At 32.7% G+C, this 72,089-nt stretch overlaps 5 protein-coding genes across 6 annotated transcripts in view; 1 reads left to right on the top strand and 4 right to left on the bottom strand.

Annotated features, from left to right (window-relative positions):
- Window positions 1–3,875, top strand: part of LOC106130037 (very-long-chain 3-oxoacyl-CoA reductase) — a 5,853-nt gene extending 1,978 nt beyond the window's left edge. The window contains exons 2-6 of the mRNA XM_013328792.2: window positions 1,217–1,263; window positions 1,817–1,892; window positions 2,336–2,504; window positions 2,913–3,081; window positions 3,459–3,875. Coding sequence (XP_013184246.2) covers window positions 1,217–1,263; window positions 1,817–1,892; window positions 2,336–2,504; window positions 2,913–3,081; window positions 3,459–3,794 — 797 coding nt within the window. The 3' untranslated portion in view covers window positions 3,795–3,875. The remainder of the gene's footprint in view (window positions 1–1,216; window positions 1,264–1,816; window positions 1,893–2,335; window positions 2,505–2,912; window positions 3,082–3,458) is intronic.
- A 7,196-nt stretch (window positions 3,876–11,071) lies between these two features.
- LOC106129867 (putative polypeptide N-acetylgalactosaminyltransferase 10) lies at window positions 11,072–12,745 on the bottom strand. The gene is made up of 2 exons (XM_060950816.1): window positions 12,265–12,745; window positions 11,072–12,036 (listed from the first exon to the last, which is right to left on the bottom strand). Exons 1-2 carry the CDS (start codon window positions 12,743–12,745, stop codon window positions 11,072–11,074), a joined length of 1,446 nt encoding a protein of 481 aa, XP_060806799.1.
- Window positions 12,746–32,991: 20,246 nt separating this feature from the next.
- Window positions 32,992–44,983, bottom strand: LOC106129919 (alpha-tocopherol transfer protein). 2 transcript variants are annotated; one of them, XM_060950690.1, is made up of 7 exons: window positions 44,855–44,983; window positions 39,291–39,453; window positions 38,073–38,235; window positions 37,276–37,390; window positions 36,384–36,515; window positions 35,414–35,627; window positions 32,992–33,555 (listed from the first exon to the last, which is right to left on the bottom strand). In XM_060950690.1, exons 1-7 carry the CDS (start codon window positions 44,870–44,872, stop codon window positions 33,401–33,403), a joined length of 960 nt encoding a protein of 319 aa, XP_060806673.1. In that variant the 5' UTR covers window positions 44,873–44,983; the 3' UTR covers window positions 32,992–33,400. The 2 variants fall into 2 exon arrangements, with proteins under 2 accessions (XP_060806673.1, XP_013184072.2); XM_013328618.2 differs by lacking the exon at window positions 44,855–44,983 and adding an exon at window positions 42,643–42,751.
- A 3,728-nt stretch (window positions 44,984–48,711) lies between these two features.
- Window positions 48,712–53,326, bottom strand: LOC106129868 (uncharacterized). The gene is made up of 6 exons (XM_060950863.1): window positions 51,890–53,326; window positions 51,212–51,365; window positions 50,780–50,897; window positions 50,115–50,249; window positions 49,608–49,821; window positions 48,712–49,336 (listed from the first exon to the last, which is right to left on the bottom strand). Exons 1-6 carry the CDS (start codon window positions 52,050–52,052, stop codon window positions 49,182–49,184), a joined length of 939 nt encoding a protein of 312 aa, XP_060806846.1. The 5' UTR covers window positions 52,053–53,326; the 3' UTR covers window positions 48,712–49,181.
- Window positions 53,327–53,498: 172 nt separating this feature from the next.
- LOC106129918 (uncharacterized) lies at window positions 53,499–62,754 on the bottom strand. The gene is made up of 12 exons (XM_013328617.2): window positions 62,459–62,754; window positions 61,514–61,664; window positions 59,619–59,736; window positions 58,974–59,108; window positions 58,461–58,674; window positions 58,120–58,266; window positions 56,990–57,184; window positions 56,391–56,544; window positions 55,707–55,824; window positions 55,217–55,357; window positions 54,175–54,388; window positions 53,499–53,756 (listed from the first exon to the last, which is right to left on the bottom strand). Exons 1-12 carry the CDS (start codon window positions 62,619–62,621, stop codon window positions 53,602–53,604), a joined length of 1,905 nt encoding a protein of 634 aa, XP_013184071.2. The 5' UTR covers window positions 62,622–62,754; the 3' UTR covers window positions 53,499–53,601.
- Window positions 62,755–72,089: the final 9,335 nt, after the last annotated feature.

Raw genomic sequence — 72,089 nt, 5'->3', positions numbered from 1 at the left:
CTGTTTCTATCATTTGGTTACCCTTATAGGAACATTTTAAAGTAAGGAGCAAGGTTATTCCCATCACGAGTATGTTTGGGTTACTTACTGGGTCTAGGACTACCCATTAAGTTGTTACCAAGATTACTGAAAATAATATTTTTTTTTACATTCATAAAAAGATTATATGCCTACTCAACATTAAAAATAGTTTAGTCATTATAATACATTTTACTATGCCGAAAACCATACGGTAAGGCTAACATAATGTGCCTACTTTGCCGTATTACATAGTTCCTTAAAAGGGTTAAAAATAGAAATAGAGGGTTAAGGCCATAACTATGATCACACAAAGCAATCGTAGGTTAAATGTGTGATCATAAAATGTACTTTTCATGTACATTGTAATGTAAGGTCGAGGTTACCCTTTAGATAGGTACCTACATGGTTACAATATTGTTACATTGATGACACATTATGATACTTATTTGCTATTACCCGGAACCTTTATATACATAAAATTATGCCTTTTTCCCGGAGGACTACATCTTTCCACTTGCCACGATTTCTGCATACTTCCTTCGCTTCATCCACATTCATAACTCTCTTCATGCAAGGTTGGCGGTTGGCAAAATATAAAAGGTTTGAGATAAACCTGTGTCGTGCCTTTTTTTTTAATCAATATTAGATTACGCATTTGTCTTCCATCTAACCTGATGGTAAGTTACGATGAAGTTGAATACTGATAAACAAGCGACCTTGCGACGATGCTCTAAAGATTAAGCTTTCCTATTTGTGAGCATGTAGTTGTTTATAAGGCTACCTTTTCATAGTATACACTCTTCTTCTTTTTCATTCCGGTGCGCCTTTTGAAATTACGATCCTGGATTGGGTAAGTCAGGTTTTTACACAAAGCGACTTCCATTTTGTAACCTTTGCAGGAGAACCTAACCCATATAACTTAATTACAAAAGCTGCATTTAATGAACGTTTCTATTCTCTTAGTCGCTTTTGAATATGTCCACTGGAAAAAAGATTGGTCTTATCTTATAGTAAACCACACGTTACACACATAGGTCACGGCTTTGCGCTTTACGGGGCAAATAATAATTTTACGTCACATATGAGGAGTAACATCCAATATAAGTATTGCATTTTTCTTTGCGCATTATAGTGTATCTTCTAGCTCACTGTCAATCAATCAATTCTCGTATTATTTAGTTATTTTATATTTCAGTGGTCACTGGAAGTACAGATGGAATCGGCAAGGAGTATGCAAGACAAGTAAGTCTGTTTATGTTATGCATTTTTTTTATAAATAAAATTTCAAATATAAAACACAAAGGTGATTGACTGATGGATTTAATGCACACCCCAAACCGCTTGGTCTGAAATTTTGAATGTAGGTAAGTTAAGTACGTGTTCTAGAGTTGCACTTGGAAAAGGTTTTCAAAATCCCCGCGGAACCGAAATAAATTGGATTTTGGTCTCACGCGGACGTAGCCAGGGGCATATTCTAGTACAGAATACAGGTGGGTTTGTGGTATCACATCATGATTGCAATTTGATTTGGTTCCGTGTATGTAATAAAACTTAGATGCCTATTAAAATCACTCGACAATCCTTAAGATTATATTCGTATGTTAAATCACGCCTCTTTTTCCGAGAGAGAGTCTCTGAGAGACTACATCTTTCCACTCGCCACGATCCCTGCATACTTCTTTCAGTTATTCATAACTATTCATACAAACTCGTCCTTTTAGGGTTCTCTAGGTGCTCTTGACTTGACCTTTCGCCAGAACGTCCCTGATTATATTGACTTTTATTTATTTTTCAGTTAGCTGCTGAAGGGTGCAATATTGTTCTAGTCAGCCGTTCATTGGACAAGTTAAATTCAGTTGCTAAGGAAATAGGTATATATCTAATTTGTTTATTTTTAACTGGCTTTTTTATTCATTATAAATTATATATTATTAATGAAGATGTTGTCAATTTGACTCTAAAGTACAGGATTCCCAGCACTATAGCCTACTCGCCATATCTTTCTCTTTCTAGATGTTGTAAAAGCTGACTAAGGGAAAGGCTATAATACACTTAGGATTCCTCTTAGGATTTAGCAGAAGTAGCTATTCAGATATAATTTTTAATATAAGACAGACAGTAGATATATTCTGCATAGGAATCGAATCTAGTCACTTCAACTGTCTTTAATATTATAAAACGTATTTGGTACCTTACCTTAAAAATTAAAAGAAAAACTTGTGGTACCTACCTAAGGAGGTACCACAAGTTTTTCTTTTCATTTTTCTGTAAGTATGATAAAGAAGAAACTATAACTGATCCCAATTTTTTACAGAAAATGAATTCAAAGTAAAGACAAAAGTGGTACAATGTGATTTCACTGAAGAGCAAGATATATATGGCAACATATTCAGTGAAATATACGGCCTAGAGATTGGAGTGTTGGTGAATAATGTGGGGGCATCGTACGATTACCCCGAGTACTTCTTGGAGGTACCGAACTGGTAAGATTCATTTCTAACCGACTTCAAATGAGGAGGTTCTAGATTCGTTTGAACATTTGTATCATTTCTATGTATGTACTGAAGCTTATAAACTTGGAATTCTTCTTTTATGCAATGGGCTATCTGTTAATATTTGAATCTTAATTCCATTTAAGCCATACATTTGCATGTATTTATTCAGTTTTATATGGATATGGTATGTATCTGTTTGGCTTAATAGTAAAATTGAGTTTCAAATTGTGATATGTTATTAGCCTATAGCCTACAAGAGGAATCCCAAGTATATAAGCCTATCTCTTAGTCACCTTTTACGAAATCAGTCTAAATTAGTGTCTCTTAATAATCCGTAGTACTAATTGAATTTGACAAACAAATGTGACCTTTCTTAGCTTTCTATATATTTTTCAGGTTAAACAAAATGGGTAATCTGATAAGAGTGAACTGTATATCTGTGATAAGAGTAACGGGGTTGGTCCTTCCAGGCATGATAAAGAGGAGGAAGGGCGTTGTTATCAACGTTGGTTCTGGCACCTCAGAAATTCCTAGCCCTTTGTTAACTGTATATGCTGCTACTAAGGTATGTTTTTGTACCAGAATTATTTACACGATTAATTTGCCGTAGGTTTATAAATACAAAATGTCTCTATGATAGCATGTATACATTTTATATTTATATCTCTTAACATTTAATTTCAAATATTTCTTTAATCACAATTTATATTTCTTAATAAGTGTCAATCTTAATTAAAATATTAGTCACCTACATTTGGCATAGTAATAATATATACCAAAACTCTCTTTTTTATAAGTAATTACTTTATAAGTAATTATTGAATTTTATCTTTTTGTTACAAAGTTCTATGTTTAAAATGTTTATCTTACCTTTTGATACACGTTCACGAAAGATCTTTTTATTTCACTTTTTCCTAATATCGCACACAATTTTATTTCCAGGCATTCGTCCACAAGTTCAGTGTTGGACTGTCACAGGAGTACAACAAAGATGGTATCATTGTACAATGTGTGACTCCAGGGTATGTCGCCACAAACATGTCGGCTTTCAGATCAACCAGTTTCTTTGTACCGTCCCCAAAAACCTACGTCAGCTCAGCGCTAAGCTTAGTCAACACCACCAATGTAACAGATGGATATTTCAGCCATTCGTTAATGACATTTTTCATTAATAATGTTGCTAAAACAATCTCTGAGAATTTCATCGTGAACACGGTCAGAGAAAAAATGGAGAAGTCAAGGAATTCTATCAAAAGGAAGATGGCGAAGCAGCAGTAGTAATGTGATGAATATGAGAGGTAAATAAATAAATCAAAAAAATAAACTATTTTATTAACGTTGGAATGTTATGTATCATGTACCAATAAAACCTAAGTATGTATGTGATTATTGTGAATGATTTGACATAAATTTGAAAATAACTTTTCTTAAGTTTTTTGAAATACTTAACTATTAACATTAAAAAAATCATTTTATCCTTAACATTATAAGGGGTATCTAAACTTAAGAAACAGCAACTAAATTTCTATAATATATTCATCAGTATAAGAACAAGTATAATATTAACAACAATATATAATAAATTTTAATCTCAATTCTATCATTAAGCCAACAAACAGTCTACCCCGCAGGGGATATAGACGTGAGTATATATATGTAAGAACAGTAATATACCTACTTCTTTACTTACTCTTTTATAGAGTAGATCGTGCAATTAATTTTTTCAATGAGTGCCCCGTAACTGCCTTTTCACGATAAGATCGGAACCTTCGCCAAAATGTACAGTGGGCTAGAAAAGGCTACCATATCATCATATCGCACATGCAATCAAAGTATGTTGGCCACTGTACTTGCTGAATCCAAGATGTTCATTGCGTCTCATCTGGATTCAAATCGCATCTGCTTTTACTTGAGTAAGCCTTTTTCCTTACAGTTTGGGTAAATGAGCTGAAAAACTGATAATTCTAATGTCCATTACAATAAAATAACAGTCAAAACACTCTCCCTGAATGTCCATCCCATCCCGCTTCTTATCTTGTCCATCTTTGTACATAACAAGGTTCCAAATGGTTTTTGACATTATTCCTGTTGTGTCCATTAGATAAGTTTCAATTTGTTTCTTAATTAAATAAAACAAAAATTACTTATACAAAAAAAAAAAAAAAAATTGAGTTTCAGAGACGATATAAAACAAACCAATCACAAAAGTCCGGTTTTGAGTACGAAAGATTTTTGGATTTCAGTAAAAATATAACAATAATGATCGTTAGAAGCGAACGTCTATTATTTTTTTTGTATTATATCCATCACTACGGAAATGAAACGGAATTAAACGGGGGGACAGTATTTAAGTAAGTACTGATTGTATTCCAAGTATGTAAGCTTAAGCTACATAATTTTTATTTTTTTTTTAAAGAGAAGAAGTAATCCTATCCCCTTGTGCTGAGAACTACACATGTAAGTCCCTTATAACGTATCGAAACTGTAAGAATAAATCTTTTAGATTTTGCATAAAACGGCTTATTGGAGTTATTTATCAGAGCAAGGGCCAAATCCCTAGCGACATAGAGATAACATCGGTCAAGCATAAAAGCTGATTGTCGTCCCTTGTAATAGCCGCACATAAAGGAGACGATTGTGCCTCAAAATAGGTAAAGGGTAATTCAAGGTCTGTTATAATACAGTAAAGAGTATTAAGGAGATCGTAAGTATGTTTTTGATAACTATCTTAGGTGAGATATTATTGTATAGAAAATAACACTTGGATAGGTAATAAAAGTACAAAGTTAATTATTGATGGAATAAAAATAATTGTATTTAAATAATGTTAAACACTAGCTTAAAAAGAAAAAAGCTGACCCCCGATTGTCCTTTTAGAGGGGTGTAGGGAGAATTCTTTATTACACTAAAACACTCAACAGATACAAGATTCGAAAAAAGCACGTTGGTTTAGACTAGGTATTCTTCTTTTGAAAGAAAAAAAAACACATATATTTTGATAATTTAGCTAAAAAGTGTATACACTATATATATTAATCTCAATTCTATGTATCCAAACACAGTATATCCCGTTAGAAATAAAGATATGACATTATCTAGTATATCATTATCTAATATAGTCTAAGTTGAATGAATCCTAGAATTCCCTTGAGTAATTTCCAAAACACTAATGCATTTACCAAAACGTAATATCTCAAGAGAAACAGCCAGTAAAGTTGGAATCTACTTGTGACATAGGAATTATTGGAAATGGATCGAGTTGAAAAACAATTCTCATTAGTACAGAACTATGAAATTGAATTCTGATCACCTGAAGGAGCTACTTATTCTGAAGTCTCACCGTAATATTAAAGACTTGCTTTTTCTCTTTAGAATTTTAGAATATTGTAGATAGATATCTCTTTTTTTAATTCTAAATGTCTTTAATTTTTGACACAGATGCCGTCGTTTGAGGTCCGCAAGAGAATTCGTGTATGTAGATACATACGAATCAAAATATTATTCTTTACTAGCTATTGCCCACGACTTCGTCCGCCGAAAAATTTAAAAAAATGCTTAACTCCTTCACAGAGATATAGAGAGTGGCAGATAATTTTTGTTTACTTACCAGTTTTTAACTTGGACCAAGTCAAACTGAGAAAATAGCTTTTAAATCGGAGCAATTTTTTTTCGCGTGATGCGAGTACAAACGTACAGACAGACTGAGAATCTTAAAATCACATTATCGACTTATTTTATTTAAGTACAAACATAGAACAGCTGCTATTTTATTATATGTATGAATTATTCAGTTTTCTATGGGTACACCTATTCCGTTGAGAGATTTGTCAAATTTATCGGCTATGTAGTCACATATACGTCCATGACCATATATTTTCGCAGACTTCAATGTGGACAATAGTACCTTCACGATGTGCGAGAGAGATTATTATTACGATGAAAGGAAAAAAGGCACATTATTTTAATTATGACTACAATGAATTAATATGTGAACAAACAAACTATACAGTTTTCAGACGGCTGCATAGTTTCTAAGTATGCCTGACCCTGAAAAAATATTTCATGTCTTAAATACGCGATGTCATGGAAAAACCATACCAAAAACTAAATGGTACAAGCTGAAAATTGCTTTTAATAAGGAAATATAAAACAAAAAAATGTGATTTGAGAATTCCGGGGGTTAGACGTTGTATAGATTACATTTTCCTAATAGGCCACAAAGAGCCTAGGTCAGCATTTTCTCGCTCCTACGGGAGTAACAATTTCTTCTCATGAATTTCAATGAGCCCAAGAAATGCTGGTACATTTTCCCTTGTCACTCTAAATACTCTAGAATCTTGTAAATTTTGCGAAAATAGAATTGAATTAAACATTCACGTTTTTAAGAAAGAATCCTTAAATTTCTTCCAATTAGAGTTTATTTCGTTTATTGTGTAAAATAGTCTACATTAAAACAGAAGGCGTTAATAAAATTTGGGACTGCTTTTATCATTCACAATGGAATTCAATTATAAGTAATTCATACACACGGCTTTATCTGTGTGGTATCTATTTTGGAATTCATTAATTTAGATAACTTTTGCCCATCTATGGTACAATTAACTGTGCTGAATCATTTTAAAACCTGCCAGTACCTAAGCAAATAATTATTTACAATATCTACACATTTTTGAACTTCAAAGTGATTCTTAGAAAAGTTAGCTCATACGAGTACTTATATTACATACATACGAGTATTCATACTAAAACGTTTTCTTAAAATTTCCAAGTAAACAAAATCCATTTGGCTATAATCGCTTACATGTTCCTATTCATCGTTTCTATACAAATTAGAAAATGTTCGCAACAGGAAATACATTTTCAGACGGAAAAAATTCTTTGACCTTTTCAACCTTGTCGTATTTCAAACATTGACTGTTTGCCCTGAACATCACACCAGCCACAAGGCATGAATGAATAAATACATGTATCAAACGAAGATCAGAGACAAATCCAAGGCGATATTCGGAAGACAGGAAGGAAGGAGACTGATTTGTCAAAGGAGGTAACTGAGAACGTGACTATTTCAACAGTGAAATGCTTCGTATATAATGCGCATTTATTTTTTTACGCCTTCGTTTGAGTATTGCTCGTGCGGAATGTTAATGTAGGTAAATATTTTGAATACCTCGGATTATGAGCAAGTACCTAAGGTATAAGCAGCGGTAAATTGATTTGTATAACATCAACAAAAGGAAAGACAACCATACAACCATCATCCAGTTGAGGTTGGTCCCTATTCATTCAAAACCATGTATAGTTAGCCACTTTTTTAATGAATTGTATGTTTTATGTACTGTGTTCCTGGTTTTTGAATTAACTAGACTCTGACTAGGTCGGAGTAGGACTAGGTAAAAGCATGAAATTATATATATTGTATCGCGTTAGACTAGTAATTAATAGTATTATTGTTGATTTCATAAATCAAATTAAAGTTATTACGGTGCAATATGACATTGCTATCTATGAATTTTAGTGTGTTTATATTGAAAGTATTCACGAAATGTAAAGTCGAGTTCTTCATTATTCAACAAGATTAAAATCAATCCGTTCAAATTCCCCGTTACATAGTTAATGGCGAAAATTACAGAAAACTAGCTGAACTGAAAGCATATTCATTCAACTTTCATGAACTAAAGTTGTTCGAAATTCCATCTAGAAGTTCATGAGCGAAAAGGCCTTAATAAATTAATTTTCTGTTAGCCACGCTGCAGCGTTGTCATCAAAACTATGATAACGAAGTTAATTGAATGGGAAATGCTAAGCGTAGTCTGCCGTTTCAAAGATTTTCGTCGGGTCGCCCGCGCGTCGCTGATGTAATAGGTATATATTATACCACAGAGTAGCGAAATATTAGAAAATGAACTTAAACTTAATAATATTATTAAAAGTTTTAAACGTGAATAAATATTGATTTTTAGTATTAGATTTACGATACAAACGTTATTAATAACGTTGTATATAAGTATTTATTTTTGAAAAATTTATATAGATGTTTATAGTGTAATGATTTATTTTACTGTTACAATACATAACATAGACAGGTTTTTAGCCAATTGTATACCCATGATTATAAAAAAAAAAATGCAAAGTTGAAAAAATTTACCGAATTTGGTACATCACCCTTACACAATGATAAGTCCAAATTTTCAAACACAAAAATTGCTCGTAACATATTAAACATAGACAAATACAAAAATATTTCCCTAAATTCATAGAGATTGATGTGGCCTCTCGTCCAAGAGGTCACTCGAGTTTGCCCTGGTTTCTTTCCACCAGCTCCTGTAGGATGTCGGGCTCCAAGGGCCCTTCGCTTCACTTCCAAGACTCGCGCCGTTTTCCTCAAGCCCCTCAACATTTCATTGTGAGAAACATTTAACGCTATTTTGAATTTGTTTGTCGAAGCGTTAGCGTACTGAAGTTTAATTGCAAACGTTCGTCGACAATACTTATTTTAAATTTATATTGTTTTCTTATGCTAAGTTTCAGCTACTTTACATTGAAAGTACACGCTAAAAAGTGTTTTAAGCTAGTTGAAAAATGTACTCTTCTTAAAAGAATTGAAGTGCTGGTACAGACCATTTAGGTCGCCTCACATCAAAAAGTAATTTGAAACTTGTGTGCAACATACGAGGAAAGAATTTTGTCCGGTGTTTACATGCAAGGAATTAAAAATAAGTGAGCTTAAATAAAAGTGCTCTTTAAGAAAAACTTTGTTTACTACCATCTGTATAACTTGAAAAAAAATCACTAAACCTACTTATAATCGCGATCGAAATTTATTCATTATGGGGGAGTCAGAATAAAAAAGGCTCGAAAAGACTGAAAGGCCACGTTTAGCTGTATGATTTGATAATAGGATTGAGATTAAAATAGTGACATGTTGCCAGCTATTTTTAAGACTTTTGTTTATTTATTATTTTGTACAATAAAATTGAATAAAATGATGCAGTTAATTTTCAAGTCCATAATCAAAAGGTATTGTGGGTAATAATCAAAAGTTAAAGTGACAAACAAGTGACTCTATAAGAAATAAACGAATCATAACCAACGCTTCACTATTATCCCCATGAAAATCTTCAGTTTTTCAATTTCGATTGAAATTTGCCTTCAAATGAATTTCAAAACATTATTCGATTCAACGCTATCGAGACTCGATTTAACCGTGCAGATTCAACCGCTAATAACAGATCAAAATACAAGTGTCTTGGGCGCAAGCCACTTGACCTGGAACAACAGGTGACGCCCTAAATATTCCTTTTAAAATTTATGAGGCAAAATTGTCGGCATTGCATATCTGATGTTATCTGTTTTGTGATGCTAGTAGCTTTATTTACTAAACATTGGTTTCATTTTATTTTGTTTTGTTCGTGTAGTCCTCGGCAATTTAGAATAGGACCTCTTCATCCCGTGGATGTCGTAGAAGGCGTCTTAGGGATAGGTTAATAAACTTGTGATTCTTCTTGTAGGCGATGGGCTTGCAACCCGTCACTATTTGAAACAGACTTTGACTGTGAGGTCAGTCTACCCCTTAGATTAAAACTTGATTATCGTGTATGTATGAATATCTTATAAAATAACTATGTTTCACAGAGATGAGATTTAACAAGATAAAAAAAGTAAGCACCATACATCACGCCTGTTTCCCATTGGGGTAGACTGGGACTATGGACTAGGACTATATTGTGGGGAGCGGGAGAGGTCTGTAAAATTCATTCTCTGCCTTTCCCAATAAGTGTTATGTTTTTGAAAATAACGAATATCAAGCCAAATTGTGTTTAGCAACACTAACTCACATTAGTATCCAACCAATAACCGTAGGCCATATCTCCTGATTAGTGAGTACAAAGTCCGCAGTGATCAATAGTAATTAAACCATAATTCGGGCAGAATCTGTAATATGCCAGGATTAAGTGATAGTTCTATATTAAACAGCAGATTGAAATGTTCGGATAAGATAGTTTATAGTTTATGGTGGTCTTGTGTTATGTTATGTTTGTAGTTTGTAGATGGGAGTCACTTCGTCGAAAAACTTGACTTACCCAAACCAAGGTCAAAGGCATACTTCGGGGTCATCTTCAGAATGGTGAGGATGTGACCGGGACTAAAGCCAGGAGGAAGACCAATTTGCGCCAACTACGACAAATCGCCAAAAGATGGCGTTTTTATTGTAAAAAAAACAATAAAAGTGCCATCTTTTGGTGACGGCCCTGGTATGTTATTTAGGATGCGTTTTCGTAAAAATATTTATTTAACATTAGTTTATTTAGAAGTAAAGGCAAGCCAAAAAAATATACTTTCCCGTAATAATAGGTATCGGTTATTAAATAATTTGATTGACAAGATTTTATCATAGCGAATCATTGTTGGCACCAACCACACATTGTTGTAACATTTGTGACAACAATAAACAGCTTGCAAATAAAATTTGCTGTTTGTTTATTTATATTAACTTTTTGTAAATGTTTTTAATTTGAAACGCGTATATTGTATTCACATGACAAAGTATAAATGGTCTAAATTAAATGAAAAGTGTTATAATCAACCTGCCATTTTTGTGCGCTGCTATAATTAACACAACGATTTATATGAAGAGAACTTTGTGAAAGTTCGTCCCATTCCAAGCAGTTGCCAATACCTTGTATAATCTGTAATGAGTCCACATCATATCGCCATAACTGATTTCCTCCCAAACCAGAGCATATGTCCAATAATACAGGACTCATTGGAGCAGATTCTCGTAAGTCCCAACACATGTCTTTATTTTGAACATCTCTCCTATAAGTGAAAAAGAAAGTCTGCTCATTTTTTCTCCATTCTTGGCATTTTTTCATTACTAGTTGGCGAGTGTCATAGTCAGCGTGAACGCATAAGCTTTGACTCCAAAGGGGTCTCACTTGCCCTTCAGCTAAATTAAATTTATCTATGTAAGCGTCGCTTTGAGTTCTCATATCATTAACGATTTCATTTATAAACCAATCAAAAGACTTACAATGCCGTCGCTGACGAAATGCTTGCTGTTGAGATATATCACCAGGGTCTATTCTTGAATAAACTGTATCACTAGAATAAAGTTTTGCAGCGTAACTATCCATCCATACGTCCGCTACACGGCGATAATTCCTTCTTAGAAAATCGCCATATCCATATTTAAGATACCTGGGGGGATCGCGATAGACGTGTCCTACGCGAGAACATGGTGCAGTGAACATGCGACCTCCGCAAAGCCAAATCTTAAAGCTCAATTCAAATTGCTCGCCACCCCAGGCGTACAGCCCTGGATCATATCCTCCTAGTTCCCAAAAAAATAAACGGGATATTGCAAATATTCCACCCGACATAACTGGATTCGCATATGGTTCCGGCAATTTTAATCTGTCTTCCTCTATTAGAGGATATAGTTTAAAGTTTAAATGCCAGTCGAAACCACCATAATATTCGCCGTTAGATTTATATTCAAATGTGTTAGCATCAATGTCATCTATAAGCGGTACCATTACTCTTCGGCAATTAAGAGCAATCGGTTCTAGCAGAGGTGGTAGCCAGTTGACGTTGACTTCAGCATGAGATTCAAGAAATACAAGAACGTCGCCAGTAGCTTCCTTTGCGCCACTCAGTCTTGCATAAATAAGACCATTATGTTTTGACAATTGCAAGATTTTCACATTTATAAAATCTTTGAAAGCATTTTTTTCTAAATTAATTATACTAGCATCATCAACAATTATAATTTCTTTTATAAGTTTGTGTGGTGTTCTGTTCGTAACTGAACATATTGTTCTCAACAAGGTACTTTGATGTTCATTGTGAAAAGGGATAATTATACTCACAGATGGTAATGATTCTATATACATCTTGTTCATACATGCTGCATTACGAGTATCTGGTAAAGAACGGCTCAAAGATATATTGTCACTTACTTTAGCATTTAGACCGTATATTTGAAACCTGCCAGCCGCTTCAAAAATATCGTCCAAATTAGTCAATTTAGCTGGTTGGCCCCGTTCTCCAAAACCTTTTCGCTTTCGTTCTTTTTTTATCAGATCGTGATCATGCCAATCTATTCTTCTTAAACTTTTTGGTATGAAACAATCATTCTTTGCAAGTAAGTCCTTAATGGACTGTTCATTTGCAAAAGAACCCATAGCACCTCGATAACTGTTCATTGATTTTAACATTTGTATAAGCATTACTAACAGTAAGGAAACAAATAGGTACTTTAAACCGATAAATCGAAAGAAAATTAAGATTTGTTGAAAAATTGACATTTTAAAAAAATATAAGACGTTGTTAAACAACAATATCTTTCATTTTCTGTCCTTAGGTTATTTTACTTTTTATGTCTTGACATTTGCTTGATATTTGACATTGATCTAGATATTCAGATAACCATAAAGGATATTTTTAGAAATTTAACTCTTTTTTTTTTCTCTGAACAGGAGCCCGGATTACGCTTATCACTATGATCTTGGATCGATAAAGTCAGCTAAAACTTACGTTGATCTATTATTTGTAGTAATAGCACCCTAAAATGTGTCATTTGTCAGCCTGATAATAAATCTATATTTACAATCTGTTTCCGTTTTCTGAAGTATCATCATGTACTTATTCCAGTATTGTGATCATAAGTAAATCTCAGGTTCCTTTCCAGAGAAGACAGAAACATTCAAAATCGTGAGGATGATGATGAATCTTTTTCTTTCTCCTTGCGTACGTACATCACGGCTACGTCCTCGCGATAGTTGATAATAATATCGAATTGCCCTACTAATCAAAATTAAAATAAATATTATCCGACTACTTGTAAAGCGCTCTTGTTTATTGTCAAGTACAATTCTGTAAGCTTGCAATAAAAGTCACCTAAGCGAAATTCTAAATTAAGGAAGAGACCTTACACAGCCAAGATTGAAGAGGGTTTCATTGTGAGATGTGGCTGAGGTACCATTAATTAATTCTGCATTCCCACTACACGCAACAAATTTACTGGAAGTAACACAGAATTGAATTAATATAAAAACATATTTTACGTAGGTACTAAATAAATCAAAAACAACCTACTGACTAGAAAATCTCTACACTATAAGTGCAGAGTAAGATAATATATTCTTTTTTTTCCGCTACAATTAATTTTAAAGAGTTTTTTTTTTTTCAAAATAGAAATTCCCTTTTTAAATGAAAGAGAAAAATCTTGAAGTTTTCACACAAATTGTTTTAACTTTTTGTGTGTTTCATAGTAAGTACTTCTCCAAAGAGCAGGTAATGCACGTTCAGTAACTATTCTGTTTTTAGAAAAAAAATATCAACATTTTATAGAAAGTTGGCCTGGGTGCTGGGTCGCTAGTGTACAATTATCTAAAAAATCACACACGCAGTTCAACGAGCCTAGATAAATTATGTTTTAACCTGGGGATATCGTAAGGGATAGTGGCCACATATGGTTAGCATAAGGCGGTGGGAGCTAGAATTTTATTTTATTGGGCAGAAGATACCGACACCGAGCGTTTGGGAGTTCAACGACCGGAAAGCTACCCAAGGGATTATTACTGATTTTTATTTTGAATACGTTTTTTTTTCTATTGGTTGTTGTCAGGTTAGTGTTTGTTTTTGTTTTTGTATTTGAAAATTGCAGTAAGACCTTAAAATTACGTCAGAATATTACCGTGATGAAAACGTTTCATTTACAAAAACTGAATATTCTTGTGGAATTCAAAGTTGCTTTATCACTTTTGTAAAATGTTATCTCTTTTTCTCCAAATAAAAATTTAAATTTGGTGACCAAACCTAAGATTAAAAAGCAGAAATGACTTTAAATAGAAAAAACCAAGTAAACCTTTTAAATGATCCTTTATTAATCAGAGTGAAATGGAAATTATTTCAAATATTCCTTTGGAAATTTTTTTGGTATTGCTATCTGAAATAGGTAACTAGAAATCTTCGTACTTCAGTACAAAGCCATTCTTCCCTAGTTCAGTGATAATATTGATTTTCTTTTCAGCCATTTCCAGTTCATTTTATCTTTGTAAAGTACCTTCCCTGATGCCGAACACTAATTTAATTTTATTAACAAATCAAGCACTATGCTCTATTGTCGTCGGTGTAATTATATTTGTTGGTGCTTTTAAACCAACAATTAAGAAAGAGGGAATGTAAAATTATGTATGTTTAGAGCGAAGCAAAAACCCGAAATATGCGGCTTAATGCTTAAAAGGGGTCTTCGTGAATTTTTATAAGAAAAACTGGTAGAAAATTAAAATAATTTTCACTAAAATTTTTAACAAGGAAGTATTATATTATATTTCGAGACTTAAAATTAAATCCAATAAATATATTTAGTATCTCATAACATCAGTCTTGCCATAATCACCTACTTAGGGGCTAGCTTAATCGCTGCGTAAATTAATGTAGACCATAATATAAAATTGGATCAAATTTGCAAAACACTTCCAGACTTAAAGTTAAAAATAAAACCTTTTTGCCAACATTACAAAAAAGCTGGATCGTGCCGCCTTAGCAGCAGATTTGCAACTTTTAGTATTTTGGCGCGGTGACGTAGCAGCGCTGCATGGTAATCTCTGGGATAATAATCGTCTGACTCGAGAGCCGGTAGTGATGAGACAATACGTATATCGATAAATGAGTATTCCTAAAAAAATAAGTACTTACATAATAATAAATGAACCATGGACCATTTTAAAAATGATTAATGACAGGGAAAACGATAGGTAATTTAATCCGACTTCTCGATTTTTTTTTTCAAAAAATATTATTTGTTATTATAATTGAGCCATACTGCTCTGAACGTTGTCTTTTCAAGACTCTGTTTACCCACCAGGGGTATAGACGTGGTTATATGTGTTTATGTGCAAGTTAAGATTAAACCAAAGAAAAGAAGAGAAAGACCATGAATGAAATATTTTGATGTTACACTTAAATGAATAAGTAAACCTATAGCCATAACAACAAATAAAATAATAAATGAATAAAGAAAGCTCCACGTATCTTCACGGACAAGAGCTAGCTCTTATAGCTCTAATAATTAATTAGGACTATACGCAGTAAATTTTTAAATATTTTACTGTAATTTTGACATCACATTATAATTAATATTTTTTGTAAGGAGAAGGACAAACTTATTTGCTTTTTTTTTAAATCCTCTTAAAGGTATTTTCATTGCCATTATCCGAAATATCAGCTTAGTTAGCCTAAAATAGAATAAAATTTAAAAATATCGATATTTTCAAACTATCGACATCCCCAGCATTAATCTAGGCCTCATCTGGCGCTGCAGTACAGACGAAGGCATCCGTTTTGCTAATGCACTAGGTCATTCCTTTATATCAGCATCTAGGGTTATTGCAGACTGCTATGGGTTGGTTAAATTCTTTTTTTTTTTTGGGGTTTTCTGCTATACTTTTAGCTTCGTTAATGGGTGATTAAAGATGTGTTTAGTAAAAGTGAGATGGAAGGAGTAATATTATAGTATCCTGAATACTTGTTAATAATTCTGTGATATACCCAAGCCTATAATTTCCTCATAAAGCCTTATTCAGCTGTAGCTGAACGTGGCCTCTCAGTCTTTTCGTGACTGTTTGCTCCGTCTATCCAGCAAGTAATACAGACGTGACTATATGTATGTATGTATATATCTAAGTCACATTTTAATCTTTACCATTATAGTCACTAAATAGCTTAACGTTCCCGAATAAAGAATGCCCATGTTCACCCACTTCACCATCAAAGTACCCCAAAATAAAGTGTTATTTTACAAGAATTTTACTAAAATTCCCCGTACGAAATTCCTGAACTAAAGGTACTACCGCAAAGGGTGCTTCCCCAGAGGCAATGAAAAATCTAATATCACTCAAGGCGAAACTCAACAATTGGCTCTCATGAATTTTAACGAGACATTTTCTTTTGCACGCCTAAAGTAAAACTGCCACTTAATCTCGCACCTGAGATGGGAATATTGACAACCTAGTCAAGTCAGCCAGAGTGCCGTGTGGTTCCCGGCACTTTAAAATAGGATCATTCCGTCTCTTTTTCGACTGTTAAAGTCGACTAAGGGAATACCTATGCACCTACATGTAGCGCCGCTTTTAAAAAACTAATTTACCCAATCCAGTATCATGATCAAAAGCAATCAAAAGCATTGTGACCTTGGAAGCACAGGTTCAAATCCTACCTCGGCCATTGTACCAGTACCTAGATTCTATGTAAACCATTATTTTGAGTGCTAATCGAAGCTCTTACGGTAAGGCAAAATATTGTAAGGAAACCTGAACATTTAGGCAAATAGGATTTGTAATCAAGATGGTAACGAAGGTCAGACGGGAATAATTCCTTGTCAAAACCTGATATTACAGGTAAACATATTTATATAATTGTATTATAAAATATACCTACACAGGATTATAAAGGCTAAACTGTTTCGCTTGGATTGTAAATATATCAATAATTTAATTAAAATTACTTAAAAAAAACTAAGGATATAATATAGGTAGGCGAACCCTCAACGGCTAAATATTTATAAACTCGCCTCATTCTTGGAAGGGTAGGCAGTCTTATTTCCACTTGCCACTTTAAGACTATTGGTAGACCCGTAAGAGAACGTAATATGATTGCCCCTATCTGTGTATACTTTTTTGCTTCATCCATATTCATCAGTATAGTCAGACAAAATTGTTCTTTAAAAATAAATAAAAAAAAGTCCTAACAAGATTTCTCGGAAGACGAATATTTTCAGAAAAAAAAAATTGAATTTACAATAAAGGAAATCGAAAATAAAGGGCAACTGGTTTGTTCCTTCGTGTTTCTATGAAGCACAGTTTCATTTATGTGTTTCGTCATCAAAAACAAACAAACCACTCAATTAGCGACGAGTTGAGAGAAATATAGAATGAACGATTTAATGACAATTTGGTTAACCGCTGAAACATGAGTTAATATTTATATACAATTTATTAATAGTTAGTCATCGATTTTTTTTTACTAAAATAACCTTTTAGATATTTCAAGATTGCTTGTTCTCTCTACCCCGTAAGGGCTAATGACGCGATACATGTATGTATTACGTTCTAAATTATTTTTATAGAACCTAATCTTTTTTCAATGAGACATTTTACCGAACCGAAAAACCACTTACTTCGTCATGATCAAAAGAATTAAAAAATAAAAATATTTAATTATTTTAGTATTAAAATTTTTGTTAAGAGAGTGAAGGCAGATTTTTCATAAAGTTTTTTTTTTAAGATGGTTTATCGAATTAATGTATAGAATGCTTTTTTATTATTCATTTCTTGAGCTGTCAAACTAGGTATAGGCAATAAATTGCTAGAAGTTCTACCGTCCGAGGTGATATCTCCCATCTTACATTTCGTAGGTAATAAGACTTTGTAAGTGATAGGGGTAAAAAACTTATCAAACATCCTCTTGTTAATTCCTTACTCATGTGCTATTAAAATGACAAACATATCGTATTGAAATGGTAATGTTTTGTTTACTAAAAGCTTGTTCAATTATTAACGTCCGAACTAGCTTCATGACATGAGTTTAAAGTCTGAATGTTAAAGTCCTAAATAAGTAAATAAAAAACTTTTTGCACAAAAGAATGAAGTACCATATAAAATAAACAAAACAAAAGGTGGTACATATAAATTGCATTGCTACCTATTATCTGTCACTGTATTTAATTTTGTTTATTTACGGTTCTAAAAAGGTACACTTAGAGGATCACAGACCTTTCGTCCACAAAGTTCAGGACACGCAAAGCGTTTTATTACAAAGTTAAATTACAAAGGCGAACATTCATTAACTGTGACAAAAATTCAACATCTGAAAAAAAATGTGACGAAATTTTATTACCCTCATGTACGTTTGTTTCCAGATTTATACACAAAAGTAAGATTGCTTTTTTGATTAACACTGCAACTTTTTTGTTATTTATAATTGTTGTTTTGGAAGTACACGGTAATTATTTTCAATTTGGAAAACAAATTTGTTTTTTATTCGTTGAACAGGGATAATGCATCTACATTATTAAAAAGTGAAGCAATGTGTTATTTACGTAGTTTACCATGAGAAAAAATTGTAGTCAATGAATAATTTTATATAGGGAACGCCCCTTTCTCCTCCTCCTAGAAAGCCTGCCTTAATGGAAATTTCGGGAAATCCTCCGTTAGTGCAACCTTGGAATCCACATGCTAAATTTCAAATACCTTGATGTGTCAATCAGTCAAACAATTTCTTATTTTAATCCCATCTTTCCTATCTTTTTTTTAAAGTGCTTTTTATGTCTTCCTCAAAACGTATACAAGTTCCTGGTAAATATCATTTGTTATTATTGCGAAAGTTAAATGACCAGACGGTGTCATTATAAAATGTTTATTGTTGAACGTAATGTTCATTTGTTGGTTGTATTTCTTGCTTTAAACTCTTCCTTATTATACTTACATACTTACAGCCCGTAAAGAATTGTTAAATTATTGTAATTATTTCAAGTCAAAGTTACATTAAATGTTGTTAATACATTTAATGCAACTTTGGCTTGAAATGACCTGTCACTATTTGAATCTCGATTCTACCTTTAAGTCAAACAGCTGAACGTGGCCTGTCATTCTTTTTAAAACTTTGTTTGTTGTGTCTTGTGTGCTTCTGACTGGCTCTGTCTACCTTGCAACGTATATAGATGTGACTTTATGAATGTGTACTAATGTATCTGGAAGCGAAGTTAATCAAGGAAAATGCTACATAATAAACTTGGGATTCTTCTTTTAGGCGATGGGTGACCTGTCATTATTTGAACGGCAATTTCATCATGGCTTTACAGCTAAACGTGGTCTTTTAGTCTTGTCGAGCCTATCGTCTTTGTCTAAATGTTGTAAAGGTTAAAGACTTAATTATGTTAAAAATAAATAAATAAATATATACGGGACAAATTACGCAGAATGAGTTAGCCTCGATGTACAAATTCCAAAAAACAATACCAAATATGATTTAGAAGTCAGATCACTATATATAGATTAAAATTATATCATATATAAAAGTTGGTTAATATGACATGAGTTGTTTGTATACAGCTGTATTTTTGCTGTATTTTTCGAATTGAAACGGATAATCTCTATTCCAAATATCCGTGCTTTGAGCAAACCCCTAGGGATTAACAGGAAACCGTGACTTTTACTGCTCGTTGCGGAGCTCCTCGTCGGAAAGCTATAACAATGTATTATTCTGTAAATTTTAGCTTTGAAAAATACGTATACTTTATATTATAAACAAGGTTTTAATATGACTGCAATATGGGTTATGTTTAACACGCGAAGTTGTCTTACCAAACGTCATGACGGGTTAGATTCGTCTTGAAAGCTCACATGTTTCTTATGCATCTCATAAATATGATATTAAAAAAATACATGCCGGTCACCTGCGCTAGGGAATAACGTAGATATAATTTCACATTATATGGGAATAAGAATAAAAGTTTTATGTCTTTAAAATTATATCTTGAGTCTACTTAGTGTTATGCATGTTCGATATATAATATATTCTTACACGCAATCTACTTTTGCAGGCGTTTAAACCCAGACAATTAGCCGCCTCTGTTTTGCTCATATTGTAAAAGTTTTTCAGGGAAGGGTTTTTAAATGTGGGATGCTAATTTTAGGCAATGGGATGACTTGCGGCGTAGTGATGACGCCATTGATCGCGCAAGCAAAGATTTCACGAATTGGAGCATATATACAACCTCCGACACAACAACGTCGGAGCAGCGGTCCTCAGGCATCACACTTAGCCCTTTGGTGGCGGTCGAGCCGGATCATCGCTCCCGCTACATATCTGATACTATCTCTCAAATGCATCACTAATCATACTCGTGATACTAATACGACTGTATTTGCTCTGTCTAACCTGTCAGAAATAAAGATGTGTATGTAGTACTTACCGAACGCTACTTTTACAAAGTTGTCAAACCTATCCCAGGGCTGTCACTGAAAATATACTACGTACAAGTGACTTGAAAAGATATGGCCCTGCGGGGAACGAACTCTGACTCATGAATAAGCGATACTGTCTTGGCAATGGTGCCTCTAAGGTCACACGTATGTTTTTTGTTACACGAAACAAAAATAATTTTTCACGGGCAAAAAAAAGATAGAATATTGAAATGTATTGTCGCTATTGTTTTTTTTTTTTTATCTTCACACTTTAAAATTTCTTTTTTCTCTTGTAAAGAGTTCATACTTGTAATTTTACTGGTTCAGTGCACGGCAGAATGATTTGCGTTCAAAGATAGAAATAAAGTTTATTATTTAATGCATATAAATTATACAAATAATTATGTACTTTTGTTTTTTCACCTCTTAATAATTTTTTTGTTACAGGACCTTAAAATAATGAACCCTCATAGAATTTTATGGAAAAGAGCGAAAGGCCAGTTTCAGCTCGATGGTTTAATGATGGAATTCTAATTCAAATAGTGACCGGTTTCTAGATCATCGACTTAGAGATTAACAGGTTACACTTTTCTCGTAACTAAGAATATGCAGGAAACTACTATTTATTTATTTAAAACTTTACTGCAAAAAAAAATTTACAAATGGCGGACTAAATGCCGTTTGGCATTCTCTACTAGTCAACCAGAATGATGATCAACTACTTTGAATGCAAGAGAAACCCCGTTACGGCTAATGATAATGATAATTGATAAATATACATTTTAATAGCTCAAGTTAAAATGATTTGTACCGCCCTGTACAATTTTCGACATGTTTGAATACATTACACACAAGGGACAAAACACGTAAATATTTCAAAAGCCTGCTGTTTTATTTGTTAACCTAAAGCCCAAAATATAAAATTTACAGAAAAAGAAACTATATTTGATTAGTTGCAACTAAAAATCATTATAATTTTACATTAATATTGATTAACTAGTTGAGTGATGGGTGGGAAACGGCTAATAAATTTTAGATTTTTCCCACAAGCAATGGGCTAGCAACCTGTCACTATTTGAATCTCAATTCTATTATTTAGCCATAAAGCTGAACGTGGCTTTTTAGACTTTTCTATCTTGTCTTCTTCGCTTCGTGTTAGTGATATAGACGTGATTATATGTGTGTAAAATGAGATTATTAGCTATTTACCTATCCGATTACGCGGGCAATTGTGATCCGATTGGAACTCATAATATTGCTATCAGGTGGTGATGGAAACTGAGGGAAAAAGGGAACTCGTCAAGAGTTTTCGATATCATTCCTGAGCTATCCATACTCATTGAATGGAACATAAAGTTTTTAAATCATAAATGTACGGTAATTAAGATATGTAGGCATTAAATTATTGAGGTACGAAGCTCAAACAACAAATGATAAGTTAGTATATATTTATAAGTTACAGTTGCTAGTTATAATATAAAAAAAAATATTGTTTTACATCGCCCCGAAATTATAATCATCGAACCTAATAAAATATTACTATACCAATAAAATATAAAGCGACACTTCTGTTCTTACTTTACTTTTGCTTAAAGTCCCCAGATCGCATGTTGGTCTTAAAATTGAATTACACCTTTTTCTGCCGACGCACTGATGAAGTTAAAATTTCCTGTGTGAAACAGGGGTTCCATTCGAAAGAGTTTACTTACACTCTCGAAAAGAACGGATTTAATCAGGACTAAGGCCAGAAGTGTCGAAAGGATCAAAAGGTAACTTTTAATTGAGCAGCTTTATAATAAAATTAAAAGTCAAGTAGTGATAGCTTATCATCAATACAAAGAGTACCAAGTATATAAACTTTTGTCTTGATTTACTTTTACAATCTCCAACCCTAGAGTACATCCGCAGCTTGGCCCGCGTAAATCGAAAATTGACCATAGTTTATAGATACGCCTGTTTCCTATTAAGCTAAGGATTTCCACATATTTTTTTTTCCTACAAACCTCTTCCAATTTCCACCACACTTATTACTCTTTTCTTGAATATTTGAAGATACGTACTCCTTACATCTCCCTCACATCCAGTATGTAAATAGCGAGGAAAAATTAAGTGTGTGCCAACTGCTTCTTTTCTTAGCATTCTTCTTTTAGGCGATGGACTAGCATGTTATTATCCAAATCTCATTATCATTATACCTTTCAGCTAAACGTCACCTTCAAGTTTTTCGTGACTTTTGGCTCTGTCTACCTCCTATGGGATATATGAATGTATCTTGGAAAAAAATTGACATCGATGAGGAAAATATGGGATTGGAGCTAATGGAGTTGAATTAACATGGAGTGAGCCTTAAATCGTTGCGGTTTGAATTTAAAGTGTAAGACAAGTTGACTCTGGGGTCTAAAGCATGTTTATTGAGTGTGCTATTGAGAAAAAACTAATAAGGGAGTGAGAAGAATTCTCCTATTAGAAAACTAACATTGAAACAGTAGCTGCGCTCTGGGGCTTCGCTCCTGTGGGAATTTCAGGGTGAAAGTACTTATTAACTTATTTCAGGATATAATATTAAAGGCTGAACATGGCCAATCAGTCTTTTCAAGATTGTTGGCTCTGTCTACCCCGCAAGGGATATAGACGTGACCATATGTATGTACTCAGGATATATACTACTCCTGTGCCAAATTTCATAAGAAAAACCCCCGGTATATTTAATGTGAAAGGGTAACAAATATCCTTACAAAGTTTAGAGGAAAGTTTATAATATTATCAGTAGAAAGTAGAATTATTAGATTTGGAACATCTGGAAAGATATGAGTAAGATACAATACACAATTTTCCCTAGAAAACAATTGTTTCCAGAATGCAAATCTACATTTCCACAGTGTATAACACAACCTATACATACTCAGATATACAAGACACTACCCGCAGATCCACTCTCTGATATTATATACGAAATTTTCTCTTTGTAACAAGGCAACATTAGAATGTATATTGAAAATTTGTGGGCTCTCTTTGAGCTGGCAATAGATTCTGAAACACGGGTGTAGTTTGAGTTTCTACACGTTGTTTTGGTAGAATGTAGCTTGAAGGCGATGTATTTGTTCATTTTAATTTAGACATCTAATATTAATTATATACAATATAATTAGTAAGCCGGTTACCTATTTTCGGATGCAAACAATGTTTCTTATTGGAATAACTTGTCTAAACTTGTAAAATCTTACCTATTTACCAACTGTTTTCTCTTAATTGGGAGTCACTTAATAAACTAACATTAGCACTTCAATACATACATAAAATCACGCCTTTTTCCCGGAAGCGTAGGCAGAGACTACATCTTTTCACTTGCAATGTGAAGAAAGATAATCAGCTGACTGACACACTTTGTTTTCCCGTACATCTGAAGGACGAATTTTATTATTAAAAATGTCATTTAATGTCAAATCTACTCCTTATCAGAGCAGTCGTAAAAAAAGGCATGGGTAACTTTGTGAAAGAAAAAAGGAATATATTATCTTTCCCAGTCATTTACTCATAAAAACAATTACAAAAACAAAGGACGCAATTTAATTTGCAATTTTCGTTTATTAAAAACCGTACCCACCCTTGACGTAACGTTGCCACAGACAAAAAATGTGTCCTTTATTGTGTTTGAAAAATGTTCCTTTTTTTTTGTTATGATACCTACATATTTTAACCTTTTCATAATATGCAAGTGTATTTTTTTAACATAGTATAGGACAACCGGCTTGCATAAAAAAGTTATGAATGTGGAGGAAACTACGGAAAGATGTTGTCTCTGCCTACCCCTCCCGGAAAGAGGCGAAATTTTCTGTACATTTATGTAGGTATGTATGTAGGAAGATCGTCATCCAACCAATTACTCAAGTACTTTCGCGTTGCAATTTATGAATAAAGCTTACGTGCAACTTACCTTTAATTTATCTCAGAAGTTTCGAATCATGATGATATAATGATCCGTAGGCACCGAGCTACTAAAAACAAGCGGGGTACTGAATCTGTCTGTACAGCATAATGTTTAATTCAATCAGAATCATAAATAAAAATAATCTTAAAAATTAAAAATTCTATATTCAAAAGTAATTTATTTTTTTAAATTTTTAATGTAATAAATACATATAGTCACGTCTATATCCCTTGCCATATATATCTATATCCATGGCCACGTTCAGCTTTTTGGCTTGATGATAGAATTGAGATTCAAATAGTGACAGGTTGCTAGCCCATCGCCTAAAAGAAGAATCCCAAGTTAAAAAGCCTATCCCTTAATATATCGCCTTTTACGACATCCATGGGAAAGAGAAGGAGTGGTCCTATTCTTTTTTTTTATTGGTGCCGAGAACCACACGGGACTTTATTGTTTATATGGTGCTTTAGCTAGCTACTTAAAGCCAAAACTACTCATATTCGACCAATACTTGAACTATAGCGAACGCAACAGCGGTTTCTCCGGATGAAACATTTCGTCTGGCGTAAGTAATTGCATTTCGTTTTATTTCTCTAGACATCTCGTATTCATGTCTCGGGTATCGCAGTTATGAGATTTTTAAAATTTTTATCTGGTTTAGGTGGATTAGTATTGTTAGCTACTTTTATGTTTGAAACGTAAATTCATACATATATCACGTCTTTAATATAAGGAACAGAAACAGCCAATAGACTCTTAAATTCTCCATGATCACGTTAAAATAGACGGCTTAATGATGGAATTTATAGTCAAATAGTGATAGGTTCCTTGGGATTGGAATCTGGGTTTCCACTTTATAAGCATATATCCTTAGATTGACTTTTATAATATGCACAAGAAGATAGATAAAAATTAAAAAAGGTATGTAGTTATTAGTTTCTGTAGTAGCAGTGATAAAATCTTAGAAATATGATGTGGCAGCGAACCTTTATCAAAGCTCAATAAATATTATAATATTGTGAGACCGACCGCGGCCACATACGGCTAGTGTCCCAAACGACACAAAAACTATAGAATATCACTACACTATGTATACTTAAACGACTTATGACAACTCACATAAGACAACTCCAGAAAAATGCAAAATTTAAGCTCAATCGATAATCGTTAAGTGAATCAAATTTATCTTGGTAGACCACCCAATCAATTAATTGGACTCGCTATCCTTCGATTTCGTAATAAAGCTAACTTTTAAAATAAAAATAAATAAATATTGTACAGATTTCAGGCAGCAAATGGCAACATTATTTATTTTCAATAAAAACAGAAATATATTTACAAACATAGAAATTAATACTATATTATTATACGTTGCAGGTAAGGTATGTTATGAGCCAAGTTAAATAAAAAAAAATATTGATTTCTCAATTTTTATAGGAAATCTTCATAAAATTGAATCAAATTTTTAATAATACACTTCAAAGCGATAAATAACAAAATTAAGTTTCGTTACTAACATTTTACAATCTTACAATTTAACATGAACATGACATCGAACCCCAGGCCCTGAAGCTGTAGGCGGAGGGTGCAACTGGGAGCACGCCAAAATGGGAGAGACTCTATTCTTATTATTTTTGTATATTGAATATTGGATAAGGCCTTTGTCATTCTATAGTATATCATCATGGTTCGTGTCGGTGAAAATGAAGATGTTACAAGCATATCCAAGAGATACCCATTTGTTCTACTTTTGAATGTTCGCGAACAGTACTTGTCTGGGAATATATACGCAGGCAGTAGACTTAACACGAAAGTATGAATTATCGACTCTATTCATTTCTTTGTGCTCGGCTGATAACTGAATAACTGCCAGGTAGAATTTTACTTATTCAACGTCAATTTACTGCTTTCATTCGATACGTTCCTCTGTTCATATATAAGTGGGTTTCAAATTTTAAGATGGGTCTAGGAAACTAGATATTTATATTATACTTAGGCCAAAATGTATATATATATATGTAGGGAAGCGGACTCATTTCCGAACCTTAATGGCAAGTTGAGAGAGAGTTTAAAAAGTTAATTATTTTTTCCACTGCTCCTTGTTCAGTTGCAATTTTAAAATAACCTATGAATAAGTAAAATATGGACAGTACCAGATATTTTATCCATTAAGAAAAGTAATCACAATTTTTTTTAAATCTTTAATTAATATTTTGATTCCCTTAAAAGCATCAAAATCTGTACGTTTCCCAGGTATTTTAAACTATGATGGATTTCATACATTTCTAGTGACAAATACACAAAATCTCTGGAGCACAGACTACGAAAGCCACTCCGCACGTTTTAGTTTCACCATCAATGCTCTATAGACCAGAGACAACTGGTTTATAAATATTGCAAAGCTCGGAAATGGTTACGTATTTCGAGTCAGGATGCTCCCGTGGGCTCCTAAACTCATAAATTGTTTAAGTTGGTTAGAAAACGGACTGACAAGATAGAATGACCTCAGAGTTAGCTGAGAGCTTTAAATGTTACTTACAATTCACAAATTTTATCTACTAAGTAACTAATTAAACGAAAATAAAAAAGAGGAGGTTCTTAATTCGAGTGTATGTTTATTTGTTACTTTTTTGATTTATGAACTATGTGTACGACGGCTTGTTTGAGGAAGTTGTCGGATTCTCGGCTCAGAACCAAAAGGTACCTAGTTTGATTCCCGCTTAGCTTATGATGGCAAAATAATTTTTTTTGATGTGCCTGGGTTTTGAAAATTATTTGTCGATTTAAGTATCTGTAGTAAATTATAGTATCGTTGAGTTTTATTTTGAGGTTTTTTCTTATTTTTTTCCGTATTACATACATACATACATATAGTCACGTCTATATCCATTGCGGGGATTTTCCATTTACATATATTTATTTTCATTTTTAAATGTAAAAGTAGCAGGAAAAGATCAATAATACACAAACTGTTTGTTATTCATCCAAATTTATTTTATCACCTTCAAAATATGCTCCTTTAGAAACGATACACTTACGCCAACGAATAATCCAATCATCAAAACATTTTTTAAACGCTGTTTCCGGAATTGAGGTCAGTTCTCGCCGCGAATTCTCTTTTATGTCTTCTACCGATTGAAAACGGGTGCCACGAAGTGGTAATTTGAGTTTAGGAAAAATAAAAAAGTCGGCTGGAGCCATATCTGGTGAATATGGTGGTTGCTCGATGGTATTTGTTGAGTGTTTGGTTAAAAATTCGTTCACAATGATGGCCTTGTGCGAAGGTGCATTATCATGGTGCAAAATCCAAGAATTTTCTTTCCACAAATCTGGCCTTTTTCGTCGGATTTGCTCTCTTAAACGCCGCATAACACTCAAATAATATTCCTTATTTACCGTTTGACCTTCCGGCAAGAATTCCGAGTGCACAACACCGCGATAGTCAAAGAAAACAGTCAACATGACTTTGACTTTTGAACGACTTTAGCGTGGTTTTTTCGGTTTCGGTTCAGTTGGAAGGCGCCACTCCGAAGCTTGTTGACTAGTTTGCATGTCAAACTCGTAAACCCACGTCTCGTCACCAGTAACAATGCGTTTCATGAATGTTGGGTCGGAATTGATTCGTTCTAGCATGTCCTCAGCGACTCTCATGCGATTGAGTTTTTGAAAAAAATTCAGGTCTTTTGGGACTAGCCGAGCGGCAACATGTTTCATACCCAAATTATTAGTTAAAATGGTACGGATCGACTCGTGAGATACAGAAAGTTCGGTGGCTATCTCTCTCAAAGTTGAATGAGGATTTTCAGTCACTATTTCCTTCACTTTTGCGATGTTAACTTCAGTTGCAGACGTTGTTGGCCTACCAGAGCGAGGCAAATCTTCCATCACATCTCGACCGCTTTTGAACGCTTTGTACCACTCATAAGCACGAGTTTTTGATAAAGTCGATTCACCGTAAGCCTTCTGTAACATTTTCAGTGACTCCGAACACGATATTCCATTGGCAATGCAAAATTTAAGACAAACTCTTTGTTCGATGTTTTTATCCATTATGAAATTAGCAATACACACTAGATATGATATAACTAAAAATAGCACTGTATTTAATGTAAACAACAGATGCAACTCAAACTCCGCGCCAAAATGGAAAACAGTTGTGCCAATCTAACAACAACAAAAAAAAAAAACAAAAATTTGAATTTGGAACCATAAATAAATAATCCATTCCCGATACTTTTCTGACTGAATGTATGAAAATTTGGCCACGAAAGCATATAAAAGTGGGTACAATCTACCGCATAATAATATCAAGTTATCCTGCACTGATCTGTATGACGCAACAATAGAGACGAATTTGCAGTGAATTTGAGTACGTTGATATGCTGTTGATAAATACATACATATTCGTAGACGACGACTAGACGTAGACATGACTATGTCTACGTCCCTTGCGGGGCAGAAAGAGCCAATAGTCTCGAAAACAACTCAAAGGCCACATTCAGCTGTATAGCTTCGTGAATATAAAAATAGTGACAGGTTGGTAGCCCATCGTTTACAAGAGGAATACCAAGTTTATAAGCCTACCCATTAGTTGCCTTTTAGGATATCAATGGGAACTACATGTAAAATAAAAAAAATATAACAAAGAAATATGCTGTTGATTGTACCTTAATTTTAAGTATCGTGTTATTTTCCATAGTTTATTGCAATATTCGCTTATAATAAAACTATGTAGGTATAACACGAGGTTATATGCAAATGGCAAAATCAAAGGATAGTTTAATTAAGCAAGGTCAAGGAGGTAGTAAAATAAATTTGGGTCAAGATTTAGAAATTTTGTGATTGTCTGAATGAGTTGATATAAAGACTAGCTATGTATGCTGATAATGATGTAATTTTAACTCATTATGTTGTTCTAATGTCTAAGCTATATTACTGCAAACTTAATGCACACACATCCACATGTATTTACACACTTTCGCATTTATAAAGCGCACGCGCACGGTTTTTGGCATTGTATCAAAACCAAGGTTATTGTTTTTAATAAGATTTATAATAAACGTCGATCAGTCGTTTGATACAGTTTGGTTATAGTTAAAATAATACTCACTCGTAATGTAATTAATATTAAACTTTTCATTCTCGTATTTTCATAGCCCCAAAAATTATTAGTATCTAATTTAATTTGTCAGTAAAATGTATATTTTTATAGTGAAAATGCAAATGAAACTAAAACAGAGTCCATGAAATAACGAATGTATTTAAATTTCAAACGCAGCAAATTAAGGAGTGCACATATGAATACTTCTGATGTAGTATGTACCTAACACTTTTGAGCGAAATACGTCAAGCGTAACTTTTAATATTATTTGTACAGATATTTAGGTAGTTCTCGGCAATCATAGAAAAAAGAATAGGAACACCCCATCTCTTTCCCATGGATGTCGTAAAAGGCGATTAAGGAATAGGGCTTATAAACTTAGGATTCTTTTTAATTTTTGTTATTTTGGTTTGATTTTTGTCTAATGACAGATTATAGAAACCGACCTTTTTTATATTTTCAATTTGGCTAAGAAGTGCGGAAATATGTGATAGATTATTAACTTAGTTACAGACCAGCAGTGTGAAGAAGATCACATGAAAAAGGGCGTTGACCAATATGGTCGGTCACTACGGTCACCATATTATTTACATAAAAGTACCTAAATTAATGACTGAACTAAATTGACTTTTATATGTTAATTTTATACGACATAGTTGTAAAATTTGTTGTTGATCAATCAAATACATAAAATTAAAGAGAAAATCATAAATGAAGAATGTAGATATACGCATTCTTAAGCAAGATAGATTGGTATGACAAAAGTTGTGCTACAGATTTAGTAAAAATAATCTTTATTTTAATTAAGTACAATGTACATTACATACAATAGTAACAAGTGCCACCCATCTGTATGTGTGTTATTTGTGCGCAGCTAAATTTAAATTATAATGAAGTACTCACTTTTATTGTGCCACATAGTCTTTGCATAGAAATATAAGAGCGTTTGTGGTAGAATAGGTGCCCGGTTAAAATGCGTGATCCGCATTTATTTATTTATGCCAATAATACAACGGTAGTAGAATTAATACTTATTGAATTAAGTATTTGGCAAGAAAATTCTTATATAACAAAATAAAATCTTGACAGTCTTCATTTCAAATAAAAAGGACAAATAAAAAGTATAATATTTATTTATTTATTAACAGCACATTCCTTATTGTGTTTTTCTACAGCATCAAGAACTTTCTCCTGGACACGAGCTACCATAGCCGACGTATACTATGCATAGTCTTTGAAATAGACCCTAGGTATTAGGTAACCGTTGAGAATAAAATACCTTTGTTTAGAGCTTTAGTAGATGTCCTGCCTTTGTGGCGCTTCTACTTAGATAGACTTAGCTACATACCTTTAAAATCAAAGACAAAATAATACATGGCAAATGGAATAAAATATGTTGGCAACATTTTTAAATCACTTAAATTGCAACCATTCAGATTGATTCATGATTTGAATGAATCCATAATCCAATATATAATCGTAGCGCAGATATTTATGATCTCGAAACAATGATGACATCCATATATACGTCATGAGGCGTCAATACAAATGTAGGCAATTGTGCGATTGATTAATACATATCTCAATCAGCACATCAATGGAGCATGGTATACGCGTCCAACCGTCCTGGAATTAATAGGATGGAATTAATAATAGAACGTTGAGAGCGTCGTTGGTCGAATCGGTAAAGAGCCTGGTTAATGTTGCGCATAAAAGGAACAGGTTCAAATCTCACCTTGCCCATGTTATGAGTTATGTAATTTAAGGGGCTAGGTTCCCCTGCAAAGATGGGAGTCACTTCGTCTAAATACCTGATTTCTATTAGTGAATAATCGCTCCAGAGTGGTGAGGATGTAACCGGAAATATATCTAGGAGAAAGAAGAATTAATAACAGAACGATATAAGAGTCTATGGATGAGAATATTAGTTATCCAGATGAATCCTAAGATACATAGGTACACGGTCATATTAGGGATCTACGCCATCAGCGATGCTAATTAAACGTAGGTATGTATAGTATAATCCCACTGCAGATAAAAATATGACTTTACCTTATTTTCATCTCCTGTCTGGTCTGGCAGTGAAGAAAAACTATAGAGAGTTCCAACTCTCTCTCCGTGTGTGTCATACGAGGGAAAGGCTAACTAACTTAGGATTATTCTTTTAGGCGGTGGGTTATAGATGGCCTTGGTTGACTTAGTAACGGAATCAAGATTAATTTTATAAATCTCAATTCGATCATTTCCATTATACAGCTCAACACGACCTTTTAATATTTTTGAGAGTATTTTCTCTGTATCTGTCTATCCGGTAAGGGATAAAGGCGTTTATGGTTTATTTCCAATAGAAGAGGTTTATGGTTCTTAATATGTTTGAAAAGAACTGTTTTTTGAGACAAACTAAATGCTCCAATCTGTTTATAGAAAAAATATAAAATCGTCCCCACAAAGGGGATAGCTTGGAAAAATGGATATGTTTATTCCTTCTCTAGACATTGATAAAAAGATACTTGGTTATGAGTAATGGCCGAGTGGAAACGTTTCGGGATACCGGAATTTTTACTTCGGATTTATTCTGCTGACCTTGAAACGTAAATAGCATTGTGTTGTTATTAAGTCATAAGTTTTAAGACTGTGCGAATATAATTGATGCAATTATGTTTTTTTTTAAAGGTTGTATCGTATTTATATGGTACTTAAAAACAAAGGAATATATAGGACAGGAATTTAATTGATGTTTTTACACTTTCTTCGACATATATAAAGGAGCTTCTACTTTTTTTTAGATTTAGTCAAAGGTAGACTTAGTTATTACGCTAAATCACATAAAAACGAAAATATCCATAATATGACCTTGATGGTTTTCTATTTAATTGCAATTTGCAAATGAAAGTGAAATATGGATGTATAAAAACAACTTGCTTCTAACACAACAGGTGTTCCTAAAATATTCACAAAGTAACGTCAATATTAGAATTATATTAGAAGGGCCAAGGTCACATTAATTTAAATAATTTAATCAGTAAAGCGGTTCAATCCAAATTAAATAATTCATATAGCTTCTCATATAAATCCACATAAATCGTTTTCGCCAAATATATACATAATAACTTGTTATTGGCCAACTGAACCATCAAGTTACATAATTTTCGCGGTAATTACCTATCAAGGTTATTGTAAACTATTTGGTCTGTGTGGTTAAAAATACACACAATAATTTTTTCAATTTCATTTATTCAGTATATGATTTCACTTAACTATTCTGCCTAACAACAAACATTTAAATAACAAAATACAATAAAAAATTGTTGATTTTATTAAAAAATTAGAACTAAACGTAGTAAAAACATTTGGTACTTAATCTATCACCAATATACACATATCAATAATGCAAAAAATAATGCTCTGACGAAAACACAAGTTAACAAATTTTGTTTAAAAAAACAATAACTATATTATATGTAGTGAAAAGCTCGATTTGTAAAATTTTAAAGATGTCAAAATATAAAAATACGTCTTATAATTATTGTCCTCACTTTTTTAATGCTTAAGAATGAAAAGTATTTTCTACGCTTATTTTTTTGTGTTTAATTACAAAATTATATATTAAAAAAAGTTTTCTATAATTGTGGAGCGTATTCAACTTGTCGACCTGCGACGCGCTATATAACAATCAAACACCCATCTAGTGATACTATTGTTTTTTTGTCTAATTTTTTAAAATGTATTATATTATAAATATTTTTTAATTACCGTGTATTCCACCAACCATTAACTTGTTTTTGGCTTATACATATAAAAAAGATTGTTAATCTCTTACAAATGCTCACTTTGCTGCAACGGTTAATTTAAATTTTCTAGTATGGTCTTAACTGCGTGCAAATAATTAATCTAGGTCTAATTTCTTAAAAGAACCGGACATCCTAGCATACTCGTCATATATGCTAGCCCCTGGTCTCTTCCTTTCGTCTGAGATAAGTTTGCTGAAATCCAGTAAATATTTTCTTGTTTTGTCGCTCCTCAACTCCTTTTCATATTTATCTGAAATCAAAGAAACAAGTGAGATTCTATTTATTTACAAATAAGAACTATATTTGAAACAAATTTTATATGTCGAGTGGTTCCCGGCATCAATAGAAAAAATAATAGGACCAGTCCTTCACCACCACGAGGGATAGGCTTATAAAGTTGGGATTCTACGTCTACAATCTGTCACGTTTAGGCGTGAATATATATATATTTTTATTTTTTTTATTAGTCTGTATTTAATTTTGTATCCCACCACACAAATATTCATAGCCCTACAACTAAAAATAAATAAATTCGTCTATTAAATAGAAACAAGTAAAACTTTTCGTTCTGAAACACAAAAATGTTAAACAATATGTATTTTCATTTTTTCTATAGTATTGTATTCCAGTTTTTCTTCTTTTTAAATAAGTATAAGAGTTATTTCCAAAAGATGCCAAAACCCCTATAAACCTCTGCTGTCAGTTAGTTTATCCTGTAAAGGTCCCATAGGAACCGGTGTTAGGGGTAACATTTCCTGAATTTCGATTTTATCATAATCGGGGCTTTCCATGAAACGTAACCTGTGTTTCAGATAGTATAATCCTTTGAAATAATATAAAACTGATAATTGATTTGCTACATCATGAGACTTAAAGGCTCTCTTGGACTTACTTATTTATACACCAATTTGATAGTTAAACGATGCTCTTACAGATAGAAAAATCCTTGTGAGTTAACCTGCATATTTATGGAACTATATGTGTCATGCAAGGTTAGCCACTCCAGGACCTTGGTCAAAAGAAGTTAGGATAATGAAGGAGTTTCATAATTGTAGCAAGATTTAGGGAAGAAGCCAACTACTCATTTTTTATATTTTTTTTTGCGAACCAAAGAACGCGTACATTATATATATGACGTGAATACTCGTAGAAACAGGTTTTTGGGTGATATAAATAACTTGCACTATAAATAATCACACAGGTGTTTTGTTCTAGCTGGAACCAGTTTTTGAGGGATCAAATAGATTTATGACAATAGACAATGTAACATATTTGTACATTTGTTTAGTATTTATTATATTATCTAGTTTTGACATATTAAAATTGATTAATTTTACTTTCATTACATATTATATTCTTTAACTTCAAGTACCTACGCCTAGTACCTTCATCACGCTAGTTTATCAAAAATGAAACCTTTATAAGAAAATTAAATTTAAATGAAATACATGTCAATCTCACTTTTCCATGCTCATAAGTAAGGCTGTACGTTGGCTGTCAGTCACTCAGAAACTCATAGTTATATACACTAACGATTGATTAATTCTGCACTGCACTGCTTTCTGCATTATAATTTAAGGTGCTATTTCTACGTCAATGATCAATAATCAGCATTTTTCGATTGCCTATATGCTTCTTGTCAGCTATATAATTAACGATCTAGATTTAAAACTAGTTCATAATTATGTACGCGGGCATAGATTATGCAATGCGCAATGTAACTAGAGTTATTGAAACATCGGGTTGCGCTCACGTCCGCTCGTGGACTGGTAAATAAACTGTGTTGCTCAGGATTCAAATCAGCACGAATTTAATTTTTCGATAAAATATTTCAGGTTTCATTGAAAGGTTTTATAAATGTATGTTTGAAAGGTAAAAAAAGTAAATGGTTTTTGAACCGTTAAAAAATGTGACAACCGGCTTTCTCAACTCCGTAACCAATAAAGGTATATACTCTTCAAAAACCTATTATAAAAATATTCTCTGCCAGTCAATATGCAGCAATGAATGTCTGCTTTCCTGGATAGTTAGGCAGAGAGTACATACAGGTTTTCACTTGCCATGATCCATGAATACTTCTTTATAATGTAGAAAATGGAAGATATTACCTTTGAAGTCTTCCATCGAAGGTAGATCGCCCCCATAGTCCTTGGGCAAGTATTGTTTTGGTAAATGCTTATGTAACTCTTCAACAGACTCGTGTATCTTCACCCTATCCATTATTTTAGGCTTAAAAAACTGTTTCATGAAACTTAATACCGTTTGTCCTAATATTGGAGCGTTTAGGACATGTATTGCTGATATCCGTAGACCCATGCCATCCTGAAAAAAAAAACAACAATATTATGTTACAACAACAATACTTTTTTCATTGCGCAGTTTGTAAAAGGCATTCATCATAGCTGAGTCGACTCATTTTAACCATTCGTGAAAAGTTTAATAATAAAACAATACATTTTTGTAAATTACACAGAAATATACATCAGTAAAAGGAAGCGGAAGCTTGTGCTTTTTTTAATATTTTACATTTTCTGTAAATACAATATCAATTTATTTGTTTTATGATCAACGCTTTCACATATGTAATTAAAACGGAACTGCATTAAATAAATCACAGACCACAACTTTAAAAATGCGGCATAATTTTGTTGTTATCATGTAAAATTATTGTTTATAAATATGTCACTTTATGAAAATTATGTTTTGATATTACGATAGCTTGTTTTACAAATAGGTACTAGAATAATAATTAGAGTAAAAATAATCTAATAATAAGCTAATCAGGTGATTCTTCTATTTATAAAATCTATTAATCAACATACACGCTATAGACGGGCTCCAAAATCCATGATAATAGAATTTGCCTTCTAACAAACCGAAAAATATCTCATAAAATGTAAGAACATATGTTCGGAAGCAACTTAAGGATGATTCTCACTACAGCGTTTGTGCCCCGGGGACGACGGGTCAGAAGGTAGTACGTTCGAGAAAAATGAGGGCATTCTACAACACCGTCCCGTGCACCGTCCAGCTGTAATGAAAATCTTCCCAATCGATAAAAAAACCTTATTAATTTACCTGAAATATATGGGCAGTCTTTTGCATAGTAACCGGGTTTGCTCTCAACACGTGACCAAATCCAACCTCTTTGATATCTAGTACCCAAATGTCGCCAAGCATGTAGTCGTAAGTTAATCTTATATCACCGAGCTGAAAGAAGAAATTTCACTCATTAAAATTATAAAGTAAATGAGGTTTAGAGGGACGTATTATTGGCACTCTCAGAGAAGCTGAGTACAGTCGAAAAAGATGCTAGTCGGGTCATCTGCCAAGGCAATTACGACCTTCAGTATAATGAAGAAAACTACTTATAATTGACAACGGAGACTCGAAAAGATTGAATGGCCACGTTCAGCTATATAACTTCATGATGGAATTGAGATCCAAATAGTGATAGGTTGTAAGCCCATCGCCTACAAGAGTAATCCCAAGTTTATAAGCCTATTCTTTAGTCGCCTTTTTCGACATCCATTTGAAAGATATGGAGTAGTTCTATTCTAAAGTCCCGGAAAGCACACAGTTTGTGCTTCCATCTTAAATCTATGACCCTGTAACATGGAAACTAAGCAAAATTGCTGCAAATGGTTAAAGTGCGTATTCCCTTACGGCATCTTCTAGAAGATGGACCTCATTGAAAGAATCACACAATAACAGTGTTATGGCATTGACATATTTTAGAGCTGACACACGCGTTGTTGACGTCCCTTCTCCACTTGACATACGCGTTCTAAGAGCTACTATTTCATAACTTGAAAAAATTGCTAAATGTTTCACTTGAAAACCATAGAGTGCTCAGAAGTATTTTTTTTACTTGCGTTATAATGTTTCATCAAATCAACAACACAAGCTTTAAGCTTGATGTATGTAGTTTTAAGAGTATAAACCAAATGTGCAGATAATAACAACTCACCATAAATGTATTCCTGAATAGAATGTCAGTGTTACACTTGCCAGGGTCAGGTTCAATGAACTTGAATACTGACACTCTGTTGCCTTTATATAACTTTGGCATGGCCGCCTGCCGGCTAAAATAAAACAGATTAAATTTTTAATACTTTTATATAGATCTTACAGTTTATTTTTAGGTATTTCTTACTTAAATGACCTCAAATTTGTTTGAAAAATAATTATCTTTCTCTCCTTAATACTTACGAGTAGAGTATGTAAGAACGACACGCTCTCATGAGACTCATCCCTAACGCGCTTTTCAATCTGTCAAAGTCATTAGGACTTAACTCAATCTTTTTCTTATATTTATTTATTTATCTCTCAACGAAGGACTATTCTTTCCACTAACTTATAACTTTTAAACCCAGAGCCGAAAAACTTATGGGTAACCCTAAGCAAGAATACAATCTAATCAGTCATTATGAAACTTTTGTGTTACCGAGTCACCGACTTACAATCGACGCACAGCCGAAGCTACTGATAGTAGGAAGTTAAAATTTGTCATGCCTGTTCCAAGAGTAGTGAAATTCCAGAAGACAAACTTTTTATACCCAAGGATAATTTGAAATTCTTACGGAAAAAGTAAATAATCGAAATATAAGTGCACAGGAACGCAAGCTGTAAAGTCTGTAAACTGCACATCGAGTTCCCTAGCTTGGATCTCTATGGCGCGGTAATAGAGAAAAATTTTCAGTGAGTTTGGGTTGTTAGATTTGTTGACGGTACTTATATAAATTAAACAAATAAAAATCAACTTACATGAAAGTCCATATACCCCTGCTGTGGTTACAAAGTTCTTTTTCTCTGTTTTGAATGAGTTCTGGCGCAAAACCCCTGTATTTGTAGAAGTTGTCGATTCTTTGCTTGGTTTTCTCTAATGAACCTTTTGATATAATTAGCATCCTTTCAATAATTTCTCGAGCTAAAAAAGACAGTATGAATAATTAATCAAATGTCAATATTGTGTAAACGGTCAATATTATAATTCTAATTTCGCTAATATTAACGCATATCTAACTTTAAAACACACACAAATTAATTTTCACTAAAATAGTTTAAATATGGTGGATATAGACACACTCATAACGTGTCACATTAAAATAACTGAAAAGTATTTTATCATCATTAAGATCATGATAAATAAAACTAATATCACATTAAGGTAGACAATAATTAATGCGAAGTATTCAATAAATTATAGAAGTGCAAGGTTTTCTAAAAGCATCTTTATTGATTGCTAACTATATAATTGCGACTTGCATAATTTGTTTAGCAGTGATTATTACATACATATTATATAGGTACAAACACATACACATCATGCCTTTATTTCTTACTATTTTTGCAAAGCAACTGCCGTAGGAATTTCTGGCATTGCCTGTTTGTCTTTTTCTTCAAATATAGGTAATCAAAATCGGTCCAGTAGTTTTGTAAGCTTATTTGTTAAAATAAACTCTTCAATATCAAACAACAAAAAATAAATATCAATACTTGACTTGTCAACCCCATTCAAACTTATATTACTTATATTATAATAAGTTTGAATGGGGTTGACAAGTCACAACGTTTGGCTTTGATAAATGATCATGATGAACTTGATAAAAATATAAATACATATATCATCGTTGTCATCGTCGAAGGAAGGTCAAGTCAAAAATAATACTACTCTCGTAAAAATAATGTATGAATACGAAAATATATACTGCATACAGCTGAACGGGGCCTTTCAGTATTTTAAGGGTGTTGACTATGTCTACCCCGCAAAGAATATATGTATACATGATTATACATTTGTATGTAGGTAATGTAGAACCCTTTGTGACATACAAGTAACGTGTATTTTACGTCTACTAAATGATGATGAAATTAAGATTCAAAGATTGGGCAAGCACGGGCCAAGCAAATATCTGGTACAAATTATGTTTTTTTTGTATAAAATATAGGATTATTGTAAATAACACACAGAGAGGGACTCACTTATTCCGGCTTCGATTAAATGCGGTTGCTTTTTGAACCAGTCTATTATTGCATCGATGTCATCTTGTATCGTTGTCTCCTTCAATCCCAGCTCTTTTCTAATCTCTTGTTTCTCTTCCTCTGTATAAGGGTATAAGGGATGCTGCGCATCTTTGAAAGACATCTGAAACAATGAAAAATTATTATTAAATTTACATATATTGTAGGTAAAATATGCCTTTATATGCGCATAGTAGACAACTGTTGCTTATTAATCAGGTTTAGTTTTATAAAAATAACTGGATGTTTAGAAATAAGGAACTTTTTTTGAACATGTTACGAACTTAAACAAAAATGAGTGATAAAATACTGTTTAAAAAAATTAATGTAGGTATTACTGTACTTAATTAAAGTATCATTTGACGAAATAACACGTAATAAAAATTAAAATTGCTCATGACATTCGAGACCTTAATGGTACGAAATTATTATTTTGTTGTGAAGCTGTATAATTAACTTAAGTCACTGTGTCCGTGTGCAGGATTATTTTAAAACAAAATTTCATACATGTATTACGTCGTTATCCCTTACGACGTAGACAGAGCCAACTATTTCTGGATGGTAATTGAGATTTGAATAGTGACAGGTTGCTAACACGTTGCTTGAAAGAAGAAGTTTATTAGCGTTAAATCTTCAAATAAATTTTATCTGTCGGTCATGAAAAGTTTAGAATAAGTTATAAATGACACATAAAATCAAGTTTATTTCCTGGAGGGATAGGCAGATACTATATCTTTCACATTTCATCTAATAATACATTTGCTACATAAGGGTCTACAAATTAACAAAATTTTAAAGTCTAAATCTCATTAATGCTCACAAACTACATTTTTGACCCAGAAAATCGCCACTTGACATTGCAAATTGAAGGTCCATTGATCCACGTGTGGCAAAATTTGGTCAAGGCTCGAATGAACCTTGACAGTGATTTTATTTGATTAGGAAGTTTATTTGAACTTTATATTTTTATATTTACGAGTATGTTGTTCCCAAGCGACAGATATTAAGAACAGAAAAACTATTTAATTTTCTTAATTTGCTTTTGCTTTCACAAGGTAGATAAGTGTAAGGTAAGATCGTGAAACATTGCCAATTTATTATTAAATTTCTTGTTAATTATTAATTAACTTTGTTGAATTATCATGCTGTTCTGTTAGCAAAGGAAAAGTGCATGGCCGATTTGGCTTTAATATTGCTAGTTGTTACAATAGGGAAAAGGAATGGTTATAAACTTGTATATATGATTATTACCGTCTTTTTCCTCCTGACGTTAGTCCTGATTGAATCCTCACCACTCTGGATAGGAGCCCGGGATAAGCCTTTTGACCATTGATCCTAGCTTGGGTGAGTCAGATTTTTACACAAGTGACTTCCCTTTGACCTCCGTAACCTTTGCAGAGGAACCTAACTCGACTTTCTCGAAAAAAGTCATTGGTACATGCCCGAAATGGGATCTGAACCTGTGCCTTTCACGAGCATCACGGATTTTAACCAGGCACGTTACCTATTTGACCATCGCTCATCTTTTAACACATATTTTGTCCCAATTTCTTCAACTGAATTCCATCATTAGGTATGCCATTCATCTATGAGTAGCCCCTTCCCGTTTCGCGACTTAAGAGAATAAGGCATAATGTATGTTTGTAGAAGTGGATCCTGAACTTTGGCAACAAATTCCAAATAATAAACTGCCTCGCGAAATTTTTGATGTTTCAATTTTTGTCTTTTTATTACCTACTACGAATTTAACTAGATAAGTGTGCATATTTCTATATTACCTACTCCGCAACTTATTGTGTACATCATAAAAATAAATTCAACTTAATGAATGCCTAGATTTTTAACTGTTTTGTCGGCTAATTATATAAGTAGCAACATTTTTAATTACAGTGTTATAAAACATTTTAGGTATCGTTAGTTGAAAAAAAAGATCGTTCTGTGATATAAACTTGCAATATGTAAGATAATTACACAAATGTTTACATTTTATTTTATGTGAGTACAAGGATTCATAATTATGCTCAGTTCACGACACCTTAGAATGGAGCACTCCATTTTTATGTATATTTGTAGAAAACGATGAATTCGTAAGTGTAGACTATGGCTACTCTTTCAAGTAGTGCAAAAACGAATGTTAGGATCCACATAATAAAATTAGGTTGGCATCGCCTTTTGCAATATATTACCTAATTTAACCAATCCTCACAGAGTCACAACGAAAAAAACGACAACAAAAACAGAGAACATGTTTATTATTAACTTAGCATCTAACAAAGGGTTCCACCAGTTTTTAAGATCAGTTTTTAAGAACTCCGCTGTTCGGCTGCCACTAGCTGAATTTCATGAACGGTTTCAAATATGAAAGCCTCATAATTTAAATTTTAATACTTGCTATTACAGCGGCAACATTAGTGAAAATTTGACCAATTTACTAATGCGGTTCATGAACTGCAACTTGTGACAACCGAAAATCACGTTCGTTATAACAAACGTGATTTTCTTGTTGAAGGATAATAATATAATAATAGATAATAAAGAAATGGTCGGAATTGACCGATTATTTTTTAAGTCATATTTCTAAAGACCCGTATTACCATAAAATAATTGAGAACATGTACATATGTTATGTTAAGTAGGTACTTACATAAAACTAATAATAACGAACACCATTTATCATTAATACTTGGTTTGACAGTCACAATTTGCTAGCCCATCGCCTAAAATAAGAGTCCCATTCAAATTTTTCTCTTAATTGACTATACGATACGCGATTTTGTAAGTAATAAATTAATTTTAGTTTGTAATATCTGGTAATAATTATTTATTATGGTCGTTACATAAATATAAAGAAGCTATGTTTTACCAAACTACGTATAGAAGAATTTTATATTTTAAACATTTGGCAAAAGTTGTTCCATCAATAATGGCTTCTTTTCTAATATTTTGAGGGGTATTGACAATGTAAAGTTGGTTATCTATTAAATTGGTACGATAATGATTTGCAGAACAAAAAAATTGTATTTATTCCTTTACATATAATCATTTTAATTACGACTCCGGACAACTAAGTACTTAATTTTGTTTTTTGTGAAACATGAAATAAACTGATCTATAATCATGCATAAGTTAAATATTATCAGTTTCATTATTTTTTAGTTTGTATTTTATTCTTCTCCCATTTAACACATAGTTTTTTTATGTTAATTTAGTTTAACATTTTCGTTAAAATAAAATCTCTTGGGAAATACACTTTATTACAACTTGTTTAATTTTTAACTAATCTAATAAACAAACAAACGAAAGTCATGCTCACCTTGCTCACTTAACTTGGTAAACAAAACACTCACACGACCGTTACATCAAACACTCCAAGAACTTTTAATCAAAAATTCTGCGAAAGACTTAATATGTATCGGCGAACTGGTTGTAGACCTCTAAAACTTTATTACTACTACGTAAGGCTTCAGTCGTACTGGCGCGACAGGTATAGTCATAAATCATTATTATAATTCCTGAATTAATGTTTTTGTGTTAGGTTGTTGGACTTCATGGGCTTTTGTGTTTTCTAGGAAAACAAAAGAGTGTTAAAAAAGAAGTAAAGTGCATATCTACTTGCATATGATAAATTACATATGGTATACTAAATTTAGTAGAAAAAAAATATATTACTTAATTCACACCAAAATCAAAATAGCTCGTAAATGTTAAACTAAATATGATTAAAATAAACATTTAACATAATTCACACAAAAATCACATGTTTACATTTTCGTATAGACAGAAGCTTGTATTTTCAGCAACTTGTACTTTTCTATCATTAAGCTGTCATCGGAAAGTGACCTTCGAAACTTTTCGAGACTGTTGACTCTGTTCCCTGTGATATATGTACTCGTATTTGGCATTTAAAAAAATCTATATAACCAAAAAAACTTACAAAAAACATAAGTTGTCAAATTTCATTCATTATCAATGATTAACTACTACTAATGATACAACGTATAATTTAGAACACAATATAGTGAGGCACTTAGATTCTTTGTTATAAACGTCCAAACGATACTTAAGTAACTTTTTGTCACTGATAACAACAAAAAATTTAAAGCGAGCATTTTGCAAACTGCGCGATTCTCTGATGTCAATTTAAATTAATCATGTGTTTGCAGACAAGCATTAGTGTTGAAGAGTCTTACTATATCTATGTACCTATATGTATTAAGAAACAGACATACTGTAATCACGTGTAGGTTAAATAAATATGAACCTCAAACTCAAAATTTAATAATTTGTATAAAAACCTTTTCATATTTGACATACTTTTGTGCTAAAGCTGTACAGATAATGACATTGCTAGTAAAATTAATTATCATGTGCCAAAGTGCTAATTTATAAAAAATATACGCACCATGTAGAACAATTTAAAAAATGGTAATACCCGTCTATTCGGTCTTCAATTAAACCTTGAAAATCTGCGATTTGTCAGATTACTAATTTTTGGATGAAAGCGTATTTTTTACCTTTTATATTCAACTAGCTCTTACCGTCAATTACCGGGTTCGTAATAATACCTATCGAAAGATGGATTTTACAAATAACTCAAAAGTTTACTGTTTGCTAATGTAAAAGAATTTGCTAATGCATTTAGCGTGAAGTCCGGCCATTATATAAACTGACATACACTCCCGTCTATCCCTTGCAGGGAAGACAGACTCAACAGTCTTGACAAGATTCAGGCAGCGTTCAGCTAAATGGCTTGATGATGGAATTGAGATTCATAAAGTAACAGGTTGCTAGCCCATCGCATACAAAAAGAGTTCCAGTGATCCCTTCCCACTTTGGGAACCACACTCCACTTGCAATGGATCAAAATTGTGTTTATTAAAATTTGAATAACCCAATAATTTCCCAACATTGCTAGTATAATTTGTGCGTCAACTCCACCCTACGAGTTTCCATTAAACGTGAGCAAATCTACGAGCGGTCGCTAGTATACAAATAAACCTATATTTGTTGAATTAATTCACAGATTGTAACTGTGCCTTTGTAAATGTTACTCCACTTATTGTTCTTTCAAGTCATCACGTAACATTTATTGGCCAACAGTCATATAAACAGATGTAGATATAGGTACGTCGGAGTTTGTTTAATCATGTAATTTTATAAATAAGAAAGGTTCTAAGTATATTCTACAGTTAAGAATCTTATTTAGAAAATAAATTTTGGTAATAATAGCAAATATTTTTTTGGTTAGTCACAAAAATACAAAAAATTCAATTTTATAATCTCTGTTAGAAATGCAGTAAAAATAGGATAGGTAAAATGGTTCAGTTTATATCAAGTTTGTGATTCAGTTTATTCAAGAACCAATTAAAATTTAACCAATTCAGCACAAAATTTATTCAGCGTCCATGAACCACTTTAATTTGTATCAATTTTCTAGGCACCCATAAAACTATTAATGACAATGTTACAAATGACGCAAATCGCACATAAAATTATAACAGGTGACTTTTTATACTAGAACGTACCTTTTTGAGCAAGAACATTTTCCGTTGACACTTACTCCATGCACTATAGAAAGGTCAGGACTACACGCACAGTCTAGCTATAAAAATGTACTACTGTATGTCGGTTGCACTGTGGTTTGCAAAGGCCTGTCCACCAGTGCGTATACGATGATTACGTTAGCACAACACTCATAATATATTGCAGTAGTAAGAATTTTAAGGCAAGAACACACAATCCTGTTTAATATTTTTGTGTTTATAGTCTCCGTAGAAAGTTTTTAAGTTGTACTAGTTAATCGCTGCGAGCTAAAACTATGCGAACAATTTTTTTTTTATTTGTAATATCTCCGTCTCGTTATTTTAAATGTCAGTACTCTCTACTCATACAAGTTCGTCGGATTTGGGTGTTATGAAAATACGTTCATCTTGACCTTCCCCTTCTAAAGTTCGAAAAATATGAATATTTCCATAATTTATTAAAGGTACAAAATGCAAAATACCTATAGTTTTGTTACGGTACTTTTGTCTTCTTTCCGCAAGATAATTTCACTCACTTATGACGATGACAATAAGTTAAAATAAAAATAATAATTAACTCAACTTCACAAAATTTTGCGATAGAGTAACTTTCATATCAAACTTCTACCTACATGATACCAATAATCAAATAGTTAATTTAGTGTGTCTCGTGGTTTACCTTCGCTTCTTAAACCTGTCGATGTGTTGACCATCGATTTGGTGCCCCGCGATGTCATGAAAGGTCCATGTGTTAGAATTGACCCATAGTCTTGTAAACGTCAAATTTAACTTAACGTTAACAATACGTATACAATAACAGATATCGTATCTTATGAATTTTAGATACAATACGAATGTACTTATACCCTAAGTTGCCCGGTTAAAATGATTGATGCGCATAAAAGCACAGGTTCGAATCCCACCTCGGACATGTACCATTGCCTATTTTAGAAGTTATGTACAATTATTTGAATACTAACTGATGCTCTTACGGCGAGGGAAAATATCGTGAGGACATCTACACATTCAGGCAGCTGGATGTGTAGGTAATCATGATCGATCCAATACTGGTTACAACACAGTCAAATGCATAACAAAAGCTTCTCTACAGAGTGATGAGGATGCAACCAGGACTAAAGCCAGGAGGAAGAAGACGAATGCACTCATACCACATTATCAATACAGACAGACAGAATCAATAGTGTGAAACAGACTGTATGGCCAAGTTTAGCTCAATGGTTAAATGATGGAATTGAAATACAGAAAGAAATTATTCAATATAAATTTTGTTCAATCGGATATTAACAGATTGTTACGGCTTGGTTATCGTTATCGTTATTTAGTGCAACCCATAGGTGATAAACTTAAATACGAGTTAATTTTGCTTAGCTACATACCTCTTGTATACTTTAATAGTGTTCTTTTACGAGAAACAATTAACTTAAACCTTTGACCGTACAGTGTAAAGAACGGTCACAGTATAAAAATTGATATAATATTATTTCACCACATATTATTCACGTGTTACACGTCCAAATGGACCCCCTATTTCACACTACTAATATGCTATTCTGTGTCAATGTTCGAGCAATGTTTCGTTCTTACATAATATTTTAATTTGGTTTTGTAGCGCAATCACGTGCATGGAATTTTAATGGCTTTCACTTCTGATTGCTGACCATTTTTTTTTCTCAGTATCATTTTTTTATTTATAAAAGGGAATGAAAGCTTTTTATTCTACATAAATGAATACGACATAATACACCTACAAAATAAACTAAGGTGATGCAAAACGCGGTCTTTTCACATTCTGTAATTTCTTTCAGGCAACCTGTAGGAAAATTTCGAAACAGGCACACTACACGCCTGGCCTGGTAAGAGTTGAAATTGGCTTACTAGATTTTTTACTGTTGTAAACAAAGTAGGTTATTTATTAATTTTGCAAAATGATAGAAATAATATCTTCGGATAGTTACCTACTCCTACAACAAGACCTTCTCAAAGAAGATTTTCATCAGTTCCTTAAATGTCAAAAGCAATAATTTAATTTGTGATACAACATTTTAATTTTTGCTTTAGAGAAATTTGCAATCAAAGAAAACAAACCAATTTCATAGGTCGAAAAGACCACACGGCGTTTTTGAATAAAATAATTTGTTGAAAAAACCCGTTTGTTGTTGTTTATTTTAAATCTAAATAATAATTAGGTATTCTTGGAATATTCGAGGCTACGAAGCAAGGTTTCAGTTTATAAATGCATAGTTAGGATTTGAACACACTTTTGAAGTTAATCGATCAAATTTATTTGTTTTATTTTATTCTTTATTGTAACGATTACAATATGTAAAGTACAAAAAGTGGACTAGCTAATTGCATTATCTAACAGTCTACCATTGGGTTAATTTGGTGTTATATGGCAATTTAAAAAGCAATATGTACTTATACAATATATTCCATAAATAGTAGAATCCTGCTTTATTGTTATTTCTTGGAATAAGTTGGTATACATAAATTTTCTCAGATATTGAATCACGAAGACTTATATAAACTATCAGAATATAAGTTGCGCAGTTATTTTAATACTTATCTAGTTTATTTGCGTTCTCGTGGTAATTATGAGAAGAATTACATACATATATTTAAGGATAGTGTACTTTTGTTTTGTTTTTTGGTTGAATTTTTTCTCACTGTGCATCTGTCATATTAAGCTATCTAGATGAAAGTAGCCTTCAAGTCTCTTATATTTACTCAGTCTAGCTCTAAAGACGTGATTATGATTATTGTGTGTTAATTATTATGTATGGTTCATTTTCGCAACTCATCTCGTAGGTACTGTGCCTGTCGCCTTACGATGTGCGTCCGGCCGGCAGAGTTTCGTAAGCGTAGAAATCGATGTCCGTTATAACAGTTGGAAGTGAGCGTGGTACCGGAATGACCAAGGCAATTTCGCCCTTGACTTTGTTTGACATAGACCAGGTATTCTTAATGGTTTCGATCTTGTCAAGAAGAGAAGTAACGCCAAGAGTAAGAGAGAGAAAAAATCCGGAGTCGGAATGAGAACATCTTCCATGTATGTAAAATCTATCTTAAAAAATTTACAATTATATTATCTGTATCCATAGAAATAATATAATTGTGAAATTGTATTTGTTTATTCGTTTTTCACGCCAAAATCATTGACCTGACCTCCATTAAATTCTACATACATATACATAGTTTGAAGTACGGAGAAGAACATAGGGCACTTTACTAGCAGGCGGACCCGCGAGTGAGCTAGAGTAGAGTAGCTAGATAATTTTATTAAGAATTGATCATAGGAACAATATTGATGAGGTTTTGGTATGTAGAAATTGTAGAAAAATTAAAGAAGATAAAAAAGTAACAATCAACCAATGTAACTTTTAATTTGACCACATTATTTAGCCTTATAAAGAACTCGTGAAGAATACAATAATTCCTTTCTAACATAGCATAGAAAGATAGAAAAAGTTTTTAATGAAAGTAATATTCGTATATATGTGAGTAAGATACATAATAACTTACCAGTTTTCTTTTATCACAACGCTATACATATTATACCTAATAAACCAGTAAAAATATTTTGTTTGTACATTTTGTTTTTTCTAACTGAAATAGATAGAGGGACATTTAAAAAGTCATAGAAAGCAATTTGTACGCTCACGCTGAATTTCAAAAGTGATCAGCAAACACCCATATATGTAGCAAATAAATAATAAAATTACGAAGGCGTAAGCGAAAACTAATGAGCTTCATATTAGATTGCAGTTTTTTCTGTACCTAGATATTATTATACTCAGTTTTTTTTTACGCCAAGTACCTATATTTATCAGCGTAATTTTTAATACGATTGTCATCTCCACATAACTTAATTAATATAAAAAAAAATGTCTTCAATAGTATCGATGATATGTTTATACAATACAATACAATGCAATGCAATACAATAACTCTTTATTGCACTACAATAAATTACAGCAATTTCACAATCATGTATTAAAACATAGCAGCAAAAGGCGACCTTATCACTTCATAAAACAGGTATACAGGGACAACAGTCTGGAAAAGACTGAAAGGCCCCGTTCAATTGTGTGGCTTTACAATAAAAATAGAAACAGGTTACTAGTCCATCGCCTACAAGATTAGTCCAAGTTAGATCCATTAGCCGCCTATTACGACATCCATGGGGAAGATGTAGGGAGTGGTTCTTTTCTTTAGAACCAAACGGCACGTCCTCTTTTATATATTATTACATTTAGATAATCAAGTTCTATTTAACTGAATTCCAACAATCCGTTATATATTAACAGGTTTAGTCAACGCTTAAAGATCTAAACGTGCCGGGCATTCCCAAGTACTCCTCGTTGAATTTGTCAGTTTGTCTCATTGCCTCGTTGGTTTTGCTTTCACTCATCTTCTTCATGAATTCCATATGATCTTCTGAGCTTAACTCGTCAAACCAGTCCTCTGAAAACATATATTTACAAAATGTTCAAATAAGTGAGCCAATTCAAACTACTACACAAAAACTATAAGTATATTATTAGATAACAAAAAAAAAGAATTCTCGACATTTTTATTAAATTTAACGGAACCTCTTCATTTTAAGTATTTAGTCTCAAAGACCACCACATACATATTATAACTTATTGTAGTTTTATCGATTATGCATGTAAAAATTTGGAACAAAACATGATTGTGATAAGTTATATATAAATTAACAATTTTGAACACATACGATGCAATTCAGGCAGACTTTTCTCCTTGCCGCCGTAATCTGATGGCAATATTTCTACTGATATCTTTTCCTTCAGCAAATTTTTATCTTCAATTATTTGAACTCTGTCACCTAATTTCTTGCTAACCATTGGTTTCAGCAAGTCCACTAAAGTTTTCATAAGCTTGGAACTAGATATGCAATAAATGTCTTTTATTCTTGCTCCATAGCCCTCCTGAAAACATTTAGTTATGAAATTATTGATAACCATATTTGCCGCACCACGATGAACTGGGAAAAATAGTAGTTGGGTGAAGACCGAAAACTAGGCTTTGTTTGGGAAAACTCCTTACCAAATGAACTGACGACCTGGTCAAGATTGCAGAGAAAATAGATGAGAAAAGCTTAAGGCACAGAGAATGTTGTGCGTTGCTAGTGGCCTACAGTTTTAGATATTGCATCGTCTATTATTTCGATATAGAGGTTAACGAAATAATTACTTCTTTACATAATTTCGTCTCTACTTACCATAATGATGGTAGCAATTTGTCTGAACTCAGTCAAATTAATACTGGTCATCACGTCGACAAGGTTTGCTTCAGACATGTCGTAAACAATGATAAATCCAGCGTGGTAGTCGTGTCTCATCATATATTGCCACATCTGGAGACATAAACAGGTATGAATTTTTTTTTAGTATACTAATTTGTAATTGGCAATGATAGACAAATGCCTCCCCTTCGATTCTCCACAATACTCTACTTGAAGCTCAGTTTTGCCAACCACTGAGAAAGTTGTGAATGTTGTCGCGCGTCTTCTACGTACTCTTCCCTTAAGTCTATGTCCATCTGGGATCCATTGAGTTGCATGATATACCTGTACATTTTTAAAATTACTAGCAGTGCTTCGATGCTTCAACCCCGTGGGAATTGTGGGATAAACAGTACCGTTTATATTATTCCAGGTTATATTTTACCCGCGTACTAAATATCATCAAAATGAATAGTTTTTCCGTGAAAGGTTTTTTCTAGAGAGAACTCCGGGTTTTGTTTATGACCCAGACCCTGGATTGGGTTAGCAGGTTTTTACACGAAGCGACTCCCGCCTGACCTCCTCAACATTGGTAGATAAACCTTGGTCACATCAGAACACGGTTATAAGTAAATTAAAGTATTGTTAATTTGTTTACTCACGCTTATGAGTACTTTATACACATCCATAAAAAATGTAGATGAGAATTGTTTTCCAAAATTTTTTAACATATAAACTCTGTAATTTTCTTCTGTCAGTTTCGGCATTATTGCAATATTCCTGTAATAATTAATGCATTGGTTACCACTCCCACTTATAAAGTTTTATCCCTTGTAAGTGGTCTTGTCAGACTACTTCATAAATACTCGTATATAATCTACATAATCCATTCATGTCAGTTTTGTGGCTGGATCGATTTTGATGACAATAGATTTTGTATGAATAACAGTAGTATCCCAGGTAACAAAGGTCAAAGGTCCCAAACAAGAGTACATTTGTTAATTTTTTACGGAACTAAAGGTGAATTTTTGTTTAATACAGAAGAAGTGAAGCTGCTAGAAAAAGCTATTTAATTATAGTGTATCAATACTTACAAACATTCCATGTTACTCTTCATAGTCTTAACGTCTACTGGTAAAAAGAATTCCGGCATCAAAGTTCTTAAAGTACAAATTTTGTCCAACCTCTTCTTACAGCGTTCTAACAAACCTTTGTTTGTTATTATCATTCTCTCTAAGAAATCTCTTTCTGCAACAAAAATTAAACAAGTTCCTATATATTTAAACTTATGAAAAGGTATTTTAATCTTTCTCATATAACCTTGGGGTTGCCTGAACGAGATTGAAAAGATCTAAAAGGCCACATTCAGTTATATTAGTTTAACTAGAGGCCGCCCGCGACTTCGTCCGCATGGAAACCCTATCAATCCCGCGGGAACTCTGGGATAAAAAGTAGCCTATGTGTTATTCTGGGTCTTCAGCTACCTACATACCAAATTTCATGGTAATCGGTTCAGTAGTTTTTGCGTGAAAGAGTAACAAACATCCATATAAACTTTCGCCTTTATAATAGTAGTAGGATGATAGATTAAGATTCAAATAGTGACAGGACAGACAGTGACGCTATCGCCTACAAAAAGAATCCCAAGTTTAATAGCCTTAGTCTTAGTCGCTTTTAACGACATCCATGAGAAAAATTTGAAGAGGTCTTATTCTAAAGAGGCACTTAAATTAAATTATGGAAAGGAAACTGAAAACTTTAAAGTAGCTTACCAAATTCCGTTACTGTGAAATGAGTTTGTTTACGTGCCCATTCCTGTAAAATATCGATTGCTTCATCTAATCGTTTAGGATCGTCTAAACTGTAATGATTTCGTACATCTTGTAAGGTACTTGAATGGAATTCTAAGAGAGAATTTTTAGGTAGTTTTTCCATTGAATCACTAGATATGCGTCTTGATACTGTTAGATGTAACCGTAAATATACTTCAGATTGTACACTAGTGCGCTGAGGTAAATAATAGTCTAAGGGTCAATACACAATTATTTCAAGTTAACTCGGTTCATTTATTACATATTTCCTCATATTTTTATAATGTTTAATTGCTTGCACAATAAAATTGAGATTAAGGTAAAGGTAAACGTTTCATTATACCAACAAATAAAAATAATTGCGGAGAATGAATAGTGAACGCTTCACTTAATTCAACTGACAAAACTTAGCCCTTAGATATAAGAAGAAGAATATTTAATATAAAATTTAATTATTTGTTAACTAATAAATACCAACGCTGTTGATAAATATGATATTCTCATATACTTTTTAAACATAAATCGTGAAATAATAATAAGGTCGATAGGTACTGTTTACTGTTACTGACTTTTTGGCACCTATTTCTACAGCCAGTTTCTCTATATTTTCTGTTCATAGAACGAAATCAATCATCATCTGACTTTATCTTATAGGCTTGTTAATTCTCTTCTATCCTTTCGGGACCGCTCGATTCTTTGGGTCCGCTTTCTGATTTTCCTATTCGGTCTACAGCGTCTTCAGTTGTTAGACTATTGACATGCCCAACAATTTTTCGCGACAGTGTTTTTCAATAAAAATGCATATCAAAATTGTTCGTTTTATTTTAGTACCGAAAGAAGCAGTCGGGAAGTGGGCTAATAAATTAGTTAATAATTATTCATTATTATTCATGTCGTTGCTTGGACTAGAATGGACGGCGCGGTGGTGACACAAGGTCGCGTTATTAATACGCCTTGTTCTCTGTAATTGACAATAACTAGAGTTTCCTTTATAGCAGAAATGTGCAATAGAACGTGACAATCTCTATATTATTAGCCGATGGAAATGGAGTGGTTGATAAAAAAGTAATTATTGATAAATTATAATATTAAATGGCTGGTAGTTAAGTTAGTATACCGTAATACAAGTCTTTGGGGTTTAAAGGATGGGCTTATGAACTATTTGAATCTCAATTCCAATATTATGTCAAACAGTTGAACATGGTAGTATTTAATGACTGTTGGCTCTGTCTTTCACCAAGGAATATAGACGTGATTATATGAATGTATTTGATTTGTCTTAACGTCTTAACTATAGTTTATATGAAGGAAAACGGTTGTTATAATAATCTATATCTAGCCCTATTTACATTATGTTTCCTTTTTTCTTGTCTACTCCTAATTTTGTTAAGTTCCTTATGATAAAAATCAGTGAACTATTATTTTATTATTATTATTATAAATAACAGGCCATTTAACTAAAAAGAAAAGAAAGAATTGCAACTTAAAATATGCTCATATTTTAAATGTTGCTTAACTTTAACAACGATATCTAAAATCTGCAACAATTATATTTTTAAACAATAAATAGTCGTACTCGATATGCCGAAATATATTTTGTATGCTTAATAAACCTATTATATTAACAATACATAAGTATATTAACACTCCAGAGTAAAATTTCAAAAATACGTTTAATCTACGTTAAAATTTCTAAAAGTGCCGGGCATTCCTAAATACTCGTCATTAAATACATCTGCTTGTCTCTTTGTTTCGTCAGTTCTCATATTAATTTTTTTCTTCATATACTCTATGTGGTCTTTTGAACTGATCGCATTTAACCAGGCCTCTGAAAATAAATAAAATTAATTACAATACATTAAATTATGCCTTTTTCCCGGAGGGGTAGGCAAAGACTACATCTTTCCACTTGCCACGACTCCTGATTATTTTTCTCGTTTTATTACATTCATAACTCTCAACATGCAAGCTTGTCGGATAAGGTTATTCTTGACATGACCTTTATTGCGTGAGAGTATCTTGTCTTTATTAATATAGGTACCAAATTGCAATAGTTTATGGATAGAGTATATAGCTTTTATACTCTATCAATAAACTATTTTAATGCAAAACAACATAACTTCTTCTTCTTTTTTAAAATTGATATGTATAGCAGGTATTTAGCGGGATTATAAACGTGTATCGTCGTATTCCGCTGGTAAGTATGAAAATCCAATTAAGTTTATGTTATCTAAGTTTATTTTTACCATGTATTTCAGCTAGAGGTCTTTCATTGCCCCCATATTCAGTCGGCAGTAAATCTAAAGGAATCACGGTGCTCAATTTTCTTATATCGTCAATGACTGTGATTCTACTTGCTACCTTTCTGCTGAGAAGTGGTGTCACAGTAGGAATCAGGTTGTTTATCAATTTTGAATCAGTTATAAAAACAAGTTTCTGTATTCTTGCTCCAAAGCCTTCCTGGAATAAATTGAAGAATTTTTTACTATTTTGGTCAGGAGAAGATAATATTCTATAATTGTAACTTAAATTTTAATCTATCTTAAAGTATTTGTTACAAAATATAGTTCCTTATTTAGTATCTCGTAGTACAAATTGTAAACTCAATTTAAAGTAAGCTCATTTTGTGGTGATTTTTCCTTTATTATTAACAACAAAAGGTAACCGCTCAACATTTAGGCAAGTGTATATTTAACCGTTATCCAATAAGGATCAGAGAGTTTATGCGAGTTTTACTCGATAAAACGCGTCTAGCAAGTAAACGCTATATAAACGAATAAGTATGTAATTCGATCAGCGCCACCTAGTGGTAACGCGATGGCACTAATGCAACTCCATACAAACTCGCGTTTACTTGCTCGACGCTTTTGACCGAGTAAAACTCGCACTAACCCCTCAGGTTCCCCAGCAAATATTGCGGAGATCATCAGACGGGAATCACATTGTGTAAAAACCTGACGTCTTCCATCCAGGTTCGTCGTCATTAGCGCTAGCCTGGGTTCCTTTCTAGAGAGGTAGGGATGGTTTGTGACCTTCACGATGCATAATTTGGAGTCATCTTCTTCTTCAGCAATACTTACTGCTGGGCATATGCCTCTCAAATATCATTCTACCTTGTTATATCAAAGGTTTTTCTGGCCCAAGTTACCCCGACACAGTTTCTTAAGTCGTCATACCAGCGGGCTTATTTTCTAACAGTGCTTCTCTTGCCAGCTCTTCGAAACTGGTGTAATTGTTTCAAAGACGGCATGTTGGTACACATGCTGCAAAAGTTTAAAGTAAAGATACCTTCATCATTGCAAAAGTCTGTCTTAGTTCAGCACCATGCATTCCGACAGTAAGAATGCAGTCCTTCAAATTCAACTCACGCATATCATAAGCAAATATATAACCAACGGAATAATCAAATCTCTGTAAGTATTCCCACATCTGAAAAAAATAAAAGATTTTGAAATAGCTTTAGTGAAATAAAGTGCTTAATATCCCGACTATTTATTTATATATATGTATACACATTAATATCACTCGTTTTTTTAAAAGTTGTCATTATATTTGTCAAGGTGTGATGCTTTTCACATCCAAATGTCTAAATCATTTTTGAATTTAAATCACCATTCCTGTAAATTTTGAATAGATTCTTCGATTTCTCAAAGATTGCCTTATACACTTTAAAATAATAAATTTATCAATAATATTTTTTCGTAATTGATGGAGTTACAGCTATATATTGGAAAATCCTTCTTGATTCCGTTAAAAACTATAAGAACAGGTTACTCACGATGATCATACGACGGTAATAATTCCTAAACAATAATCCTGAAGGTTTCTGAACGGTTGTTTTACAAAAGTACACCCTCTGATTTTCTGGTGATAATTTTGGCAAAATTCCGTCGGTTCTGCAATATAAACATTATTGCTAGGTAAACATTCATAAACAAAACAACTTCTTTATACCCTAGAGAATAAACGAAGCCAATAGACTCGGAAAATCTGAATGGTCACTTCACTTTCTCATTATTGAACGTAGGTACAGGTAAACACCATCGATTATTCCAGCATTAATTTTTTTACAAAATAAATGAACTAGATTTTAACGGCCTTAAATAGGAAATAGTTTCTGAAACTAAAGGAGATCAAGTATTTGGTTTAGTAAAGTTGAAAAGAAGAACCAACTAGTGTCTGAATGCGGCTTTGTTTTCCTAATAATTGTACCTTTTTTATGCTTTTCTAATGTACAATTATATGATCATTTTAAACGTCTATTTATAGAAATATATAATTTAGAAGGTAGTTTTGGTAACATTAACAGTAATTTTAAAAATGAAAATCTGATATCTATGGGTTTTAAAAAGGTAATATAGTTCGCACAATTTACTTTCTTACAAAATATTTTTACCTACCTAAACTGAAACATTGATAAATAATTAAATACATGAAGAGATTGATCAATCAACAAACTTACAATTCGTATAAATTAGGAAATTCCATTTTCACATTGATAGGCTGGAAATATTCGGGCAGTAAGGTTCTGAATGTACAATATTTGTCGAGTTTCTGTTTAGTGCGCTCCAATTGTCCTTTGTTACATATAATCATTCTTTCTAATATATTTCTATCTGTAATATAAATCTTAGGTGAAGGACGTATTTGCAACGATGGTTAGTGTCAAAATTTTTACTTGAATTTCTTGGAATTGAAGTACCCGATGATACTTCTATGTAGTTTATGAATTCTTGTAAGAAATTTCATTAAAATTGGTTACTTAGTATACAACATTTTCAAAAAATAATCGTCTTAAAAGCGGTATTGTATAGAATCACTCTTTTAGTAGATTTTGTAGGTCGTGACTACTGTCATACAAGAAAGGTAGAAAGAATACACTTAATTTCTTTTTTGCCTGAATTGAAGTTTTATTAAAAACTAGTGACCAGCCCCGGCTTCGCACGAGTAGCATCTAAAACATTTCGAACAATAACATAATCTATTCACAGCCAATTTAGTAATAAATAACGTAATAAAGTAACTTACATATTTACTTAAATATTGATAATTTATACTCACCAAAATCTTTGACGATAAAGTGATCTTGCTTATGCACCCATTCTTGTAAAATGTCAATAGCTTCGTCCATTCTTTTTGGTTCATCCAAATTGTATAACTTCTTGATATCATTTAAAGTGTTTGGGTTAAAATTCAAAAGATGATTTTTAGGTATCTCTTGCATTATAACGATGACGTTGTTATTCAAACGAATAATGAAATATAATCAATACAATGGAAGGCTAATCAGCAGTATTTATACACTGCAGAAGCAAATCAACGTAAATGGAATTAATTTATAAATCAATCACTGATTCACCAATGACTTTGAACAAGTCAAAACAGAGAGTAATACTTGTTAGAAAATAATATAATGAAATTTTCCGAGTGATTTTATTCTGAGCCACTTAACAAGGTCAATGTAAATTTTTCTTTCAAAGATGTCAGTATCTTAAAATGTGCATAAATTAAATAAAACTAAAATGTTGTTCCAAGTAACTAAACCATCAGTAGCTGCGATTGCAAAAGTTGTTTACCGTACGCTTCTCTTTGTTTCAGCCTGAAATGTGCACGATATTTTTGTATATACTTCTGACTATATATGTATGAAATTTTAAAAAGATTATTTTTTGGTGTTATTGGTTTTAGTCTTCAGTAATTTAGTTTCTAAATAACTAAAACATTGGTGAAATAATCCCACCAATAAACAAAGAACTGTCTGTGATAATTATAACGAAGTACTTACATAATACATTATTTGGACGAGGCGAAAATGGCTGTTACAAAACGACGATTGGTTTTGACGCAGGACCTGAATAATTTTTTATAATTATTTTTAAATAAGTTTTAATTTTAAATGTATATTCCCGTCAAAATTGTCATTTAAATATTTAAAGCGTTTGCAATTTAGTTTATGATGCTACTAAATTATTAATATTGTTTAAAGACCTTGCCATTATCCCTATTAACTACCTTCATCACCTTTTACGACATCTATGTCTACAACGGTGTGGTGCTATTATAAAATGCCAAAACAGTTGAGCAAAACACACTAACCAAGGCACCAAAAATAATTATCTTAGGCAGCATGGAGATCTATACTCTTTCGTTGAAAATTAAAGACTTATTAAAGATTAATGCTTTATTCGTTTAATCTACATTCAAACTTCTGAATGTTCCTGGCAAAAAGTCTACGTCGATCTTCTCGCCTATTCTCTTAGACTCGTCTGTTCGCTGTTTCAACGATTCTTTCATGTACTCGATATGTTCCTTAGATCCCACGTACTTTACACGATTATCTGTAAGCAAATCAAAAAATAATGTAATGAATGTTAGAACATTTCCCAAAAAGAGGATTTCCCTTTAAGTGAGAACTTAAATCATCGCATTTTCTAGAATAAACTTAATCAACTTTTTTAAAGCCTCGAAAATGAAACCATTTCTAAATCATTTTTATTTTGTTGTAAAATATAAAGAAGAGTAACATCCTTACCATGGAGTACAGAAAGTGGTGGCTCATCGCCTCCTAAATCCTCACACAATAATTCCCTTGGTACTTCTTTGTGTAGCGACTCCAAATCGTTGTGAGCATAAACACGATTCGATATTTTCTCAGGCAGCAACGGCTTCAAATAGGCTAGGAAATTGTTCAATAGTTTTGAATTCGACAAATAGTGCAAGCCTTTTGATCTGACCCCAAATCCTTCCTGAAAATGTTTGATTTTTAGTTTTGCTTGGTTAGTTTGGTCACTCTATGATATAAAATAACAGATACTTTTTTGGGAAAAGAAAAAAGGTGTCTTCTTTTAAGAGGTTAAATATTTTTTAAGTATAGTTACTTAATTAAACTTATGAATGATCATACTTGTCCACTCTTGGTTTGGTAACAGATTCATTTATCATTTAAGTGTTATCATATTCGGATTACTTTTAAGCCCAAAAAAGTTTTCAAAACCAATAAGGAGTATAACATTTATAATCATGCCATATAGAACTAATTACTAACTTGCATTATAGTGATGTACTTGCGAACTACAGACATATTGAATGCCATAAGCATGTCTTTCATGTTACATTCCCGGTAGTCCACCACTAGTATGACGCCTAAGTTGTACGCTGTTCTGGTAAGATATTCATTGCTCTGTAACAAATCCATACAGATATTAAAAAATGACAAGAATGGATAAAATACGCAATGAGTATATAAGAGGAAGTATGAAAGTAGCGCCAATAAATGAAAAGATGAATGGTAATAAACTGGGTTTGGTACGGACACATCATGAGAAGAGAGGAAGGTCATGTTACTAAAAGAGCCTTAAATATGGAAGTGAAAGGTTCAAGAAATAGGGGAAGACCGAAAAAGAGATGGATGGACGGCGTAAAGGATAGTATGAGGAGAAAGGGAGTGACCAGTGAGATGGCAATTGACAGAAGTAATTGGAAAAAACTAACATACTGTGCCGACCCCGCGTAGAAAGTAGGAAAAGGTAACGACGAAGAAGAAGATTAAAAAGACATGAGATTTGTATGTTCATAACGAACCAGTTTAGATTCCATTAAAATAAAACCATGTGGTATACATCCCTAAGCACCAAGTGTTTGGTGGAGTAACGTCTTTGGAAGTGAGTATGTTACTTATAATTTAACTTACGATAATCCAATCCTTCACAAGAAGTAAATGATCGTCTGGATTCAGCTCAGCTGGCAGCATTTTCGCCACAACGATTATATGATAATTAGATGTCAACCTTGGCATTACACCGTAAATACTGAAAAAAAATATTTATTGAATTTTTAATTTCACATTTATTCGCTTATAGTTTTCGTTTTGACTCTTCGATCAAATAATAAGACAAAAAATTATACTGCGTGTATAACAAAAATACGTACATATGTTAATGAAATTAGCATATTCTTAGGACTTGTAACTAATAAAACAATACATACATACATACATAAACTCACGCCTCTTTCCCGGAGGGGTAGGCAGAGACTACCTCTTTCCACTTGCCACGATCCCTGCATACTTCCTTTGCTTCATCCACATTCATAACTCTCTTCATGCAAGCTCGGCGGTTTCGGGCACTTTTGACCTGACCCTTCACCAGGACGTCCTTAATTTGATCAAGATATGTTCGTCTAAGTCTTCCCACCCCGACCTTTCCCTCCACACTCTCCTTGTATATCTGCTTAGTCAACCTGTTTTCATTCATCCTCTCCACATGACCGAACCATCTCAATATACCCTTTTCTATTCCTGTAACTACATCTTCTTTCACATCACAACATTCCCTTATCACGCTGTTCCTTATCCGGTCACTCAATTTCACACCCAACATACTCCTTAACGCTCTCATTTCCACTGCATTTATTCTACTTTCGTGCTTCTTTTGCCATACCCAACTTTCACTCCCAGACATTAATGTCGGGACCAACACGCCCCTGTGCACAGCCAGTCGAGCCTTTTTGGATAGTTTCTGACTGCTCATAAAGGCATGCAAAGCTCCATTCACCATGTTCCCCGCGTTCACTCTCCTTTCAATATCACTATCACACTTGCCATCTGATGTAAACTTTGATCCTAGATATACAAACTCTTTCACTTGCTCAACTTTTTCTCCTCCAATCAAAATATTACATGCTGTCATTTCTTTCTCCATTTCAAAAACCAGTGTTTTAGTTTTACTTACGTTCACTTTCATTCCTTTCTCTTTTAAAGCTTCATGCATACAGTTTACCATCTCCTGTAACTCCTCCGCTGATGACGCCAGTATAACCTGATCGTCGGCATAGAGCAGACATTTGACGAGTAATTCATTCATCCTTAATCCACTTTCAGACTCTTTCAAATCTGTCAAACAACTATCCATAAATAGGTTGAACAGCCACGGTGACGCAACACATCCCTGCCTAACACCTTTCTCAATCTTAAACCACTCAGTGTGCGCTCCGTTTATCCTGACACAAGCACTCGAATCCTCATATAAGGATTTCAGTGCTCGTATCAAGAGACTGCTCACCCCATGCATAGAAAGTGCTGACCACAATTCATTCCTCTCAACTCTGTCATAGGCCTTTTCCAAATCCACGAATGTGCAATAGACTTTTTGACTCTTGGCCAAAAACTTTTCGGCTATGCACCGCAAAGAAAAGACCTGATCAGTACATCCCATTCCCTTTCGAAATCCCGCTTGAGCATCCCATATTTTGTCATCAGTTTCATTCCTGACTCTAAACTCTAATAAAACAAAAGATGATTTAACCTGTATTTGTTTTCAGAAATTAGCATATTCTTAGGACTTGTAACTAATAACACAAAAGATGATTTAACCTGTATTTGTTTTCAGCTGTTACCCGTAATGACTTCCACAACATTTGCAGAGGAACGTAACCCGTATTGGATTTATCATGGTTACACGTGCAGTTTTCTCAATTTACAGGTTTCCTCACGATGTTTTACCTCACCTTAAGAGCTTTGGTTAGAACTCAACATTATATACACTTTTATTATCTAATACCTATAAGTACGGATACTTAAAAACTTACCATAATTTGCGACCATCTCTCTCAAGGGTTAGCTCACAACCAAAATACTCTGGTGCTAACGTCCTCAAAGTGCACAGCTTGTCGATTTTCTGTTTAGCCTTCTCTAATGAACCCTTACAGGCAATTATTAGTATTTCTAAATAATTTCTATCTGAAATATTACAAAATACGCAATTGTTTTTATTTAACTCGCATGGACTTTGTTCACTTTGGTATTGTATGTAACCTTGTATGTACGAGCATCTTATGTAACTATTTCCTAAGGGTTGGTCGGTAGAGTATTTAGTTCGCCTTTTGTACCTTTAAGGCTCAATAAAGTTAAAAGAAAAACTAGTAAATTTTACTTCATCCCGCTGGTAATCTAAAACTGAGGTTCATAAATCGTTGCCTGTTTCTACTGCGCCCAACCGTTTATGACCAGCAAATCAGTAAATAAGAGATTGTTTGCGTTCACTAAACACATTGCACACTGTTGATGCATCTACATTTCTGCGCGTTCTCGTTGTATAGACCAACTTGGGAGCGCAGATTTAAATAAGCTGGGCAATCCTGACCAGAATGGATAGTTTTTATCTTTTTGCAGCTGATCTTTGGTCACGCTTAACTATAAATAAATTAAAAAAAACACAGAAAAATTACACAGATTTAGCTAGCCTCGAAGTAAGTTCGAAACTTGTGTTACGAGATACTAACTCAACGATACTATATTTTATAATAAATACTTATATAGACAAACATCCAAGACAAGAAAGATTGGCCAGGCAATCAGAAAAAGTTCTTTTCTCATCTTGCCCTGGCCGGGATTCGAACCCGGGACTACCGCTGCGCCACAGAGGCCGTCAATACGCTTATGGGAAATGAGATGAAATTATGCCTCCAAATTGTCAACTTTGAGCATATAAATAACTTAGACTATTATAATATATTATGTATTGAGAAACATACCAAAACTTTTCGATTCAAAATGCTCTTGCTGTTTAATCCATGCTTCCAAAATGTCTATGGCCTCTTTCATTCTGCCCGGTTTTTCCAAATTGAACATTTTCCGAATTTGATATAATGTATCGGGAGGATAATTTAGCAAAGATTGACCTGTTATTGTTTCCATTATTAAAAATATAAAAAAAATTAAATGATTATCTAATTGGAAACAGTACTATCCCAATAAGTTCTACAACACGAGTGTCACTTTTGTAAATAGAAGAATAGATTCTTTGGCTTAATATTATAATAACAATTAGTGACAATCTTTATTGACATTTCAATGCTCATAGTTTCATGGGTAAGTTAATGATTGACACAAGTATGGGAGGCAGTGGAGTTGATAAAAATTAATATGTGTTTCATTTAAGGTCATATTATACAATGATTTTTAAACTCTTATTATAGTTTTATAAATTTAAACAAACACATTGTTTTCAAGCTATTGTTAAGTGGTCTCGCTCACAATATAAGAAGTACTTCTTTAAAATATTTCAATGGATTTAACGGGATCCCATAATTTTATATGGATATGTATTTTAAAATTTGTATAAATAGTTTAAAACCAAAACGATAATTATTCAATAAAAAGAAAATTAAGATTTTTTCTTAATCAAAAAATATGAATTTGACTCCATGCATTTTTGTCATTTCAATGAAGTCATAAGCACTTTACACTACAAGAAATTTCAATAATATATGATCAACTGAAACAATCGCGATAAACATGTGTCTGACATTAGTATTTCTTTTTTTATCTAGGTCTCTGAGATCGAGTGCGTCACACTATCACTTGGTTAGTGACATAATACGTCAGTGAGCTAAACACCTAATTTTCAGTCACCTAATATTGTGACTTTTACTTCATTTGAGCCATTAGTACAAACAGCACCACTTGCCTTTCATGATCCAGAAACTGTAAACTACACGAAACCACTGCAATACCGTCTGAACTCTGTTACCCTTTTAACAGGGGAGCCTAACCTAGCTTATATCATGGTAAGGTAGGTAGGTCAACTGCTCTCTTGAAATCACATCATATCACCCGTAGGATGTCCAGTGCTTGACATAGGCCTCCTGTAAAGACTTCTGTGTCAGTCAGATACCCAATAACAGAACAGTTTTATATCTTAAACTATTATAAAATATAAAAGCTATTTGAAGTACAACACTGACTTGTCTTAAATTTCCGCTAAGTTTTACGAAACCACTTGGTGTTTACGAAGTGCCGTTCTCATAAAAACATGCTCTGCAAACTCCAGGCTGTTATATCAGAAGCAATGACAAGTTATTGTTAACGCTGCGTTGGTGTTCAATAAGGCTGACATATGTGTGGACTATTCATATCTACAGGATCAGGAATGTTAAAAATTAAAACATTGATGGACATTTGTCCTAGACTTATCTTAAATTGAAATTTCGAAAAGCTTATGTTACTATTGACATTTATCTCTGTACCAAATTTTCTTAAGCAAATTTTAACAAAATCAGTCTTACCTGTTTATGATTCTATGAGGCTAGATTTTTTTTAAATAGGTATAAATGTCTTTCTCACAATAATACAATAGAGAGTTTTGTTGTACTTGAGGAACTTCAACTTTAAAATATAGTTTTGCTGACAGTTTCTCATAGGAATAGAAACTCCTTAGTAATATTTGGTTAAACAAAATAAAGCTGTACACATCCATATTATAGAATTTTGCATCTTTACTGAAGGGGTGAACGAACATAGACTACGTCTTTTCACCAAGCATTAAGCATATATCTGGAAAGCATTATATATAACTTATTCTTACCCCTCCAAGAAATTACGTGAATAGAAGAACAACTACAAGATAGGTAGGTTCTTCTATTCCTTTAAAATACTTTAAGATACCTTAAATATTATGAAAAAAATATATGTGAAACTGCAATATAATGTGAATATGTCTTATCACAAGTTTTCGCCCATCTTATTAATTTCATAGTAGGTAACTTGCTTGCATCTTAGTTTAGAAGCTATCAGAAAATTAACTGTGCCGACCCATGCAAAGCAATGGAACATCAGCATGTTACCAAATTTTGTTGCAGAAGTAAGTCGAAACGTATGAATATTTCGGAGAAACTCATAATATTTCTTAGACTTTGTTTTTAACTTAAAATATACCTATCGACGTGGTAATATGTACGTATTATTGTACTTCATAAATGAAGTATATTAATTGATATGTATGTTATTGAAATATTATACTCCAAAGTAAAGTAATCTCCAAAGTAAAGAATATAAATAAATTTATTTATTTGTATTTTACGTATATAATTGTTGTGTCTTAAGGATAATTCTATTAAAAGAACTGTTGTTCACCCTTGCCTCAATTTTTGTTTATGATCCTCTTATTGTCAGGTTGGCTGGAAGAGATCCCACTAAGGGATAAGCCCGCCTTTGTACTGTACTATTTTTAATTTGTAATGTACTCCTTTAGTGAACAATAAAGCATTTACTTACTTTCTTAAAGTAGTTCCATATTTATCACGTAAAGATATGCTGATTGTAACTTGGTAAAATCGGGAGATTTTAAAAACCTTTACATATTGGAAGAGTGATCAATTGAATAAATGTAGAGCTATTAAAATATAAGCAATGATCTTTTAGTAATAATTGGTTTAAATAAATGGTTTCTACTATATTGGCAACGTTATACTGCAACTCAAATATAAGAAATCCGTTTGTCGCATTCAAAATAATCTATGGTTATAACAAGACCTTTCAACGCAAACTCGTTTTCCTTATCACAATACCATCATTTTAAACACTCAAAATCCAAGTTTATGTTGCCTACATTCTTGAGCTTATGCGATCCACTTTTTAACCTCAATACATAATCAACTTTATGATTCTCACAAGAAATTTCAAAATCCATTGTTTCTGTTTAGCAATTTTTAATATTCATTCGAGAAGACACATCTTGTGTCGTAGGGAGCTCAAAGTAATTTAAACTCTATTGTCGTATAATTGTATTACGTGCCTCGAATGCCTTGGAGGCTGTAAGAAATTATATTTCCTAATAAACATCAGCATTAATTACCAAGGAAACTGAGTAAAAATATGCAAGGAGCGTTTAACAGATATTAAGGGTTGGTTAATGGGTGTTTTCTGGGTTATAATTAGTGATGGTAATAAAAGTTTAATTATACATTAATATTTCTAAGAAAGTTGGTTTTCAGGCAAGAATACGACTGCAGAAATTTTATTTCTATTATAGTTTATTAAACAAAATAAACAAAATTTAACTGCATAAGTACTCGTTATTACACATAAGCAGTAATGTACAGGACATGCGAAAAACTGAAAATGTAAACATGATCCAAACTGATTTAAATTGCACTTTAAGGTGACGGAGGACAGACGGGAGTTGTTTCGTGTAAAAACTGACTTATCCACTTCAAGATCTCGGTCTTCGCTCTTCTCCATGTGAAGGACGCAACTGGGACTAACGCCAGGATGACGGTAATGATGAGTTTATTGGACTTTGTATTACCTTGATGAACTCTGTGTAAAGAAGACTCTGTTTGATTGATTGACATAAAACAATCGCTCAGCCAAGATTCCTAATCCAACGATTTAAAATTCACCATGTAATTCCTTGCATGATCGGGTACACTAAGAATTGATTTTTTGAAATTTCCACGGCAATAGTTTTACACGGCGGAGCCGATCATCAATGTTGGAACTCACAAAATTAAAACAATAGACTTATACAATTTCTCTTTGGAACTGTAGAGCTCAATTTTGTAAATTTTGTAGCATGTTTTTATTTTCATTATTACCAGAGCCTAAAATGTTTCATTCAGACTTTACGCGTTATAAAATAATTAACGATGTACCCTCTTTGCGAAAGAAAGAGATAAGCAAATAAAGTTTTTTTACCTGCCTACCCGTTTAATATCTGAGATGAAAATAAAACGGTAGATATGTTTAGTATTAACAATATATAGAGACTATGATAGGTCACAAACTCTTTCATTTGCATTATTTAATTATATAATATGAACTAAATATCTACAATATTAATCGGTAATACTACACAAGTTGGCAGGTATTCCCATATAATTTAAATTTTTATGAAACAATGAAAACTATATGGTATGAGCAAATATGTTTAAGATTTTTTTTTTGCTTATAACTTTAAATCGTATTTTTTGAAATTATCACTTAAAAAGACCAGCTGAATATTTCCCTTTTAGCCTGTTTGGGCTCAAAATTTCAATAAAATTAAGACCCTATCTAAGTTTAATTTTAATCATGGTTTTATATTCAGAGTTGAACGATAAATTTTCTTTTTATCCCTTCATAACGTTTACAGAACAGCAATTAGCATTAAAACTCTCATCTTTTATTAAAGGTAAGACTGAAAACCGCTCTAGTTTTTTTTTCTGAAATCAATTTTAAATATATTAAAAAAAAATTATATCTAAAGATGGTTTTGATAATCAGTACAAGTGCTCAAGATTTATCAATAACCGGAGTATCAAACATTGATATTGATACTCTAGTTGTTAGAACTTGTAGCTTAACTAGTATCATAAGTCGGCTTAATTTGACGTTAATTAATACCTATAATTATATTGTAATCATTCAGTGTATATTGTATACACTTAGAGGTATATAATTATATCTATGCACACTTCTTTTGTCCAGTTCTGCTATCCGTGAGCTTCAGTAATCAATTTTAAAAGCCACGTTTGCGAATTTTTACGTGGTTTTGGTTAGTTTAATTTTTCATTTTATGTGATGTTTTAGATAAAGTAAGGTAACTTTAATACCTCAAATATAAACAGATAGACAATTCTTAGTTAAAGATAAGCTAATAAGATGTACAAATCCATGTACCTTACTCCGTGTGCAGTGAGTAAATAATTTATTTAAGATGAGGCTTTATTTTATTTTTCTTTAGTTTGGTTCCGAAAGTTCCGAAACACAGTGACGTAAGGTGCAACTGAGGGCACAGATGGTCAAGAAATACAAATTAAGGATATATATTAATTAATATATACGTTATATATATTAAGGGTCAGGTCAAAAGTACCCGAAACCGCCGAGCTTGAATGAAGAGAGTTATGAATGTGGATGAAGCGAAGGAAGTATGCAGAGATCGTGGCAAGTGGAAAGGGATAGTCTTTGCCTACCCCTCCGGGAAAGAGGCGTGATTTTATGTATGTATGTATATAATATATACGTCAATACTATCATTAATACGTCAACTATTTTTTTTTCTGTTTCATCCATATCTTACTCAATCTCCGTTAAATTGAAAATCTCCGTTCAAACACATGCCGCTTCGAAGTACAACATAAATCATCTTAGAAGACTTGTATCCTAACAGCCTGTTAGTGGTTCAGTTCAAACTTTCTTGATAGTTTCAAGTTACCGTGTTAGACGATATAAAGTTATAATTTAAGCATATCATGTTCCTGAACATAATAAGTAAGGAGTGTGGCTTCATGATGAAACTGAGATTCAAATAACGACAGTTTGCTAGCTCATTGCCTAAAAAAAGTCCTAAGTTTATACGCCATTCCCGTGACAGCCTTTTTAATCTGTCCAAGAAGCAGCTAGAATGCTTTTTCTTTGCTACCAAACCAGCATGGAAGCAAATGAGACAAGGGCCGTGACCGGGACTAAACGCTTCTACAACTGAAGGTGCCATCAGGTAAATATATAAAATATATTATCAAATAAAAAGCAATTTTCTAAAAGGTTATTTAAGATAATCTAAAACCATTACATCTTTTTTTGGGAAGTCGGTTGAAAACTCAAGAACAATATGCCTCAACACTTTATAATGCTATTATCTGCTAAGCTGATAACTTCGAACCTCCCTCAAGAGGCAACAATAATAATTTCAAAATACACGAAATTTAACCCTTTTATTCCAGGAGAAATGTTTCAGGAAATCTTTGTTTTGAGAATTATCTTAATTAGCTGAAGGTGTAAATTCCCCGTTGGGTTCTGTTCACAATGCTCCTTTTTCAAATTACGCGAACCTTATATTTATTTAGGTTGCCTGGAAGAGATTGCTTAATGTGATTTGGCAGCCTTTTGCGCATCATCTATGTATATCTTGAATACACTATTTGTTATGAGCAGAATAGGGAATTTCATTCATTTATTATACTTGCAATCCTTGTTACTCACAAGATAATGAAATGTATTTAAGTATAAAAGTATTTTAGGTATACGAAGAAAATATACAGATGGAGAGACATTTTATACCAAATTTGACTGAATTATATCGGAGAAATGAGCGTACAGATTTATCTTTCCACGGAGATTATAGAATTCAATATTCACTCGTATTAGAAGAAAGCATATAAATACATATTATTTAAAAATAATTTACAATGTTACATGACAGTTTTTTTGTTTAAATGGCCCAAGGCTACCAGATTGACTTCTGCATTGCATTATATCAAGGTACTTTGTGCATGACACGTAAATCTTGGGAGAATATTTTTGTACACGTCGCAAATTATTTAATGTGGTTTTATCTGTGTACATATATTGCTTTAAAATATTTTTTAATGTAATATACACTTACATATACGTAATATTTAAATATTTGTATTTAAGTGGCCAGTTCATGTAATTTTGTTACATACATTTTGGTTATTTTTGATTCCTACTCTTTACTATACACACCTTTAGAGAAATAAAATTTGATTTCTAAAGGAACAAAAGTCGTTAAATGAAAATTTTCGCGCGAAACTCTTTTGTTTCTTTGATACAGTGTTCTTTTGATTTTTACTTTCAACATAAAAACCTAAATAAAAAAAAAATTTAAAGCTAGGTAATTTGGTTTTATTTTTATTGAATAATTAATAAAATATGTACAAAATATCGTATATAAATATGATTTCATAAGAAATCCATGGTTTAAAAATAATAGTTTCAACTTGACCATGTAGAAGTGATCCAACTTTCATATTACCTATAATGAATTTTCTATAAAAATGTAAGACAAATTCTATGCATTATTTATGCAACAACTTAAATACCTACGTAATTTAATAATATAGCTAAGTGCGTAATAATAATTTGAAATGGCGGCAATAACAAAGCAACTGATGTCCTTTAACGCATATTACTGGCTAACCGGAAAATCTTAAGGTAAATATTTAGTCTGACTTATGTTGAAGCAAACAATTTAATTCTATCAAAGTATAGTCGCGAACAGAAGTATCAACGGATTCGGATTTTCATACTTACCCAATTGTGATAGACTTTTGCTCAATGTTTTTGTTAGAAATTTAAATCTAAGACTCTTTCTTCACTGATTGACTGACTGACAGACAACGCACAGTCTAAACCGCTGGGTCTAGAGACTTGAAAATCGACATCCCTGTTCTTAATTAGTACTTTTGCAATCGATTGCCTACCAGCTACCCAGCACTATATTTTTTTTACTCTGTGTACAAAAGCTACGATAACTCATTTTACATTGATGGTAATTTATTTTATCAACTCTCACCAGCATTTCTATTAGTCTGGTGACTGTTGATACTGCCAATACTGTAAGGAACCTAAAGACGTAACGTACGGTATGCATACGTACGTACGTAAGTAACAGTAAAGTTCAAAGAGCACTTAGTACTATGAGTTATATAGGTACTTACATTCTCATCTCATAAGTTATTTCATGAACCATTTATTAACAGAACATGTCCATTACTTAACAATATTTTGGTCATAATGGGTTGTAATTATGTTATTAATCTTACACTGTCTAGGTTATAGTTCAAACATACAACTAAAAGGCTGCCTTGAACCTCACCTTGGAATTAATTTAAATATCAAATTTATTTTAAGTTCTGCGCTAATATTTAAGCGAATTTATATGACATAGACTATGAACCTTTTTGAGCTAGTCGTTAAGACCAAATATTATTATTATTTACTAGCTGTGCCCGCGACTTCGTCCGCGTGTAATAGTTATTTTGGGCATAATTGAAGCCCTCAAGGATGAATAATTTACCCCGTTTCTTTTTTCACATTTTCCATTATTTTTTCGCTCCTAATTGCTGCAGCGTGATGTTATATAGCCTAATCATTTATAAATGGTCGATTCAACACAAAAAGAATTTTTCAATTCGAGCGTTCAAACAAACAAACTCTTCAGCTTTATAATATTAGTATCGATTTATTTATTAAAAACATTTGTTGACGATTTCTCCATGATTCAATGTATATTAATATTTATCTGAACATCAAACATATTTTATGTATTTGCCTACCCCGTAATGCATAAAGACATGCTCAAATATATGTAATTTTAATTCAAATTAAAGAGAGTACCTAGTTCCTATAATTAAGATAATACAATTTTTTTCATTAAGCGAATAAGCAATTGTGATAAATATGAGCATTATGATGTTGAATATTTTCACAGTAGATACCCATTTAAAGTATAATTTTCAAGTTAAGTAAAGATTTGGCAATATTATACTATTTTTATTCTTTAAAGTAGGTAATGCATTGTTATGCTGTGCAATATAAAAATAAATACTTTATTTGACATTTTGAAGGAAACAATGAATGTTTTACGTTTCCTTGAGGATAAATTTACTTTTTTAATGTATTGCGGGTTTTTTAGGCGACAGCCTATCTCAATTCCAGCGTTAAACTATCCAGATGGACGTGGCCTTTGATTTTCGTCAGACCATTGGCTCTGCCTTACCCGTAATGGATTAAGACGTATGCACTGTCTCTGAATCATAATATCTGACTTACTCAATCCAGGATCATGATCGTAAGGCGAACCCTGGGCTCTTCTCCAGAGAGGTGAGTCTTGAGAATGTACACTGTGATGTTCTGTAAAATGTGACGGCTGGTCTTACAAGTTCACATAAAATATTATGTATATGACACTCTTACTCGTATGTGAAGAGAAAATAAATTATATATTTATAACTGTGCACAAGTGAAAGAAAAAGTGTCATTATAATATTTCACCATTGTGCGGTATTTTTTTATATAAGTTGTAGAGGACGTTTAAGATATTTAATTTGAATAAGTACAATTTATGGTAAAAATATCTTTAATACCAGTTTACGTTTCCAATCCTTTGGCCGCATCAGCTCTTTAGTTTAATTCTCACCAGTATCTCAAAAAATAGTGTCATACAAGACTGTTACTTTGTCAAAAATAATAATTTATAATTATAAAATTTGTACAGATTGAGTGAACCCCAAAGTAAGTTTTCTTACGTTACCTTATGGGATAATAATGAAACCATTCTTTATGTTTTTAATAATTATTATTAAATAAATCATGATCAAAAGGCGTCCTCTCCTGAGACGTGAGGATGCAACCGTGACCAATGCCAGGATGAAAAATCTGCTGACATCAGATCCATATCAATTAGTCAATAAATATATCATTATATCAGAACCAGAAACAATCACTATTACTGATATATATATTGATGACCCGTATCAATCAGAAAAACCTTGTTATCATTGCTTATGCATTCGAACCCGAGTCCTTGTGACTCAGAAGCAAGCACACTATGCCACATAGGCATAAATCATGTGAAAATGTTATTTTTTTATATGACTT

Source organism: Amyelois transitella, chromosome 22 (genome assembly GCF_032362555.1).
Source record: "Amyelois transitella isolate CPQ chromosome 22, ilAmyTran1.1, whole genome shotgun sequence".
Taxonomy (NCBI): domain Eukaryota; kingdom Metazoa; phylum Arthropoda; class Insecta; order Lepidoptera; family Pyralidae; genus Amyelois; species Amyelois transitella.
Note: the sequence above shows the minus strand (reverse complement) of the source record. Positions and strands in the feature narration are given on the sequence as shown.

Excerpts from the sequence above, each read along its gene's own strand:
- LOC106129868 (XM_060950863.1), bottom strand. The coding sequence starts at position 52,052 with ATGGAAAAACTACCTAAAAATTCTCTCTTAGAATTCCATTCAAGTACC. Across the intron at positions 50,898-51,211 it reads AAGAGTAACATGGAATGTTT|GAATATTGCAATAATGCCGA; the intron begins GTAAGTATTGAT and ends TAATTATTACAG. Across the intron at positions 49,337-49,607 it reads AAGTCTGCCTGAATTGCATC|AGGACTGGTTTGACGAGTTA; the intron begins GTATGTGTTCAA and ends ATATGTTTTCAG.
- LOC106129919 (XM_060950690.1), bottom strand. Across the intron at positions 38,236-39,290 it reads TTTAATCGAAGCCGGAATAA|CTCGAGAAATTATTGAAAGG; the intron begins GTGAGTCCCTCT and ends TGTCTTTTTTAG. Across the intron at positions 33,556-35,413 it reads TTCGATGGAAGACTTCAAAG|ATAAATATGAAAAGGAGTTG; the intron begins GTAATATCTTCC and ends CTTTGATTTCAG.
- LOC106129867 (XM_060950816.1), bottom strand. The coding sequence starts at position 12,745 with ATGCTTATACAAATGTTAAAATCAATGAACAGTTATCGAGGTGCTATG. Across the intron at positions 12,037-12,264 it reads TATAATTGTTGATGATGCTA|ATGACATTGATGCTAACACA; the intron begins GTATAATTAATT and ends TACCGCTTATAG.
- LOC106129918 (XM_013328617.2), bottom strand. The coding sequence starts at position 62,621 with ATGGAAACAATAACAGGTCAATCTTTGCTAAATTATCCTCCCGATACA. Across the intron at positions 59,109-59,618 it reads TTGTGAAGGATTGGATTATC|AGCAATGAATATCTTACCAG; the intron begins GTAAGTTAAATT and ends GATTTGTTACAG. Across the intron at positions 53,757-54,174 it reads ACCTCTAGCTGAAATACATG|AGGCCTGGTTAAATGCGATC; the intron begins GTAAAAATAAAC and ends ATTTATTTTCAG.